This window comes from Lycium barbarum, chromosome 5 (assembly GCF_019175385.1).
Source record: "Lycium barbarum isolate Lr01 chromosome 5, ASM1917538v2, whole genome shotgun sequence".
NCBI classification, from domain to species: Eukaryota; Viridiplantae; Streptophyta; class Magnoliopsida; order Solanales; family Solanaceae; genus Lycium; species Lycium barbarum.
Window position 1 is genome coordinate 130,661,873 of NC_083341.1, and position 72,089 is coordinate 130,733,961.

Sequence of the window (72,089 nt, forward strand, 5' to 3'; positions counted from 1 at the left end):
GTATATCAGATGTATATCAAGTGTATACCCTCTTCTTATCTTCATAACCCATTCCATGTATATATATATATATATATATATATATATATATATATATATATATATATATATATATATATATATATATGAATATCAACACAGTGCCAGATTAAGGGTGACAGGCAACTTTGAAGCAGTATAGGTTAGGCCAGCATTAGGTTGTAGATTAACTCATATTTGGGATATTATGATTCCTATTTGAGGCCTATACATGCTATATCGACATTCAATACATCAAGTGTGCAGATTCTCGATTCTAAGTTAAGCAAAACATGGGACAAAATCTTTCAGCTACCACTAGGATGACTTCTTATATTAACCTCTCTAGTAGGAAAAAATAGTAAAAGCATGGATAGATGGAAGAGACCAAGAAAAGAGACTGTTAACACACTCAATGCCACATTGAGACAAATACCAAAGGAAAGGATTCATGCCAGAGCTATGAACATGTATTCCAACCCACATTTTCAGTTGTTTACCAAGAAAACACATAGGCAGTGTACTCACATAAGTGGAGAAGAGGAAGGGATTGTATGAGTCCAAAATTCCAATTTTTGTACTTAAAATCCAGAGGGGAGGATTTCTTTTAACTGAACACTATAGTTAAACAGGATGGACCAAACTAAACCCAGAAAACAAGAGTTTAAGCAACTATAGACTAAGCATGATAGAGTTGATCTTATATGAGGTAAAGAAACCAAAATTCACATTAGGCATACTGAACAGAGGCAGTAAATCAAACATTTGTTTTTCACTGAATAGGACAAAGCTAATCAAACAAGAAACATAAGATCAGATGTTATAAATACAGGATAGAATTAAATTAAACCAGGAAAGGAAAACAAAACATGATAGTAGCCAAGCTTAAACATGAAACAAGAAGTTAAATACCATAACTAACATATTGAACTAAACAAGCATCACATACTGTTGACACCCAATTTTTATCCCTCCTTTATTTAATTTACTCGGGTTTCTAAATTTATTGACAAGCTAAATACTTTATTTTCGCAATATTTTATTTGCTACTACTATTAATATCATTACTTATATTTTTGACATTATGAGTATTATTTTACTACAAATTTTAGATGATTCGTCATCATTTCATTTTTTCGGGTTTAGACTCGTTAAATTAATTACAGGACAACACTTTGCTAAATATTTATTATTTATTGTCTTTACACAATATATATTATACCAGTTATTAAATTAGAATCTCAAAAAATAATTAAATAGCAGAGGAAGGATCAACAATTTTCAGCCAAATTAATGACCCGAAATACGAACACAATATTATTTCCCTACCCAAATAAAAAACCCACATTTTTTAATATCCAACCCACATTTTTTCAGCCTAAACGGACCAGTCCACTACCATTTTAATTTCAGTCCAGCCCACTTTTTTTTTACCCTAAATCTCTTCCTCTTTCTTTTCTTTTCTCCGCCTCTTTCTCTTTCTCTTCTTTTCCTCTTTCCCTTTCCCTCTTTCCCTCATCGCCGCCGCTCCTTCTCTTTCTCCTCTCCACTCCACTCTCTTTTCTCCCTCCTCCGTGACCAAACCCTAGCCGCCTCACCCACTATTCCCTGTTCCCCGCTTGTTCCCCACACTTGTTCCCTCGTTCCCTCTCTCTCCCGCTCCTCCTTCCCCCTTTCCTCGGCACAAAAAGAAAACAAAAAAAACCTATAAGAAGAGAAAACAGAGGAAGAGAATGGGGGAGATCAAAAAAATCAGACGGGATTTTGGGGAAGAGACGAACAGATCGAAAAAAGATCTGGAACCCCAAAAAATTCCCCTATAGCTTACAAGTTTTAATCGCCTCGAGTTTCCCAGGAGAGAAGCAATTTTACTCAGCGTTCTTGAAGAAAACGATTACTGAGCATTTTTAGAGGATCCAGAAATCCATAGCATCTGTTACAATTTTCATTTTTTTTATTACCATTCTCAACCCTAAGACCGTTTAAACATTCATTTTGTCTTGGTGGACTTTAGCCACGACAGAAATCTTCGAACTCTTTTTTGGGTGAGTTTCTAATCTGTTCCTAACGAGAGTAGATTCGAGACCCCGACGCCTCGTTCACTGCTCACAAAAAAGGTAGACCCTGATACATTTATTGCTCTTAATCTTTAGTTTCTGCTTTAGTTAAAATTCTGGCTCATTTCCGTCTTCGTTGTAGTAGCTAGATAATTTCTCGGTTTTCCTGTTATTTGCTTGATGTTTGAGTGCTGTTAGGATAGGGTGTTAATCGCCAAATAGTGAATTTTGAAAGACGTCACTGTGATTTGGGTGTTTAGATTAAGTTTCCAGGATTTAGAACCCATTTAGAGTCGAATATACATAGGATATATTATCGGGTTATCAAGATAATATGAAGATATACCTTCGACATACATTTGATATACACACCATGGTGTGTATATCTTAGGTATATTACGCATATGATTAGAACAGGCCAGTACCGTCTCTCTTTTACTCTATTTATTCAAATGATATACCCTGTCGGGAATATAATCTTCTTAGATTTAAGTAGGATAAAATGATCATACAACATGTCGATATTGGTTGTTGAATTCTGTTTGGTCCTAAATCCGAATTCTGTATTGAGTTTCATTAACAAGTCATGTATTAAACCTTGTTCCATTTTCAGTTGGTCAGGTTGTAGTTTAGTGACTTAGCAGGATTGTGCATATTTTGATTAGTTTGGATTAGGCACATTCATGTTTTAATTAGTTTAACTTCGGTTTTAGTAACGTCCATACGTTCACATCTTAGTTTAGTTTTTCCAGTCTAATAGTTAACAGTCCTACATGTTTATGTCTTAATTTGGTTTGCCTTAATTTCAGTTTATAAGTGCTTACATGTTCACACATGTCTGTCAGTTCAGTCAGTTCGATTGTGTGTGTTTCGTGGTTAGTCAATCTAGTCTTAGTGAGTATCTTGATAGTATTCGTATATGTTTTATGTTTAAATAATGGCAGTTTAATGGTCGATAACACAGTTGCTGCTAATACGATTTTCAAATCTGTTTCAAAACCTTCTTAATAACATTTTCCCCTTTATTCTATGCTTGATATATTGCCCCTCGTGTTTGATCTAAAATTGCTTAAAATGGGAGCTTCAGCCTATTTATAAGCTACTGCTTCCATAGTATCTTCAATCTGTCGTTGGGATCTGAAATCTGTGAATTCTGTTTTTTTTTAAATGATTGTTTTAACATTTTATTCCATGCTTAATCTGAGCTTCACTTCATATATCCGAATCCTTGTGTGTCGGTTTGTTTTAATTAATTTAAATCATCCCCAGAATTCATATAAGTAGATCCGGCTTGATCGTATATGAGTAATAGATGTTATAGTTGAAAGATCCCGAAATCTTATATTGATCCTATTCTGTCATCTTCAGTTTTGTCCTGCTTCTGTTTGGTGTCTTAAATGATTGGCTTCATATTCTGCTTCGGTTAGATTTCAGTTCAGATCGCTTGATTGAATTTTTTGAGTATCTAGCTTTAATTGGACTGTAGAATGTTTTTGGTTTGGGTGGTGCTTCCCTTTCCCTAATTTTGAGGCCAATCTTCCCAAAGCAGGCAGTAGATATAATCAGAATTAGTAAACACCATAGCTGTAGACCTTGGATTGTAGTAATGTTCATTTTTTTTAAGCCACTCGAGACAAGGCTGAGATAACGCTTTTTAAACACATGGCTTTCGTTAAAGTCCTGATGAGTATCGGTTAAGAGATACTAGCTTTTCAGTTTTATGGGCATTATGCTTGGGTACTGGCCAACATGAGAGTAACGCATAAATGATAGATTCATCAAAGTTTAATGAATTCATAAGATTACTCATGCATTTGCAATTTCCCATAGAGCCTGTTTCTTAGTTTATTTGATGTGGAAATTCGATTAATTGTTCACGTTTTTTTAAAGTCCTCATTCGTGTATATGGATTTCCTTGAATTTATGAGTTGTAAATTGAACGATAGTGTTACTTTACTTTGTTTACTTATTTTATAAAAGAATTATATCGTTACTCTAATCTTTTATTATTTTCTTTGTTTCGCATGTACAACCGGAGCCGAAGTATGGAGTTTGCATATCTGTGCCCAATCTTGCTTGAGCTGAAAATCACGAAAAATCTCAATCTCTCGTGAAAGTCAAAAAATGGCTTTTTCACCTCTTTATACACCATCTCTGTCATCTCATTTTCATTCTTCTGACATTTTGTTTATATGTTTGGTGTGACTAACATTTTATATTATTTTATTTTTCTGACTTAGATGAACGTTAGCAACTTAGTGAAGTTTAATAATGGGTAGTTAATTCCACAAATTCATACTCATTTCTAGTTATGTTCTAAACTATTTATGGTATTTATAATATTTATTTGAGGAATTGACATTCAAAACGGCATGACTATATATTTTGAGTCAAAGGAATCATTCTTTACTTTATTATCTTAAAAATTTCAAAACGTCACTAATATGTAAATATTAATCCAAGTATACTTTATAAACATTATTTTTAAGATTTATTCAACTATGTACACTTTTAGTCGAATATAATTAAATAAAGTTAATAAAAAAGAAAATTCATGTCCTTTGTATCAAATTTATAAAGCTAGATTTTATTGGCATTGTTATATTAACACAATTTTATCTAAAGTTTTAACTTCGCTAAACTTACTGCCTATATGAAAATCATTACCTTTTCAAGTTCGCTTTCAATAATACTTAAAATATTTTCTAATACAAATCGTTATATTTTGCAGGTCTTATTTTTAATAACATTACTACATTTTCCTTTAAAATTTTAGCAATATTTATGAGCTATTTTCCAAACATTCAAAATATTATATTTACACTTAGCCTACCTAATCGTAAGTCCGGTCGGTTAACCATTGTTAATGGGTCTTAAAGGATGCCTAATACCTTCCCTTTAGACTAATTGAACCCTTACCTGGAATCTTAAGTTTCGCAGACCTTAAACAGAGTTAACTTTAAACATAACTTTAATAAACTTTAGGTGTCCTAATTCACCATAAATAATTAGGTGGCGACTCCTTAAAACAAACACAAAAAACAAGAATCACCAATACGTCATACTTCTAACTTTAACTCTCCCGGGTTAAAAAGGGGTGTGACACATACCACAACTAATAGGGTAAGACTAGCTAAACAAGGAAAGGAAATCAAACACTATGTTGATAGTATTAACTAAACAGGAAACAAGAATTTGAGTGCTATAACTAACAGTATACGACTATCTAGACAAGGAACAACACTTAAATACTATAACAAAACAATAGGAAAGCCAAACAATGCAGAAACAAAAAAAGCTACAAAAAATATACAGAAAAATAATAAAAGAGGACAGGGTATTACATACTAATATTGATACTATTTCAAAACAACTCAGAATACAACAAAGAGAGGAATCACCCTATTCCCAGATTTGAGACTAATTTTAAGCCATATTCAGTTACATTAAACAGGAAACCAAACCAGAAACAGACAATTAAACAACTAACATAAAACTCTAGGCTAACACTAACTAGCTACATTAAACATGGAACTAAATCACAAACAGGAATTGGAACACACACAAACAAAAATAAAACAAGAAAAATAAATAAAAGGGAATGAAGATTACCTTTTTTTGGAGGCAGCGAACAAAGTGCGAAGCCTCAGATCTACGCTCGGACACCGCCAAAATAGAACTCGCATGCACTCGGATCAAACAAAACCAAGAGAAGAGAACAAAAAAATATTTTTTTATTTTTTGGAGGGATTAAGAGAGATTAAACACTGCTAAATGGAACTCGTTTTTTTTTTTAGGGATTTTTCGACTGAAAAGCTTCGATTTTTTTTTTCAAGTGAAAGGGGTTTCTGAATCGACTGGAAATCAAACAAATCGATTTCGTTCTTCTTTTTTCAGAGGATTTTTGGTCCGTTTCTATTTGTTTTCTCCTCCTGTCGTCCCCCTTTTTTTCAACTCTGATTCTCCTCCTTTTATAGGTTTTTGCTTGCTTTTGTTTTTTTCATTTTGTGCTTGAAAAGGGGAAGGAGGAGCGGGAGAGAGAGAAGAGTGGGGGACAATGGTGAGTGGGGAGGCGGAGAAGAAGGAGGAAAAGGGGGAAGTGGGAGCGCGGCGGAGGAGATGAGGGGAAAAGAGAGGGAAAGGGATGGAGGCGGCGATGTGGAGTGAAAGGAATGAAGGGGAAACCCTAAAAGGGGTTCCCCTTATTTGGCTGAAAATGGATCGGACCCGGTCCATTTGTGGACCGGGTCAAATTTTAGACTGGGTATTAAAAGGATGGACTAGTGAATTAAAACATGGACTGATCTAAAAATTGAGATAAAAAATATGGGCCAGCCCAAAAAATATTTAGGAGTCAATTGGACTTTGATTTGGGGTCCGGTAAGTGGAAATACGGACTGAGTGCAAGAAATAGTTTGACTTCTAAATTTGAATAAGAGACCCATTTTGATTAACGATGCACTAAAGGTGCCAGAATATCACCTAATACGGAAATATGTAACTATAAAAGATCCGGATAATAAAATTATATGATGTTGCAATGACCGTGCAATAATATTTAATAACAAACAAACGCTATCATTTAAATGTGCGAAATAAATGCGATGTGCATGCGGAAGTTGATAGAACGTTGAGAAATGCAAATTCCGATAATACTAAATAATAGCAGCAAGTAAATAGTGGTAGTAATACTGCTAATAATAATAACAATAATGACAATGGTAATAATGATAATGCTGATGATAATGGTGATGAAAAACAATAATAGTAGATAACAAATATTGATAATTAATAACAAAAATAATAATAAGAACAATGATAATAATTGATAATAATAAAGATGATAATAATAATAATAATAATAATAATAATAATAATAATAATAATAATGATAATAATAATAGTTGTAACAGAATAATAAAACGCCGTTATTGATAAGAGACTAATAACTATAGTAAACATAATATATATTATTATTTTATTATTATTATTTTTTTTTGAAATATTAGAAGCGCAAATATGTATTTCGGAGGAGAGGCGGGACAAAATTGGGTGTCAACAATGATTTGAACAAATCTCTCAAATGGACCTGGTCATCTGAGACTATCACCTCCATGTACTTGAGCAAGGCAGGAGGAAGAGAAGGTCTAGGATTTTTAAAGGATAAATCTCCATACAATCCTCACAGCAAACATGTCACTAACTCTGAAAATTGGCTATGCACGCACTGTGGACATTCAGGTCATTACAATGATGTATGCAAAGACAAGATTCTAGCCGACCAGAAAAACTAGAAATTCATTGAAAAGGAATCTAGAGCAGAGGAACTCGGTCCCTACAAAAGGAAAAATATGTTTGCCTTAATAGACAAAAATAAGCTTGATTCATCCGTTCCTTTACTCCAAGGGACCCAAATTGACTTGGGTTCCTAAGACAAGTCAGTAACTCAGTCAAAGAGGACTGAGTGAGAGGAAGCAGTCGAAGATAAATGGGGCTGGCTGGAGCATACCACTGCTATTAATAAACTCCTTTTGCTCAGGTCTTACCAAAGAAGGAGAACAGGTGTATGCTTAAAAAGGTTATCATTTGACATCTACAGATACGTCTCCAGAGAGACCAGATCCCGTAGCCGCTGCTCAGTCAACTCTACAGCTGTAAAAGCTGCTTATGCTGCACCGACTGGACAGTGCAGCAGCACAGCTGTAGCACGCTAGGAATCAATGTTATGTCCCTTTAATCTCAAATCTTGCCTCTCACATATATACATCATCATACAAGAGAAACCCCAACACTTTGCAATCAAAAGAATTTATCTTTTAAAGTGCAACGAGCCGCCTCTCAAGGTGCTCTCAAGAACAAGACTCCAACAATCAAAGGGCACAGGTCCAACCACTGAAGATATCTTAAGTCCTTAGTTTGTTGAGTCTTATCTTGTGTTCTTAACTTGTATTCCTACACAATTTTTCAAGAAATGTAATAGTAGGATGAATTTACAACCAGTGTTGCTTCATATTCTTGGCTAGAGTTAGTCAAGTTTGGCTTGGGTTCTTGGCTAGAGTAGTCAAGGAGTGTTTGTTTGCAATAGAATTAGTGTAAACGTCCTTGCAATAGAGGTATTGTAAGGGGTGGGGATTAAGAGTTTAATTCCTAGGTTGCAATAGGTTGTAATCTAAAGTTGCTCAGTTTAGTAAAGTTGGAAATCCTACTGGGGTATGTCGTGATTTTTAATCCCTCGAGAAAGGAATTTTTCACGTAAATATCTTGTGTTATTTATCTTCCGTCGTACTCAGGGAAACAGATAGAGAACCTGATTCTCTATACTATTTGGTGGACTCATATAATATATCAATTGGCATCAGACTAGGTTCTTTCTAAAAGGCTAACACCTAGAAAAGATCCTTCTCATGGATAGTTCACCTAACCTGGAGGAAGGACGGTATATCACAAGACCACCAAGATTAAATAGAAATTGCCATGAAAGGTGGAATGCAAGATTATGAGACGTTATCATGGCTGAGGATCCGGAGTCGTGTAGTAGCAAATGTGATGGCTACAATGTTCCCATAAACCTAACTAGTAAATTAAGAAGTGTGGGGATTCGATAGAGAAAGAAATTACAACAGAAATACCTTATGAAAAAATGCAAAAAATTGTACCTTATTACCCAAGTTTCACATCTTAATAACCAAGATTTTATGTTTTAAAAGTATTTTACTACTGAGTCTTTTCTAATTCTTTTTCTTTTAATGAATAGACTAGTATTTAAAAGGCATGCGAAGTCAGTACAAGGGGGAGGGGTATTTTTCCTTGTCGTGAGGATTGAGGAGAGGGGGTAACTCTAAGGCACGAGATGTAATGCCACCAATTTTATTTTCAACAATAATTAATAAAATCATGTTAATCGATTAAGAAATATTGGCATAAAATAGACACAAGCAGAAATATATTTTAGTCCTCATATTTTATGATGTGTTTGGAAGTAAACCATTTCTTCTGCTAAAATGATTGAAATGCCCTTAAAGCTATTTCAAAATAGATTACAAACCATCTTTATAGAAAAGGACACAAGAAAGAATTGGAATGAAAGGGAAGTTAAGGATTTTATTCAAGAAGGGCATTTTAGTAATTACAAAAAATATCAAAAACTGTATAATAATAATTTTGATTAAATCGTAAGTGTTGATAAGCGAAAAAGTTATAAATCGAGATGATCAACTTATAATTTTTGGATAATTTTGAATTTTTTTTCTTTGGCACTATTTTTGACTTATAAACACTCCATTAATTGTTTACCAATCGTGAAAATAAATCAAAAAGTATTTATAATTGATCTGATCTAACTTACAAAAGCTTTCCAGAACAATCTCTAAGTGGTTAACAATAATAGAAATCTCTATATATCAATTTCATGATCAGATGGATGGATCAATCAATTAGATGGTTAATTTATTAGCATGTCAAAACTTTTAAAGCCAGGGCTGGCCATAAATAATCGAAACTCGAATTATCGAACCGAATTCGGAATTTCAATAATTCGATAGCGGTACGGTATTCGGGAGTAAAATTTCAAAATTATGAAATTCAGGTACGAGTTCAATACTAAATACTAATACCATTTGATATTCGGTATTTCTCAAATACCGAATTATTTAAAGGCTTACCCCTAAATCCTAATTATATGACACTAACAGGCCCATTAAATATCATTATCAAGAGACAATATTAGTCAGCAAAGACTAAAAAACCTTAAGTCCGTCCTTAGTCCCAATGACTCAAAGAGGCAACGACTAGCTAAATAATTTTTTCTGTCAAATGCTAGTCTTATGGACTATGCATCTGAACAAATTTTGTGTACTATCCGAGTTTTGGCTTATATGTGACACGTTCAGCGTTTGATTAATTGAAGAATTTGACTAATTTTTAAAGATTATATATTGACCGAAAGATTTGAAATTTGTGTTTACAGGTTATGCTGTGCAACTTCAATACGGTATTACCGAATATCATACCGAATCGAATTTTGATTTATCGATTACCGAATTTTTGAATCGAACTTTTTCAGTTCGGTATTTGATATCTACGTTCAATTATCGAATATCGAATTACCGAGCCCGAAATTTAAAAATACCGAATTGAATACCGAACGTCCACCCCTATTTAAAGCTTATCTACATAAATAATTAGCCTAATAAATAGTTATACTCCCTTTATAATATGTGGTTGGACAAGGGTGAACCAAACCAGCTATGTAGCAACGAGAAGCACAAATATCACTGTCATGTCTAGTTGGAATTAATTAAAGGAAGTAAATAGTCACACCACCATTAAATAGACTTTAAGAAAAATAACTTTGGAAGTATGGAATGTCTTGCAAGAAGAACACGTCCCAGTGATGCTAACTAATCACATAGCATCTAGGGTGTGCTACTGCTATCGACCTATTCATTGTAATGATATCCTATAATCTAGACTATAGTAATATACTACAATTTAAGTATATTATTAAAAGTCTTTTCGACGAGTTTTCATTTTTTATTTGTATTCACAATAATCTCGTTAAAAATGAGTTCAAAAAAGATTGTTATTTTCATTTTAAGGCATCGAAAGGAGTTTTGGGATAGTGTTTTAGTCGATTGTTAGTGTAAGAAGATTAGAGTTTGATTCTTTACGACCTCAATTTTTTTAACAGATGAGACCAAAAAATTAAGACATATACATCAAAGTTGGGGTCGAACTCCGTAATTAACCGTGGTTAAACGTATGCCACGTTTGACCTGTTGGACTAGGAATTGCAAAGCGTACATATATAGTAGTGTCAATATATATATACACGCTATTTCTTATTTTGTATAATATATATACAATGTTATTTTTCAACCCGACACAGCTTGGAGGTAGACTTTAAACATTCCAAATAAATAAAAAACTCTTAAGGTGGTCACAAGAAAAGTATAACTACACCGTTTATTACCATTTGTAGCACTTCTATTTAAATGCGTAATTACTAATTTTTCAGCTACTTTCAATTAATTAGCCCAATGTACTCTGAACATTGTTGTCACTAATAAAAATTACAAAACCTTAGGAAGATCCTAATATTCTTGGAAGATCCTAATATTCTTGGAAAATTTATAGCTAAACAATTCAAGAATAGGGTTTCATTTCGAACCGCCGTGGAAAAGGCTATTGAACTAACCTACTAACTTAAACTCTAGCTCTTCCATTTCATGATGGCACGGCAAGAATAAGATCCGTTGCTACTTGCTAGTAATGATTTTGAATTTTAATTCAAGATATAATCTCACCTTTTCATACTAATTTAGCAAGCAATGAAAATAGGAACATAGAGTTTAGACGCTAATGTTACCATCCATCTGAAGAAGTGTATATTTTCCTTCTTTTCCTGGATTTTGCAAATGGTATCTTTTCTTTCTTGCTGTTTCTTTAAAGAAAACTTTTGACATTTTTCTGGCGGTCCTTGCTGGGGTGGTAAATGGGCGTATAGTGCTGATTTTGAGCGGGTCAAAAGAGGTAAGTTAGTAAATGAGCGGTTTGTTAATGCGCTCAAAGATTACTTGGACTAAGATGAGTTAGATAACGGGTCAAAGTCCAACATGTCCAACTCATACAAAGTTTTGATTTATTTGTTTAATCACCAAACAAAACTAATAAAAAATCTTTATCATGGCTATATATAACATATAGACTGGAAAAAAAATCGATAAGGTTTCTCATGAGTCAATTTGGGCTACATACTTCACTTGGCTCAAATCAGCCCAACTTTTAGATCGACTAAATTGGACGGGTCATGAATGAGTTGAGTTAATAAATGAATGGGTCATCAACCCGCCCAAATTTGGGCGGATTGAAGAGGCTGTGTGTTCATGGGCTAATTTAATTAGCCTAGTTCTTGCTGAAGATTGGACTTTGTCGCGTACCTCCGCCAATTCTGCACTTGTCGGGCCAAATTTTTTCCAAAACGCCTCACACTACTAAGAGTAGCCATACCTCATATGTATCAATTTCTTATTCACTCCCAACTTTGTTTGCACACCCAACAAAAACATACTCATATATGATATAACTAAGAGAACTAGACTACGAAAATTCATAATTTTGGTTTTCTTCTACAAAAGAGAGACATGATTATTTAAGAGAAGATATTATAAAGGACAATGTCTTTATTCAGTTACATGAGCATTGGTAACAAGCAACAACACGAATACAAAATCAACAAGATGTATCTAACTTTAGACAGTCTAAGTCACAACAAAAACACTTAAAACTGTGAATCTCAGATTACACACTAGAAGAAAAACAAGAACTAACAAAAATACTCCTAACTAGTTTATTTATTCTTCAACTGCATTGGTAAATACTGCAAATACTAGAGTCACATAACAAAATTTTCCACTTCTAAATATACAAGAAATCTGCATGACGTCCAGTATATGTGCTAGAGAATGATCTTGTATTAAAATCATGTTTCATATTTCCTGCATCAAATCGAGTCAATTTGCTCTCAGCATGAAATCTTGTCATTGGCATAATAGGCTCATGAGTCTTGAAGTTCCTCTGAGGCATCTCAATTGATGTTTTTTCACTAACTTTATATGCATCTCCAACAACTCCTACAGCTTTATGACTGTTACATCCCAAAATAATGCCCGAACGACGTTTCGATTTGTCTCTCCCTGCTGTTTCTCTTCCATTATGGACAATTCTATTGGAATTTGCTCTAATTTTGAGCTCTTCTGAATCAGACGTTATAGAGAAATCAGCTGCACTAGCAGTGACAACACTCCAATCAATGCTAACTTCACTTGGAGCATAACATGACATTCCCTCTGAACCCTGTCTAGCAAGGCTTGGATTTGCTGTATTATTACTTGGGAAACTTTCAATCTCAAACAAGTCTGAACTTGCATCACTTTCTGCATAATCATCCTCATATGTTCCATTTGAACTTGCTCCTATGTTGATGATATCAATTTCTTCAGCTTTTGGAACAATTGCATCCCATGTTAACATGCCTATTTTTTTCTCAACGCTCTTTTTGCTTCTTTCTTTATCTGTTATTGGGAAGCCAAACACTTCTAGGGACTTTCTTGGTTCTTCTTCTTCCTTTTGCAATTGTATCTTCACCTCTGGATTTCCGAAAACCGGAACTCCAAGTCCCAATTCATCAATTTTCTTGAAGTGCAAATCTTGATGATTAGTTCTTGGTGTACTGGACTCAGAATTTTGAGCCAAGATTTTAGTCTTGATAGGGTTTTGTCTTGACTTACCATGGTATTTCCCCCTATTGAAACTCTTTTCGCTTAGTTGATCTTCAACCTCAACAGAGTTCTTGTCTTTGCAATAACAATTGCAGCCAATTCTTGCAAGGAATTTCTTGCCATAAGACTTGTTATCAGGCTTTGTTGGCGACGCCTGATGATGATTTCTTGAAATGTTTTGCAATAATGCACTTCTGCTGTTCCAACTTGATTCTGAATTAATACTTGGAGTTGGAGGCCTAGTAATATGCTTCAAAGAAACCATATTAGTAACTGGCTCAACAATCTTATGCTTGTTTTGTGGTTCACCATTTTCTTGATTTTCTTCATCAACCACTTCATTGAAGTATTTTTCTGCACTAAAGATGTCTATTTCTCCATCATCTGCTTTCTTGCTCAAATTTCTACTTGACTCAATATTAAGTACAAAGGTTTCTTCAGAACCATTTAGGTAAGAAGAAAACGAGGCATCAAGAAGATTGCTACCACTTTTGGCAGCTTCTAGTCCTGAAGTCACTTTGACCATAGCCATGGAGACTAAATTTTGTATTTGAGTGGGAACAAATCTTTTTTTTTTTTTTTTAAATTATGTAAGCAAACAAGAAAAAGGCCAAGGGGAAAAGGACTCAAACAGAAGAGAACTAAACTTTGTGAAGAAAAAGGCTTTGTGAGAAGTCAGATGGAAGCACTAAACTACAATAGGAAACTGATGAAAAATAGTTTGGATGCAGATATAAGAGAATCATAGGAGGAAAAGGGAAAAAGGAAAAAGGAAGCCAGTTCACTATGGAAGTTGATGGTGCTTAATAGAGCTATACTCTTTTTCTTCTTTCCCTTTTTAATATAAATATAAATACATCACTAGTTATTAGAGTTCTCAACATCAGATTGTGATTTTTCCTTTGACCTTTGTCCCACCTTTTCCAAAAGCTATTGTTCAATTTTCTCATATTTAGTTGGTTAAATTATTTTAGAAAATACTATCTAAATAAATAATTTTTTTAAAATAAAGAAAATAACTTTTCTAGTGAAAGCTGGAAAAACAAATTCTGTAACTTGACATTCACGCACTAAAAAATAAGTTTTAAAAAAATCACTTATTTTTTAAAAAAATACTTTTCTTCATAAACACACCCTTAGGGGTTTAGTACTTATCAAAACTTTCCCACTTTTTGAAAGTGGTAGATTCCCACTTTCTTCTATTCAACTTACTATTTTTTTTATTAATCTTAAATTGTAATTCAATTTTGAATAAAACTGAACCTGAGAGAATAACAGTTTTTACATAAAATGACTTTCATCGTACCAAACACATTTAACGTTTAATGATTTTTTAGGTGGCTAGTGACTTGCAGCTTTGCAAACTCTTAACCATAAAACTTCTATAGTAAAATTGGTTATATAAATGTACTGTTTGGATTTAATACCTAGCAGAAATGCAGAATATATGCTTGTCTTCTGTGGAATATATTTAATTTGTTTTAAATATGGTGTAGGAGTTGATGGGTTAGGGAATCAATCAAAAAATGGATTCATATCAATGCAATTGCCCCACATTAGCTTGAGCCTTAGCTATCACAAGTTATAACACAACTGAACAAGTCAATTTAATGGTGCTTTGTGAATTTGGCCCGTAAGGGCTAGAGGCCACACAATATTCACAATATCTACAGAACATTTACTATCAAATCTGATCAGTATGAACAGATAACAAATTTTAACTCATTTGGTATCAATGTGATCATTCATGCATACATGCTCCTTGTCGGCAATTTCTCTGAAAAGTCACAAATTCACATACTACTTGACACACATAGAACACGATTTTACAACTCAATTGGCAACATGTGAGGTGGGGTAGTCCCACCATCGAGGGACGTGGGACATGGTGGGATGGTTGAGATTCTTCCACATGTACCGCATGTCACGGTCCAAGTACAATGACATACATTGTTGTTTTGGTCATACAGACCTCACAGATTTGTCCCTTGGGCTAGGCAATCTTCAAGCCTAAAAACGCACGTACCATATGAACTTGTGTTATACTTTATAAAGCTCCTCACTTTCCTTGGATTCACCTAAGATGTACCATGCACCTCTTTTCGGATTTGTTAGCTTAGAAGCATTTGACCTGTGTTCATCATTTAGCTCTCCGTCATGGACATCACAGTAAGTCTAGGGTTCGAGCACTAAAAACGGTGAAGCTTTTGGTAGAAGCGGTAGGGGTGTCAAAAAAATATGAAAAGCCAACCAAACCTAACTATACCGAACCGATTTATAGTGTTTTTTCGATAAAACCGTGGATTTGTTTTTAAGCTTATAACCGTCCCTAATAATTAGGGTGGTCTTTTTAATTTATACAAAAACCCAAAAAATTCCCGAACCGAACCGAATAGCCTTATATGTATGAAATATATTTTATATATTACAAATATGTTAAATTGAATATATAAAATATATTTTTTAAGTTCTGTTTCAAATATAAAAAAGAATTTCGGCCTCTAAATTTTGGGCCTTTAGTTGATTGGATTTAGTGTGAGGACCCACAGCTGGGCGCTAACCATACTGTGAAGACTACTTGGCTATTGTATGAGCAAGAGACACAGACAATTCGAGAATACACGCTGCAGCGCCTCGAACCCGTGACCTCTCCCCTTTTGTCCCCCTGACGGGATGCCTTTTACCAGTTGAGCTGCAGCTCAATTGGTAAGAGGCGCTCCTTCGGGGGACAAAAGGCTTGAGGTCACGGGTTCGAGGCGCTGCAGCGTGCTATCTCGAATTGTCTGTGATTTCACTACCACAATTACTCAGTAGTCCTCACAGTTGCATGTATGGGTAACACCTTCTGTGGGTCATGTATGTATGCATGTCATGTATGTATGAGAGGGCAACCCGTTGCATGTATGGGTAACACCTTCGGATCCTCGACAAAAAGTCACCTTTTTTGTGAGGACCCACAGCTGGGCGCAGCTCAATTGGTGAGAGTCGTCTCCTTTGGGAGAACAAAAGGGGGGAGGTCACGGGTTCGATACCAGCCGCTGCAGCGTATATCGAATTGTCTGTTGGCACCTACCCATACAATACCTAAGTATGCATGTCATGTATGTATGTATGTACGCATGTTCATGGGATCAGTATGGTTAGCGCCCAGCTGTACCCAGAGGTTCACAGTATGGTTAGCGCCCAGCTGTGGGTCCTCACATTTAGTTTCAAAAGGATACCTCATATACATAGTCATACGGTCATAGATTTAGATGATTTAAGCAGGCATTTTTTGTTATAATTAGCACTAACAGAAGTTTACCTCCATCTTGGTCTCCTCTACTATGTTGCTTGATGCATATGTATCAAATTCAAGTTGTGGTTTCTGTGGCCTACAAGCTAATGTTTGTTTTGGCTCAATTCAACATTGTTGTCTTTGACAAGTTATTCTTATCCCTGGTCAATCAGTGAGGATTCACGTCGCGATGATGTCATCGTTTTTGTCTTGCTACTTGATATAACACATTTCAGTTTAATTACTTTGTATAATATTTTTTAATAGCTTTTACATTAAATATTTCATAAGAAACAAATAGAAGTTTTATTTGATGGCGTACTATAAATAGGTTTGTGGAGGTCTGTGTCATTACATTTGAATGATGGTGTATTCTTAGGTGACACTTTAAAACTAAAATAATCGAAAATTAACCGAACCGTATCGATACCGAAGAAAAACCGAGATGATGGAACGGTCTCGAAAAGTCTAATTTTGATTATACAAAATAAAATAACCTAAAAATTGAAATGGTATAATTTTTTTAAAATAACCAACTGAACCGCCCCATTGACACCCTGGAGCGGTTTATCCCTCAAAGTGTCTACTCGCTGAAAATATCTCAGAGTCTGACCAGTTTATTTCGGATACTAACTGGTTAAACCAAAAATATATAAAATAGGTGGGGCAGTCCCGACATGTATTTTGGCGGTCATGGCAAGGCTGAGACACATGTTCTTTCTAGGGCTGTGAATGGATGTTAGATTGATATGGCTGATAGAGATTGTGTTTCTTTTTTTTTTTTTTTTTCTTTTGGCTTAGATTTTAGATACAGATGTCTCATTGTGTGTGCTTCATCTCTTTTCTTCACTTTGAAAACAAAATTTGTCTCAAATAATTGTACCCCACTGTCAATCCCCGTAGCCTAGTGATAACTGTTGTCGCTAGTCAATAGAGGCGGATAGCTTATTGAGTTATGAATATATTATTATATATGTTATATCATTAAGTTATGAACATATTATTTATACATATAATAAAGTGAGTTTTCTTAAAATAAATATAGAATTTCGACCAAAGCTACTAAGTTCTTCTAACCCGTTACTATTACTTTAGCTCCGCCCCTGCTAGTCAAAGTGTAACTAATACAAAAGAAGCGCACAGTGATATCTTTGATTTTGATAATAAGATCAGTGTCCTGTAGTTCCTAGGACAAGATCAATGGTTATTTACCATTTATGTTGCAGATCACTGGCTCCCATGCCGTTTCATTTTGTGTAATTTTTTGCTTTTTTTCTCAAGGATATATCTTCATTTATGTAATGTTGAAGTTTCTCCAGTTCTGCAATTAAATATAATACTCCATTTCTGCAGAACATTTTTCTTATGTATTCTCTAATTAATTCCAATCAGCTAATGTAACATACCGTCACCATCTACTAAGGAGAAAGAACCTTGATAGCTACAACTATCTGTCTAGATAGAGAGAGAGAGACACACACACACACACAACTCCCCCTCATTCTATCGAAGAGATAACAATTCCCGAATCAAGATATCATTTAAGGAATAAAACAGATCCAGAGCCAAAGGTTCCACTTTAATTGAACACATTACAGAGTCAGTTTTTCGAGGAAAGAAAATGTTCCTAAAGACTTTTGAAATAATAATGCCATGTTGCTCATATTTTAGTGTCATTATCTAACGAGACATGGAAAAGAGAAGAAAATGAAGACGGTTATATAAAGGGTAAATCATCTGGTATAATTTATGGATCCATCAAGACTGACATACGCAGTGGAGCTTCCTCCCAAGGACCCAGCTCGATCAAAACTTTCTAGTGGTGAAATGTCTGTCATAACCATGGATTTGTACTCATAAGATGTTGGTTGATCCATACGAATACATGGGTCAGATAACATCTTCTGTGGCTTCTCATTGAGCGGATGTGGAGTTGTTATCACCGAGAGTCCAATATTGTTTGACAGCAACCAGTATTTTCTCAGGGACAAGGGGACCGTCCTCGTGATCCATCAATTTGAAATTCCACCTCATGCCTACTACTATCTTCTTCACCTTGATCAGCACATCTACATTGTCTCTAAGAATGACAGCTCCTTCTGGACGCAAAATACGGTCCATCTCTAAGAGAATGTCTTCAAATTCACACCTAAATAATTAGAAAACAGTCAACACAAGAATGTTAAATTGTTAATTTAGGCGAAGACATCAATTACTTTTTTATATAGCTCCATTTTTTTTTCTTTTTCTGGCTGGGGGTCAATAGGTGGGGGAGATGTGAGCAACCAGAGTGATGAGTTGGTATTACTGTTTCAATAAGAAGAACAATGCAATTACCAATAACAGCATATAAAGTCACAGCAGCAGAAGGGAGAAATTGCGGTGAATTTAGCCACAGCACATATGATTTTCTGCTGGTACTTCAAATATCAGTCGTCATATCAATACTTGATCTTGAGAAGGTTACTCCTCTAAAATTTTAAGTGGCTAACCATTTATTATCAGTCTTTATTATTTATTTAAGCTGCCTTCGCTTTTATCACATATCCCAATTAGTTAGATGCTTTTACTTAAATGGCCACGTTTCCTTAGTCCAAGTATTTGAACAGTTGGTATTACTGTTTCAATAAGAAGAACAATGCAATTACCAATAACAGCATATAAAGTCACAGCAGCAGAAGGGAGAAATTGCGGTGAATTTAGCCACAGCACATATGATTTTCTGCTGGTACTTCAAATATCAGTCGTCATATCAATACTTGATCTTGAGAAGGTTACTCCTCTAAAATTTTAAGTGGCTAACCATTTATTATCAGTCTTTATTATTTATTTAAGCTGCCTTCGCTTTTATCACATATCCCAATTAGTTAGATGCTTTTACTTAAATGGCCACGTTTCCTTAGTCCAAGTATTTGAACGTATCTGAGTTAAAATAATTTCCATTGTTCTGAAATTATTGGCGACAGATTAACCAACGTTCACAAATGCAACTTTGTCTATATACCTACCTCTAATACAATGACAAAAAAGACTCTTAAAATTTTATCTCTGTTTGGTCAGAAGGGCTCATCAAAATAGGGAGTTTGTCACAAAAGACTACAGGAACACATAATAATCACGACACAGACACAACCTGGCAATCACAGAAATGAAAATGCAGCAACTAGGTATGTGTATTCGTAATTTAGTCTGCCCAAAGGCACAATATTCTACAAGTTGTTTAACAGTTTTGCTAATCCTAGAGTGTGACAATAAATGGGACTCAAAATGTTACTTGGAAGACGCTTTGTCTAAATCACCGTATTGACGACCAGCTTGTTCCTTTATTTCAAAACATGAGACAATATTAGTTGTTTCATGCGCTTCAGGAGGAAAAAAGAATTTGTGCGTAGAAGCAATTAAGACGTGTCACTTAAGCAGCCAACTAGGCATGGCCAATAATAGGACCTTCATAAAGGAGCTGCAATAGCCACAGAGCTATTAGGCCCTTTATCTCAATGAAGAACATGCTAAGAAGTAAATTAGCAACATAAATGACAAAGATAAAAAACTTACTTGTCCTTGTATAAACTGAAAAGGCCACTAGCATGAATGAGATCATATGTTCTTGGGTATGTTGAAAATGCTTCGCACCTGAATCAGAAGATAATTATATTTTCAGAGGATAGCTTTCTCTTACATAAGGAAGAGAAATAAAATAGAAGAAAGAAAAACATAACATTGTATCTCCTTGTTAAAAAAACAAAGATAAATCTGATACAGGCTGTTCTCCAAACAGAACATTGCGTAATCTTTGACATCCCATTTTCCATTCAATAAAGCAGGAGGCTGGTAGAAACAAGTGAAGAAAATTAGTTTTTGTATATATGAACCTTAGGTGCATTTGTGAAACATTTTCATGGAATCATAAGAGGTGATTCATCAAAAATGAAATGCAGTAGTCATCTATTTAATTTTGTTTCAGCTACAGTTACTCGAGATCATGTTCAACCCCTTCTTATTACCACTAAGCCACTGAGAAGCAACAGATGAGCTGCCCCTAGACGTAGAATTTCTTTGTCATGATAAAAGCAATGACCTAACCAAACGGATTGGAAGGACAATTGAAATCCTTTTCTGCAAAATGTCATCTAAGTTTAAGGCAGTTTTTTTGTTACGTATTTAACTCTGAAGACTGATTTTATAGATCTCTCACAGTCAACACCTTAAAATTTTCTCCACCTAATCCAGAAGTAGTAATGCAAATAACTAATATCAGGCTCTATATCAAACGCTTCCTTTCATAGGATAATTCTTTTCAAAAGAAAGGAATGTTTTTCATGGAGCTTATTGGGTTACTGAAAGTTAGAGGAACCAGAATGCCTTCTCAGCCTCAAATCTAGCATATGGAATCATTCCTTAAATCACTAATAAAATTGGAATCATTACTTAGAGTTTGATTCCAGTCATTCACAATATGCCAATGGATTGCCATTGGCTACAGACAGCAAAACCCATTTAGATATTTACATGGGTGGAAGTCTTGATTCTTAGCTCAGCATGTAAACAAAACAGATTGAACCAGGGGAAAAAGAGAGTTCGTTATCAGGCTCTTTTGCCCGTTAAATCAAAAGTCTAAAAACTGCAAGATTAATGACTAGTTGGAAAAAGAGAGGGTTCCTTATCATGGTCTTTTGCCCGTTAAATCAAATGTCTAAAACTGCAAGATTAATGACTAGTTGTCTACTACCATGAAATTGAATGATGAGTAAACACAGATTGAATTCCTAAAAAGTGACCATTATCCAAGATTATGAGGGAGACAGCGAGAACTACATCATCATCTCAATACCAATACTAGTTGTACGTACCAGTCATGATAGATGCCAATGAGTCCCCGTTCATATATAACTCCCAAAGTATTCTTCTGAGCTATTGTTGGCATAACATTCATAACCCAAAACTTGGGAGAGTGAAGTGCTGCTGCAAAACCTCCTAGTCCAGCATTCATGTCCATAATGTTGCGGTACCTTCCGGTGTCCAGGAGTTTGTTGATCTTCTTGTAAGCACTTACGTGTTTCTTCCACTTCTTGTTGTCTTCCTGGTATTTCTCAACAGAAACTCCAGAAACTAATCCATTGGCAATTCTTGGGGGAACAGCGTAAAGTCTCTCAGGGAATGGCTTTAGACTCTCGTCCTCGCCGTTACCCTTGTCTGGTGTTATGCATGTATCCATTTTCTTGTACCTGAACCAAAGAGGCAAAAATAATGGATCAGCCATAAGCTTGATTTTCAATATTGTATCTATATGAACACAACCAAGTCCAATGAAATGGCTGCCTCGGACAAAACACAGTATCATGCATTTGAATATACAACCAATTTCAGAATTATTCAAGACACAATACAAATCCTACTCTTATACCACATTCAGCACAAAAAGGCATCTATAGATAAAATGTGAATTACTTTAAGTTCTCTGGAAATCCCAAAAGTAATAGCTGCAAAATTAAACCTTTATAATGCTCAATTCTAACAGAAAACCAGTTTGGACAGATGAAGCAAGGGTTATCTTGTTTATGGTCATTAGAGTAGGACACTGCTGTTCATTATGCAACTAGCTATAAATTATTGTATTCCTGTGGTCGTACATATATTGTGTTCAACAAGAACTAAGCGCCAATTGAACAATTTCAGCTGGCATAATAAGCAGAAGTGGCTATCGAATAATTAGATGGACAGAACTACTAATAAGAGAATACAAGAACAGATTAATGTTCAGAACAAGTTATTCAAATTGCTTGTAAGTACACAGAGAAAAACACCAATTATGTCAAACCAGGGTGTAACTAAACATGGAGGAAAATCTTACTTTTAACTTACTATTAAAATCATTAAAGAAAATACTGAACTGACGGTAACATGTCTAATGTGATGCAAGAGCTTTTGTCTATCCTTTTTGTTTTAGCTTTTTTAGAAAGGGACCTTGGTTAGAGAGTTGATAAAATTTGTAGCGTGCTAAGCTACTTGCATAACAGAGTTCGCTTATTAAATAAGCAATGTGATTTTTTATTTTTAGTTTTTGATGAAAATTAGCAATGTGATTTTTATGGAAAATCTGATTTTCCTGCATACTTAGTGAATTTTCTGCCACCTAAACAACTTATATCCACATACTGAACCTTCTCGACACAATGTGATTTTTACCTTATCAGATTATGGAAAATCTGATTTTCCTGCATACTTGGTGAATTTTCTGCCACCTAAACAACTTATATCCGCATACTGAACCTTCTCGACATGCTATTCATTCGTGGGAAATAAGTTTCTCAAGTTCAAGTAATTCTAACTGCTGACATGATCTAATTTCTTTCTAAAGCACCTCAAGAGGAAACGTATTTCACAGTAGAATAGAGCTGCCACTCATGGGAAGCATGAAGCACATCCACCTTGCTGCCACTCATGGGAAGCATGAAGCACATCCACCTTTTTCATTTTCCCAAGAGGATATCTGAGAACTTCCAACACATACAATTGAACTATCAAGTACGATTACATACCAGACATTATCTGGATCAGCAGCTTTACAAACTGGGGCTGCAGAATTTTCTTGTGCAGAACGGCATGAATCAGCATCCTTTCTTTTCTGCCAAATAGCAGTCTCACCCTTCTCAGATATCTTCTTCCAGCAAAGAATTTTAGCAGCCTCTTCAATCTTCCTTTGTTCTTCCTCAAGATCCTCCTTGGGGCGCTGCCAGGCCTTATAATTTGTTTTCCAATTGATAGGAGGTCCAGAAAGCACCCAGTAGCCTCCAGGTCTAAGAACTCGATCAACTTCCATCATGAGGATTCCATCTACATGACGAATGAACAATTCATGCAGTTAAAATGCCATTATCAGAAAGTAATAATTAGCTAAAAGTATGCAGACAAACAAGTAAAATGACTCCCTAATTCTAAAAGTTTAGCCATGTTTTGTGGATATTAACACGAGATGCATACCAGCAGCTCCCCATGGGATTAGACAACGAGAACAATGGGCCATATCAAAGGCCTTAGATGGATATGGCATTTTAATTGTTCCTAGTACACCAATAACAGCAGGCACACCCCTTTCAAGAGCAAACTGAACCTGAGCTTCATGTGAGTCTCTTGGGGCAAATGACATTGCTATGACATTCCTTTTCCAAAGATAAGCGCCCCAACTTGCAACCTAGCATAATTTGAGAAATTCTTAGCCCAAACAGCAACAGAATAACAAATACTTTCCATATAGGCAAAGACAAAGAGACATATAATCAGGAAACATACCCCACAACCAGTGTCCAAAGCAGTCCGAACTGTCCCATTTTCGATTGGGACTACTGAAGCAAGCTGATCGATATACTTATCTGCTCCTTGAGGAAACTGTGTCCCTCCTCCTGGGAATCTAAACACATTACCCTCATATTGAACCCAGTTCTGAATGGCCTTCTCAACTGTCAGGCTCTTATACGGAGCATTAGCATAAGGAACATAATCCCGACTTTTTGGCCATGGAAACGGGGTAACATATCCCTTAGGTGCTGGAATAAGGCAATGTAACTTCTCTTCTTGAGGTGGACAATGCCTTTCTCGGTAGTTCATATTTTCCCTTGGGAAGGTCATAGCACGCTTTTGATCTTGGCATGGTGTATAATCGGTGTACTGAGGATCACATGGCTTGAGTTCCTCGACTTCTTCCGACTCATCAGAACCACCTGCTTCGCCAGCATGACGAGTTTCAAAATTGAGATTTGGTAGTATATCGCAATTCTCACCAGCAGTCTTGGTGACTGCCAGAGCTATACTATCTCCTTTCCCAAAACCACTTCTTTGCCATGCTCCAAGTAAATAGAAGAAACAGCATAGACCAGCTATTATAAATATTGATACAGAAGTCCTAGTCCTATTATCCCCTGAGTTTTTGCCCGCCATTGCAGCCCTGAAATAATTTCGGTACCTAGTTAGGAGTGAAAATGAAATCCAATGCAGATGCACATTTTCCTTCAAGTGTATAAAAGATGCATGGAAATCAAGACATCATGAATTGCATATAACATGGCCTTTCATTATTTCGAGCAACAAAGAAAAAACTTGTAGCTAGATTAGAGTGTTATAATTAATTATTGAGGTATCAAGATCATATATTTCCTATACATACGCTTATTTCAAACAAAACCTCCAAGATTCCTCCTCACACCACTCTCAGAATGTAAGGCTCTCTCTCTCCATGCCAACCATTTCACGCCGAATTCAATATAAGTTCCTAAAGTTAGCTGAAATCAACTAAGCCAAAATGTAAAGGTGAGATCAGATGAAGCTCCCATTCACTCCCACTCCCTAACCGCCCACCCACACCCCCACCCCCAGTGAGGGATAAGATGGGAAGTCGAATAATGGCAAATCCAACATAGTGTGAAACCAGCTGAACTTTTAAACACTCAAAATACCCTTCTGGGTCCAGCAAAAATTGGATCTTTAAAGCATTCAGAACTCTACAAGGATCAAAATCAGATCTTTTACAATTTTGAGAATTCTGGTCTACATAAAACTAACAGTCAAATGATTAAACCAAACTCCGACATAAATGAAACAACAACATCAAAAAACACAAGGTATTTCCAAAGAAGAAACTTGGAGCCAAGAATTACATGCCACAATAAATGCTCAACAGCACAAGTTTCATTTTAACTCAGCTAATCTAAGCAATGATCAATGTTACCTAAAAAAGACACCAGATTTAAATCATAAATCAGCTCAAAAACGTTATTCAAACAAACCCCGCCTCTCAAATGAATCAACTAAACAAGAAAAACAAATCCAAATCACAAATTCCCAATGATATGAATAACAGGTCACATGTAATACAAGATTAAAGAGATACATACCAATGGCATGAAAAGATTCCAACAATTCCTTAATGATCTCTCAATTCTCTCCCCCTTTATTTCTTTTTCTTTTATGTGTTATGGGTCCAGTCCCATAATCAAGAATCAAATTTAGAAATAACCCCACCTTCAAAAAACACACAACTTTGATTTAAAGAAAATATTTTCTTGATAATATGTACTACCACTAAATATATCGAACACACACGTCTATTTTGCCTATCTCTTTATAGACAGACAAATATATTGTACTTGAACTTGTTTTATGTTTAGCTAAAATATAAATCATATGACGCGTTTGCTATTAGTATTAATGATCCAAAGTGCGTACCAATGAGATCCCAGATCTGCATTGGGCCCCACGTGCAAATTGATTGGGAAAAAATGGTAGCATGTGGGACCTACAGCATGTTACGATCTAGGGACGAGGAGTATGCCCGTGTCAGTTAAATATTGGAGAGAGATATGGATAAGATAGTAAGATGCATCTTTTATTTATGATTTTTTAAAGAGCGTATAAAAGAGAAAGTGACTAAAGTAATATAGGACGGAGGAAGTAGTTGTTACTCCCTCCCGATAAAAAAAGAGTTCACTTAGCCATTTGTACATCTTTTAAGAAAATATTAATTCCTAAATAAAAATAGATAATTTGAATAAACTATCCCTAATTAAATAAGTATTGAGATTTGATCATATAACACTTAATAGGGTAAATAAGAAAAAATAAGGTTAATTATTTCTTGATATGCTAAGTAAACTCTTTTTTTATCCAAAAAAAATAAAGGCTAAATAGACTTCTTCTTTTTTATCTGGAGGGAGTATTATAGTGGGGCTAATTATTTTTGGTGAATACATTTTACCATATAGTACTGTAACTTTTAGATATATGATTATCTTTAGATAATCGGATAGTCTATAAAAAAAATTACTCCCTCCGTCTCAAATTATTTGTCATAGTTACTAAAAGTAGTTGTCTCAAATTATTTATTGTTATAGATGTTCAAAGCACAGTTAATTATATTTTTCTTATTTTACCTTTAGTAGAATATTGTTATTAATGGAGATGACACATAAATAGAGTAAATATTTATTGGAGAGAGATTATAGCTTAGACATAAATAAGGGTAAAGTTAGTCAAATACTTTTACTAATAAATATTTCTTAAAGGATGTCTAAAATAAAAATAAAAATGATAAATAATTTGAGACAAGGAAAGTATACAATTAATACATTGTAGTTAAACTTATAGGGGTCTAAATTAATATTGTTATTTTATCTTATGTTTGGTTGAACTGTGATTTTGACAAGCAATTCCATAATTGTTAATAGCTTATACTATAAATAATTGTGATATCATTTTATATCACATCTTATATGGATAACTTGTGGGATCACTAATTATAAACTAACAAAACGATATATTTTCCCTTCACCAACTCATTTTCCAGGGTTTTTCTAGAAATCCAACTTTAAAATTAGAAAATATAAATTTATCCGTGATTATCATTATAAAATAAAATAAAACAAAACATTTTATATTATATCTGTATATATCATTTTTAATCTAATAAATCAAACACCTACTAATAAAAATATATTTACCAAATAATTTTATCATTATTTAATTTTCATATTATAGCTCGTTTAACATAACTAGTACTACTTCACAACCAGTATATATACTACTGTCGGTAATTTTATACACAGGTGCAATAAATGTAGCGACGGTAGGAATGGACGGCTGGAGATCGTGTAGTCACTGAGATATTGACGATTCTGGTGCGTAGGATGGTAATAGGGTGTGGGGTCCACATGATGTTTGTTTCTTTTTTTGTAAGAAGATGGTCCAGGGGATATGTTGTGGACCACAAGGTAGACTAACTGTCCCTCTTGTGAGGGAAACTAATGCGAGTTTTGATGCTGATTTTACAAAAAAAAAATCAAAAAAAAAAAAAAAAAAACAACAATTTATAGCGGGGTACACTCTGTTCATTTTTTTTTATGACATGGGAACCTACAACCACTATCATTTGGATGCGCACAGGATAAACTCAGCTACTATGCAATAGCTCACAAATCACACAGAGGAGGTAACTCGCACTAGGCAAGCCCCAAGCGACGAGTTCTGTCCATTTTTACTTGTTCATACTTGATTCAACACACTTCTTAAGAAATAGTTAATAAAATAATAAGTTTACTATATCGCCCTTAAATATAATAAATTCAATATTTTGAGAAATGCATTGAAAAATAATTATAGTTAATAGTACTCTCTCTGTCTCGAATTATTTCTAGTTTTTTATTTATTTTATACGTCCCTTAATAAATATTAATTAGGAGGAGCATTTCACTAGCTTTACCGTTATTTATGTCTAAGTTATAATCAATCTTCATTAAATGTTTAATCTATTTATGTGTCATCTCCATTAATGACTATACCAAGGGTAAAATGGGAAATAATAATTAATTGTACCTTTAACTTCTAAAACGGCAAATAATTGAGACAACTATTTTTAGTAATCATGACAAATAATTTGAGATGAGGGAGTAATAAGAATAGATTGGGAACTACTCCCTCCATTCATTTTTACTTAGACATGTTTGACTTTGTCACATCTCTTAAAGAGCAATAATTAAAATGATAATTTTATTGTATCACCTCTAATTATATAAATCAATAAATAATTTAAATCAATCAAAAAAATTTAAAAGTTATGCAACGACTAGCAATTTCTTTAAGTTTCTAATCCAATAATTAATAGGAGTAATAAGTATAAAATAGACATGAGGTGGTAAATTATCTCTTAATTTTGTAAACAGGATAAATCAAAGTGGACATCTATTTTTTGATATATTGAAAAAGTTAAAATGGACGGAAAAAGTAAGTGCTAAATTCGGTCTTGATTTTTTAAATTGAACACGTAAAAGTAAAAGTGGACGAAGAAAGTAATTAGTAGCTCAATTATTACATAAAACAGTAAAAATGCTGGATCTTTAAGAGATCCCAAATTTGCGTACTATTTCAGGAAGACATGGAAATTGGGAATTATTAATGATTCATAATACTGTCACTTTATGTAAACGCAATCATTATTGAAGAAATGATTTAAGTTTCATAAATACTGTCATTTTATGTAAACACAGTAATTATTGAAGAAAGGGTTTAAGGCCTCATTCGTTTGCACTTAATGGAGGTCTAAATCTGATTCAGACCTCATCCCATTAAGCGCATTTGTTTACATTAAGATCTAAACACTTATTTGGTTTGAATATGTCTTAATCAGTAAGATCTTGAACAAAGTCTTAATATCATTAAAAGGTATTTTGTATGGATAATTTTTACCACCAGCTCCAGCCCTCCCCCCCCCATCGTCCCACCACCTACCCCAAACCCCCCAACCCCACCTACCCTAACCACTACCCACCCCACCCTATAAACACACCCTACCCTACCCACCCCACTACCACCCACCCAAAACATTCACTACCCACCCTCAACCCTACCCTCCACTTACCACCACCACTAACACCACCCCAACCTCACCTACCCACCACCCCACCTACCTTACCCCCAACCACTACTATCCAACCAGCAGCACCACCCCTACCCCCAGACCCACCGCACTACCACCACCTACCCCACCACCACCCCCACTAGGGCTGTTCACGGTTTTGGTTAAAACCAAAATTAAACCGAATAAAAAAACCAACATTTGGTTTAGTTTGGTTTGATTTGGTTTTAAATTTTAAAAACCGATAATATTTGGTTTGGTTATGGTTCTATTAAAAAATAACCGAATAAATAACCGAACCAAACCGATAAATTATATACATAAATTTTATAATTATTTATATGTATAATATTAGTTTTTCATAAATAATTATAAATATTTTATACCTTTTAATCATTAATTTGATTTTTTATTTACTTACTTCACATGATTGTTTAAGGCCCATGTTTTTTTAAGAATATGTCCAAGCCCATGTCTTTAAATCTTTTAACTCTTTAAGTATTAAAGTGTAAACCTACTAACAGAACCTCACATTAGAGTCTAATGTCTTTAACATAAATTTTTAGTCTTTCTTTATCAGCCATTTGATGTTAGGTTGTTTCATTTATTTATTTTTTGAATTTATACCTTTCTTTTTTCTTGTCTGATGGGTCCTAAACTTCTAATATTTTTCATATGAAAAGGACAGAGGTTGTAGATTTGGAGGTTCCTATAGAAGATACTTCATTCTCTTAACCTTATCTGACTTCTTTTTATGCTTTTATTGAGCCGAGGGTCTTTCGGAAACAGTCGTCCTACCTTGGTAGGAGTAAGGTCTGCGTACACTCTACCCTCCCCAGACCCCACGATGTGGGATTTCACTGGGTTGCTGTTGTTGTTGTTGTATAGAAGATACTTCAGTAACATCGGTATTTGCTGCAACTCAAGCACATGGTAATGCCCTAATACTTCTTCCTTGGGTAATCCTCCTAAAAAGCACAAAAGAATAACTCCTTGTAGTCGAGACCATAGCCTTCGGGATAATAATAGAAAAACATCTGAAGTTTGGGATCATTACACAAAGTTTTTTTTTTAATAAAATAGGAGAATTGAGGGCAAAATGCAAGTACTTCCCCAAAGTTTAGGATCATTACACAAAGTTTTTTTATTTCAAAGATTTTCATTTTAATTTTAGGTAGTCTTTATGTTTAATTAATATGTATATTTGTAATAACAACTAAAAGCTCCTATGCTCTAATTTATTTCTAAGTATGTGTATTAAGATGACAAAAATAGTGCAGCCACCACCGATGTTATACCCCGTATTTTTGTACATTGGATTATTCGTAAGCTAATCGACATAAGTTTAAGGACAAGGTTATTTTTGAGATATGAGACAAGGACTTTTAAACCCCGATTTTAATTAGTGCACGAATTGCTCATAAATTTTTATTAGTGTAGAAATATTAGTGGAGATTTGGGGATTAATTAACCATGATTAGATTATTAAGTGCGGGTTAGTGATTCATTATGATTAATTAGCCTAATTAGACCACTAAGTGGGCCCCACTAAGACATGGCTGAATATGATTGGCTCATGGAACACATGTCATGTGGCTGGACACTTGTCAACTTAGAGGGCAGCATATAAGTAGCTAATGGGTGACTCATTATTCATTTTTCAGCCACAAAGTTGAATAATAGAGAGAGAAGCTCTCCATCTTCACAAATTGAGTTATAGAGAGAGAGAGGAGCTCAGCCATGGCAGCTCACGGCCATGGCTGCCCTTGAGAAACTTCATGATTTTAATAGCAAATCAAATCCCTAAAGTGTTCTACTTATTCATCATCATATTCCAATTGGGAGAGAAACCACAAACAGCCATGGCTTCTGTTTTAAGCTCACGGCCAATTCAAGTTTTGGTGAAGGAAAGGTGTAACTTGTTTTCTAAAGTATTCTACACGTTCAAGGAGGCAGCAAGGTTAGAATATGAGTAGAAGAAGCAGCGGTGCAATTGGTGCAAGTGATGGTAGAATCTGTCCAAATTAAAATTGAGGTAAGACTTCTTCCTTTGTTATGAAATTGAAGTTAATGACGTTGTAATGAAGAGATTAAGTTGTATTAACTGAAATTGGAAGTAAGAAAATTGCATGATTAGTGTTGGTATTGAAATGGACAGAATTGGAGTTGTTTAAATTAGTTTGGGTTGATTGTTGTTATTGTTATTATTGTTATGGATTATGTGTTAAAAGTGAAGGAATTGTGTATGTTAATGTTAAGATTCCGTTGGGCCATGTTGGGGCTGTTCTAAGATAAAAATGGTGGATTAATTTCGATTAATTTTGTCGTTATTGTGGTCGTTGACTATATGATGAAAGTAAAGGAATTTGATGGTTAAAGATGGAGTTACATTTATTTAGTGGGCTGCCTTAATCCAGAAATGATGGGATTAATTATAATTAGTGTTGTTGTTATTGGTGTCATTGATTATATAATAAAAATGGAAGAATTTGATATTTCAAGTTGAAGTTGTATTTGTTTTAAGGGCTGTTATAAGATCGTTTCGATGAAGTATGGTGGCTGTAGGCTACTAGAAGTAATTTGATAGTATCGTAGTCGTTATATTGATGATGAACGAATGTTAAAATATGTGGCTGTTTTGGGGATGTTTGTTGTAATTTTCGTGGCTGCTCTTGTTGAGTCGAAATGCAGGGATTATAGTTATGATGATGTACTATAAATGTAGTTATAGTTGCTGGAGTATGGGCTGTTCATGATGGCTGGTCTAACATTAAAAAAGGGACTGAATTAACATAAGGAATTAGAGTATTAATCACTTTTGTTGTTGTGGTTGTTGTACTCCATGGATGTAAAGAGAAAGAATGATAGCAATAGTGTATATAGTGCATATGGGACTGATTTTGTTATGTCCTTGAGTTGTGTCTTGTTATTGATGTTATTGACCTTGTGTGTGAGTTGTGGATGTGTCCAAGTAGTGGAAGTGTTGCCCACTTGTTTTATATAAAAACGAGTTATCGTTTGAGATAGAACGTATACTAGTAACTGTTATATCCCGTATTTTTGAACCTCGGAGTATCTGCTGGGGTGGGGCCCACACACCGAGATTTTTTTTGGAACATCTGAAAAGTCATATGAATCACATATGTAAAGTTAAACACAACTCATGAAGTACCCTTGGACCAAATCAAAGTGGAAACCCTCCAAACGAATATTTTTAAGAAAACGTTTTCGGGTGACCTGACTTTGGGGGGCAAGAACTGTATTATAAGTTTGGAATTTCGGAAATACCTTGAAATAGAAGTTGTAGATAATTGAATTAGCTTTCCATCCATAGGTCGTGGGTTCCCAGGTGACGTCGGTACAAGGAGTTATGAACGTTTTAAGGTCGAAAGGTCAGTGGGCTAGGCCCAACTCGGGACCAACCGAGTTGGCCCAAAAAAAAAAAAATTTAGGCCCAATGTTTAAGGGGTGGCCGGCCAAGTGAGGCCCAACCCATGGCTTTAATGAGTATTTCCATGTGCTAATTAATTATAAAGGGATCAATATCCCTTAGAAGGTTCAAGAGACTTAGAAGAGAAAGAAGAGCAAAACAAGAGCAAAAAAAAGAAGACCATTTCGGGTTTGAGGTGCAAAAATTCACCACAAAAAATCTTGCTCCTAAAATTTTTCTTTTGTGGTTTTCCTACTAAGTTAAGGTTCCTTTGTAACTTGGTATAGTTGGATTGGAGTGGGGAGCATTAGAATCACCAAAGTGATCACATCTCCAAGTGAAGAAGACTTGAAGAAAAGGTAAGAATTTCTACCTTTTTATTGTGTTATGAAGTTTTGATTGTGTTGTAGTATATAGAAATGTGTTGATTGTATGGAAAAATGGAAGTTTGCAAAGTGGGTGTGTGTTGTAGGTGTGTAGCCGTGGGTATGCACAATTGAATAGCCACAATGTGTTGAATTTATGTTATATTCTAGTTGTGATTGTGATGAAATGCATATGGGAATTGAAAGTTGGATGAATTTAGTTGATATTGGAAAACATAGGCATATGGCCGTAGGGTGTATATGGTTTGGGATAGAAAGGAATTGAGTTGTTTAGTGTGTTAAAGTGTTGTTGTGATGTTTGTAATGTAAATGAAGTTAGAATGATATAAGTTTGTATTGAATTGGAATGTAGAAACTTATGTCGTTTTAGTATGATTTTCCGACATTAAGGAAATGAAGTTGTTTGGTTGCTAATAGTGATGATCATTGATGAATTTGGAAGTTGGAAACTTGTTATGAAGTTGTATGCCAAAGATTTGATGTTTTGCATAAGTTATGACTTTGGCGGAAAGTTGTATATTATGTATATCGAGTGTATATCTTGAGGAAAACGATATGAAATGTTTCTAGAACTATATGGTGATGATCATGATTGTTGTTGAATGTGAAATTGTTGATCTTAGTTGAAAGTTGGGTTGAATTGAAGATTATGTCAACTTGTGAGAAAAAAGACTAGTTGAAGGATATTTATGTTTTTAATGTCCATTGTTGATATTGATGTTGTCGTTTGGGTTGTTGTTGATGATTTCTAGCCGAGTTGAATTCTCGGGGTGCTATATGTATAGGGGAAGTGCTGCCGAAATTTCGGTAGCCAAATATGCATTAAGTTGAAACTTTGGTATTCATAGCTTACAATTGGTAAACTTGACCAATTGCAGTTTTTCGACGAAACGGGAAGTGAGTTTGGAAAGGCTTAAGGAGCGTGAAAGGTATGTAAAGCAAACCCAATTCTTCCCTTGGCATGCCCTTAGTGTATTAGGGTCGGATCCGGGCCTCGAAGGACCTCTTGGCCCTCGGAATCCGCAAGACAAAATTTCAGTTTTTCCTTCAGTAGAATTGAACCATTTTTATACGTTTTTTTTTTTTTTCTGAAATTATGCAATTGTGCTCTAAGTTACTCAGAAAGTCATAGAATGTCTGTATAACCTTCGTAGATGATATTATATGTTTAGAGGGCACAATTTGAGCCCGCCGCCTTATTTGTTCTGAGGCGGGCCCACTATTTACGGTTTTGCCCCTAATGTGTTAAAGCTTCCTTTTTAAGCGATTTTTGAAAGAAATGTTTTAATTACCCTACTAATCGCTTAACGAATATTATTTTAAATATTCTGTTAAATATTATAAATTATTTTGACACTCGGAATGACTTCGGTAAAGTTATACTTCTGTAATTTATTATGATATCCGAAATACATTTATTATGATTCCGTCCGACTCCATTGGATTGGTTTGTCTTTGATACGCTTCATCGAGTCTTTGAAAACATTTATGATATTTTTAAATTGCATTAGTCTCTCACTACTCCATTCGTGGATGTCCCAATGTTTCCCACACTGAGCCCGGGCCAGGATATGTTGTCAAGCGTAATTCTCTGCATTGTTCGCCGCGCCCCGATGTGAGGGGGCAGGTATACGCGTACATGGGTCTGTGGAGTATGATGTGCCATGTATGCCTATTCTGATCTGATCTGTAATGGCCATTCTGATATGACATTTTATGATACGGGGCCACGCCCCCTTTTCTGATTCCTCTGTATTGTGGCACCAGTGTCGGGAGGGTGACCACGTTCTGTCTGCCGAGTCCCGTGGCAGGGATCAGATATGATATGACATATGTTTCTGTACACATTCTGTCTGATTTGGAAATATGCATTTGACACTCTGGATTTTGTACCCATTTTCTGTAATCATTATGATTTGACTTCTGTGATTCCGCTTTACATATTCAGTACATATTTCGTACTGACCCCCTTTCTTCGGGGGCTGCGTTTTCATGCCGCGCAGGTACAGACGACAGGTTTGCTGATCCGCACGTTTAGGATCCCATTTCTGCTATTTTGGGGCGCTCTCTTCTACAGAGCCCATCTTTTGGTACAGTCTGTCACTGCTATCTGGATATGTACTTTGTTCAGGGTATGACGGGGCCCTGTCCCGTCTTATGATTATGATATGTTCTGTAGAGGTCTGTGGATACATCTGTGTGGGTTCTGTACACATGTTTGGGATACTTTGTTCTATGATGGCCTTATCGGCCTATGTGTGCCAAGTCTGCTTTTTCTGATAAATTCTGTAGCATCCATTAATACTATTATATTATTATTCTGATAATATGCTAATTTGGGTATCGGGTACGTATAGGTGCCCAGCTAGGGCACTGGTCGCGGCCCACGGGGTTGGGTCGTGACAGTAACCACCAATTTGACGGACATGCTACCATTGTTATAAGTTGAAGTGCTAACCGAGACGAGTTTAAATTATTGAGTTGGTACAGACGACAAGCGGTATGTAAAGCTGTCTCTTCTTTCTTTTGGCATGTCTTAGATTTAAGTGATGAATGATATGAACTTTGGGGTAATTCTATTCATAAGTCCTGATTGTGATTCATGATTCTTATTCACTTCTTGATGCTAAAACTCTTAAGTGATTGAGTTTCCCCTCAAGTTCTCTATACGTTGGATAGTAGTTGGTATGTAAAAGTTCTTATTCTTAAAGACTCTATAATGATTAATGTCCTTGACTTCCAATAGCTGTGTCGCATTATCTTGATACATGACATATGATTCCTGAGACTCTATTTGATATAGTTCATATTGACATTCAAAGAGTACTTAACATGACAATTGCCTTAATATCGAGTGTTAGTTAGTATACTTATCTATTGAGTCTCAGATGGTGATTTAGTTGCATATGGTTACTCCTGATATTCTATTCGTGCATACTGTTATTGTATCATTCACCGAGTCCCGGGCTGAGTATGTTATCATGCACAGTTTCACTACATTATTCACCGAGTCCCTCACTAAAGGGCCGGGTACGTTATATGATGATATGATGATGTGATGATACGATAATATGATTATGGCACTGAGTCCCATGATGGGCCGGGTACGATATACGTGTACACGACTTTATTCACCGAGTCCCATAATGGGCCGGGTACGGTATGTGTATATGATGATATGACAATATGATTTTATTCACCGAGTCCCATAATGGGCCGGGTATGGTATATGATAATGATATGCATGATTTTGTTTCGTAAGACACAGGTACAGTGAGTTCTTGATTATCATACTTGTCTCCTGGAATCTCTACTTTGGTTATGATCTTCCTTAATGTATGTCATGCTTTATATACTCAGTACATATCTCGTACTGACCCCCTTTCTTCGGAGGGCTGCGTTTCATGCCCGCAGGTGCAGATACTCGATTTGGTGATCCTTCAGCTTAGGACTTCTACTCAGCAGTCTTGGAGTGCTCCATTGTCCCAGAGCCTAATCTTATGATGTATATTTATGTTATCCAGGGGTACGGCGGGGCCCTGTCCCGTCATATGTCACTGTTGATTCTTTTAGAGGTCTGTAGACATATGTGTGGGTTGTGTATAAGTTTTGTTCAGCCGTGTCTATACGATGTGCTATGGATATGTTCGTCTGTAGTGGCAGCCTTGTCGGCTTACGTATCACGTTGATGTATTATGGCAGCCTTGTCGGCGTGCGTATCATATTATGTTTTGATCAGTTGATGACGTTATGAACCTTTGAAGTTCTTTGCAAGTTTCCATATTGATTTTAGCTTCAGTTTGACTATATCTAACAAGTACGTATACGAGTGTCCAGGTCGGGCACTAGTCATGGCCCACGGGGTTGGGTCGTGACAATCAAGTTAGTTTTTAGCTCTATATGTAATAGTTTAGCAACTTTGGGTAACTTGAGTACTACACTATCACTAATAGTGAAAATGTTTCTATGATGTATGTTCCACCTTAAACTATAAATAAAAGTTATTGTTTTAACAAAAAAACAGACATGTATTTTTCAAATTTTTAATGTTTTACTGATAAGTCTCATGGCCGCTAGTCATAAACCGAAAAATCCAACCAAACCGACAATAACCGAACTGGTGGTTATTATTTTATTTGGTTTGGTTATGGTTTTAGATATTTAAAAACCGACTAAATTGGTTTCGTTATGGTTTCAATAATAACCGACCCAAACCGAACCATGAACACCTCTAACCCCCACAACCCTCCCACCACCATCCACCCCACCCCCAAAACCTAACCTACCACCCTCCACCACTATAAACATCTCCATCATTACTAGCAAACATAAATGTTTCATTTTCTAATATTTAGTTGCTTTTTTATTTGAATTGTATATCTATTATGTTTAAATAAATACATTATGCATATTCAGATGTTGAAAAACAAACAGTCTTAACCATTCAGTGTTCAGATCTAGAGCCAACATCTTAATCATTCAGATGTGCATTCAAGACGTTTTAATCTTAATGAAAACAAATGAAGCCTAAGTTGTATACTCTCACATAGTCACATGTTTAGTTTTTTTTAACTAATTTTTATCATGTATTAACTGGTTGTTTATCATAGTGAAATATTATCAATTTCGATCCCCCAGTTACTGATAAAACTAGTGAATAGGTTCGCGCGGTAAGAAAAGACTATTGAATTTATAAAATAAATTCTTATAAATATGGAATATTAAAATTAATTTATATTTTAGATATTTAAAACAACTTATTCTTTATGGAATATTTTAGAATTAAGAAGAAGAAATATAGTAATAAAGAAAAGCATTTAATACGAAATAAAATAAAAAAGATAAGAAAAAAAGTAGCTAGGCGAGAAAGAAGAGGCATGGAGTGAGGGCAATCGAAAGTGCAATAGAATAACTGCAGAAATGATACAAATGCCGAGGAAATGAGGGTATAACCAAAGGTGACTGAAGAATTGGAAAAATTATACAAATGGTTTATATATACAAGGATTAAAGAATACACTTCATATTCCAAATGAATCAACAATAACAAGCCCAGTATAATCCCACCATGTGAGGTTTGGGGAGGGTAGAGTGTACGCAGACCTAACCTCACCTTAAAAGGTAGGGCGGCTGTTTCCAAATGAATACAAAATCCAATATGTATTAAATTTATAAGATACGGTGTGGCGGACCCAGCATGATAGGTGGGGGTTCCATTGAACCCCCAACTTTAGATGCAAAGCTGTAACACCTCGTCACTTTGTCTGTTCATGCACAGTGAATTGACTGACGAAGGGCATGATGCATATGATGTTTCGATAAGTAAGGAATAATATTTAATGATTCTAAATGAGGTTTCAAAGATATTGGAGGTAGGAGACAAAAGTTGTTAAGGAAAGCAAGGTATATGTTGTGTATCGGGAAAGGATTTCGAGTATCGAATTAATGATGGCTTAATGAAATTTTGGAGAAGAGTTATAATGTCCCTTATATTGGTAATGAAGTGTTAAGTAAGTTTCAAGAAAGACCCATAAGCCAAATATGGGCATAAGCCATCCAAAAGGGCGAGTTAAGGAAAACGTTTTCGGATGTTCTGATTTGAAGGGGCCAAAACGCTATTATAAAGTTGGAATGTGGGAAAAACACCACAGGATGAAAGTTGTAGATAATTGAAAGAGCTTTCCAACCATAGGTCGTGGGGCCTCACAGCATATCGGGATCAAAAGTTATGGCCATTTTACCGCAGATAGTTCATCACGTTCTGGCGCAACATGCGACTCGCATGTTCAACATGCGACTCGCATTTGGTGTCGCATGTTCAACATGCGACTCGCATTTGGTGTCGCATGTTGTGCCAGTGAGAGTTAGGCTGCTGGCATGATTTGCGACACAACATGCGACTCGCATGTTCGACATGCGACTCGCATATGGTGTCGCATGTTGTGCCAGTTCCGAACCTTCTGGACAATTATATATAGACCCAACTTCGTTTTTAACCCATTTTCTCACCATTTTTGGTCCGAAAACCCTCTAGAACCCTCTCAACATTTCATCCACAAGAAAATTCAAGGGAAATCCATGATCAATAACACCAAATCCATGAACCCAAATGTATGAAACCTAGCCAAAGTTCATCTAATTCAAGAAAACCCAAGGGAAGTGAAGTAGGGTTTTGGTGCTAAAGGAGTAACTCCACTCAAGACTTGTTCAACCACTATCTAAGGTAAGTTTCATGACTTTCTCATGATGATTAAAGTGTTGATGTATTCTTGGGAGAATAATAATTGGGTTTGATGAAGGGAATTATATGAACTATGCTAGGGTTGTTGGATTGTTGACTTGGGATTTGTTGTATTCATATGAGTGATGAAGAATGATGTTAATTACATCTAATTGAGATTGTAGAATCATCTAGAAGTAATAGAATGGGATTGGGTGAAGAAAACACCATTAATGAAGGTTGTGGAGCTTCATGCCCACCAAGTGTTTGATAAAATGCTTAGATGATCAAAGCATGAATATTATTGCTAATATAGAATCCCTTTGACTTGTATTGATATAGATCAAAGTTGAGAGGGTTGACGAACATTGTATTACGCTCAAAGGCTGGAATTGAGGTATGTGAGGCTAACTATCTACGTTAGGGAATGTTCATAATTCTCCCTACGCCTCATTCTTCATACTTGTTAGCAATTTGACTCAGAATATAGTTTAGCCCTAGTTTCATGATATGATATAGAACTGTTATCTTCTAAGGTTGCAGTTACAGAATTCGTTCATGGTTGTCACTTTGAACATCATGAACTCAACACGTAATCTTTATAGACTTATGCATTATTATCACATGAGTCTCAGTCAGTGTATAACCAGTTATTTGCAAGAGTCCCATAATCAGAAACAGTTATCATGCTATCAGATATAGCCAGTCTCAGTTTTGTAAATTGTTAATGTTGAACACCTGTATCTGTACTTTTGGGCCCTAGGCCACAGTTTATGCATACGTATTGCTTGGGCCAGAGGCCACAGTTTTTGTGCACATTATTTGGGCCCCAGGCCACAGTTATATTTACAGTTTTACAGGTGATTCTTCATTCAGAACAGGGAGTACTTCAGCTTCTTGCTTTCCTGTTTAGTACAGTTACAGTTATCAGTTTCAGTTCCAGTATTTTATTGCTTCAGTTGCTTTACATACCAGTACAATTCAAATGTACTGATGTCCCTTTTTATTTGCTTGGGGGCCTGCATCTCGCGATGCAGGCAACGATATACAGGTTGACGACTCAGCTATTTAGGAGTGTACGTATCAGCTACTGGTGAGCCCCAAATTCCTTCGGGGCGTTGTCATCTATCTAGTTAATTCAGTTTATAGGCAGTTTTATTATTCAGTACTCTTAGAGGCTTCATAGACACAGTTCAGATAGTCAGATATTTGTTATGTTAGCCTTGTAGACAGTTATACTTAGTCATTCAGTTGTTTTGGTTTAGCCATGTTAGCTACTTTCAGATATATTTCAGATTGTCTAAGTATTTCCGCATTATGATTTCAGTCAGACCTTTAGTATATCAGCATGTGTTTAATTGTTTCCATATTCAGTTATGTTCTGATATCACATGTTGATTCAGTCAGCCAGTTGGTTCGCTCGGTCACATGCAGTCAGGCACCGGGTGCCGTGTTACGTCCAGGCCCAGGTTCGGGGCGTGACAAAGCTTGGTATCAGAGCCCTAGGTTCAAGTGTCTTAGGGAGTCTATGAAGCCGTGTCCAGCGGGGTCTCTTTTATATGTGTGAGGGCCCCACACATATAAATAGTTGACCACCAAGACATTCAGGATTTGTCTCATTTCTTTCTACTCTAGATTGTGCCATAAAGCTTAGAGCGATAAGTAACTTCTCTTCCTATCGAATTACGTACGTTTCGAATGCGCAGGAGACGAACAGGTAATTCAAGGTCCAAGTAAGGATGTTTACCCATAGGGGGTACAATTGAGCAGTACTTACTGGTAACGAATGAGACTTCAAGTGCTATTAAAAGTGGAATACAATGTAAGATGCCCGAGAAGGGGTGTAGTAGAAAGAATAGTCAGTTGAATGATAATGATGTTCTTGAGAAAGGAGAATGGGATACCACAGGGAGAGGATATTAGAGAAATTAGAAAAGGAGCTAAGTCTGCAGAAAACATAAATCATGAAGGATCTCAAGAAAGTGGTGGCAGACAGTTTTCTACCGAAGGTCATCAGGACCCACTCCATCTGCAGTTAAAGATTGAAAGGGAAAATAAACAGGAAAGAGTGACAGGTACAGTTTGAGTTGGACATATGAGGTAAGTTCATCATTTTTATACTGTTGTTGAAATTGGAAGCCCTGTATGGCTATGATATGATATGACATATATATATATATGTTGGCCTTGTAAGGCATTGTTGGTATTTCCTGCGTGCAGGTTTTGGGATAGTAAGAAATACAGAGGAAACTCTGCCAAAATTTTCCTAGAAATAGAAGGAGAATGAGATATAAGTTCGTAGTATGTCTTGAAAGGTCGTGTCAACAGTAATGATAGGATTTGACCAAGTTGCAAGTCTGACTTCGAGAAATAAAGTTAACTGTAAAATTGATAGTAATAGTAATTATGAGGTCAATATCGATATGGTAAAAGGTAATGCTAGGATAATTTGGAAGGACTTGTGATACTAAGAGATGATATGGAAAAGGCTGGCCAATCTTAATGGAGTATTATATTGAGGTATCGACTGAATTGATAAGCAGGGATAAATTACGACGAGTTTATATTTAAAATAAGTAATAGTATGATTGAGACAAGAATACCAAGGAGGAAGAGTTGTGACGAATATGAATGATTTTAGTTTGTTTAAGTTTTAGTCAGATCAGAGTTAGAGAGTACGACAGCTGTAAGTTAATTCAGAAGTAATTATTATTATGAGATAAGGAGATGTGACAGTCCTCTCTTAAGCTATGTGAGTAAGTGTTTATTCCAGATGGGTATAGTCTGATATGACTTTGAAATGTATAGAAAGTTTGGGTATCTTTCATATAAGATAGATAAAGGTTTCTTAAGTGTGATCCATAGTTCAGAAAAGATAGTATACAACCATAGAATAGAGTCAGATGATGAGGGAGAGTTAGAAATGACTTAGGTTATTCAGAGCAGAATAAGAAAATATGAAGCTAGCAGGTGATTAACAGAAAAATAGTAAGTAAGTTTTGAGTAGATACAATGCATTAGCAATTTTAGCAGAACTATTAGAAATATGATTTGATTTCCTATTCAAATGAACACCTTGAGTGGGTGACAGTTCAGATACATCCGAATATGTGTGTTAGAAACCAAGGGCTTAAGTTAAGTTTAGAGTAGAGTGATTAGTGGAAGAAGAAATCAACTAAGTCGTAAGACAGCAAACTACAAAAGAATAACCTTTAAGAGTTGTAAAAAAAAAAAAAAAGGGGGGTTGTCCTAAGATTTACAGTGTGAGCAGAGTTAAGTCGTTAAGATGGAGTATGCCAGTTATGAATACAAGAGCAACCCGTTCATGTAAGTAAATTTAGTTTTTCCCCATGAGAAATTGCTCAGATGTGAGTCAAAAAAAAAATCGTCAGTGTTGTAGAGTACAAAGGAATTACAGAAGATAAGGAAGGTTAATTGGATCTCATCAAAAGAGAAGAATTTGTAAGTATAAGACGTTAGCCTTGGTCTAAGGGGGAGATGCATAAATCGCTAGTAAGTCCAGTGAGATAATTGAAGACCCGAAGGGTTAGTATGAGATATGAAGAACCTTAATTCAGTTAGGTTGGCATAATGAGATAGTCTTCATAGGGAATATGCCTAACCCGAAATGAGTAGAATGATTGTCGGACGAATCGTGTCAAGTTCAATTACTATCGATTAGGCGATCCCAGAAAAGTTATAAGATCATGCCTAGTTATGTGTCAAAAGGGTAGTGCCATTGCACACGACTCTAATATTTAAGGGGCTAGTGAAAGACTTAGCACACAACAGTACTATGAGTATTTTACAGTACTATGAGTATTTTAGGAAGTATCTCAGAAAAAAAAAATCAAGTATAGGAAGTACAGCTCATGATTTAGGCAGACAAGAGAACTAAGGTGAAAGAAGTTCACCGCTTATCCAAGCTAGGGAATTCGACTTCCAGACTCTGAAGCGGGTGGAGTTATTGCCCGGAACATGGCATTCCTTCTTAGTCATTAAAGTTAGAGAGAAGCAGTTTGGTGATTCCTACTTGTTAAAGATGAAAGAGGGGATTCACGAATATAAAGCCTTAACTTTTGCACAAAGGGGAGATAACGGTACCTTGAGATACCAAGTCAGATTATGCGTTCCAGATGTAGATGGGCTCAGAGAGCTAATTATGTCAGAAGCTCACCATTCTAGGTCTACCTCGTTCAGATAGGAGGAATGATTTAATTTGAGTGATTATGGACAGACTTACGAAGTCAGCGCACTTCTTGCCAGTTAAGACCACAGATTGAACAGAAGATTATGCGAAGTCATATGTTAATGAAATTGTCGGATTGTATGGGACCCTAGTGTCCATTATTTCAGACTATAGTGCTCAGTTCACAGCGAACATCTGAAAATCCTTTCAGAAAGGATTGGGTACGAAGGTGAACCTTAGTACAGCTTTTCATCCTCAAACAAATGGTCAGACAGATACGCTATTCAGATCTCATGTTATAATGTTCATGTTAGTTCAATACTCCGATATTTATGTCAGTTTAGTACTCAGATATCAGTCCAGTACTCACGTATTATTGGCAGTCCCGTAGTCAGTTAATCCAGTATTCAGTCAGCTCAGTATTCAGTTAATGTTACTCAGTTAATCCAGTATCCAGTCAGCTCAGTATTCAGTTAATGTTACTCAATTAATCCAGTATCCAGAATTCAGTTAGTTCAGTAGACATTCAGTTCAATGTCTCAGCAATTCAGTAATCATGTATTCATTCGGTTCAGTAACCATGTGTCCTTGATTTCAATGGTAATTGAGATGACCGCTTGCCTCTTATTGAGTTTACTTACAAAAATAATTACCATGCTAGTATTGGGATGGCACCGTTTGAAACCTTTTTGAACGAAGGTGCAGATCACCGATTGGTTAGTCTAAAGTTGGGAAAACAGAGTTGTTAGGACCAAAATTGGTCTATGAGGCTATAAAGAAGGCCAAGTTGATTTAGAAGCATTTGAAGACGGCTCAGAGTCGCCAAAAGTCCTATTCGGACATGCAGCGTAGAGACGTAGAGTTCCAAGTTGATGATTAAATGTCTCTGAAAGTTTCGCCTACGAAATGTGTTACGAGATTTGGTAAGAAGGAGAAAGCATAGTCCCGCCATATGGACCATACAGAATCCAACGAAAGGTTGGTCAATTGGCTTATAAGCTTGAGTTGCCACAAGACTTGAATTGGTGCATCTAGTGTTTCATGTGTCAATGTTGAAAAAGTGTGTGGGAGACCCGTCATTGATCGTCCTGACTGATAGCATAACAGTTAATGATGATTTGACTTATGAAGGAGTCCCAGTGAAAGCCCTTAATCTCCATGTTTGCAAGTTGAGGATTGAGGAAGTAGTCTCAGTGAAAGTCCTGTGCAGAAGTCAGAAAGTTGAGGAAGCTACATGGGAAGCCGGGGAGGATATGAAATCCATGTACCCGCACTTGTTTCAGCCCGCAGAAGAGATTTATGATGAAGCGCCAAGATTTTGAGGTATGTAAGCTTTCTTTTCATGTTTTGGTCGTGTGTGGCCAATTTATAATGCTATTGTGATGTAGCCTTGTGAGGCAATGATATTATGGGTTGTTGTGACAGGTGGGTAGTGCCTTATTACAGGGGAAACTCTGGCGAAATTTTTGTAGAATCCCGAATGGTTATCATTCGAGGACGAATGATCCCAAGGGGGAGATATTGTAACACCTCGTCACTTTGTCTGTTCATGCACAGTGAATTGACTGACGAAGGGCATGATGCATATGATGTTTCGATAAGTAAGGAATAATATTTAATGATTCTAAATGAGGTTTCAAAGATATTGGAGGTAGGAGACAAAAGTTGTTAAGGAAAGCAAGGTATATGTTGTGTATCGGGAAAGGATTTCGAGTATCGAATTAATGATGGCTTAATGAAATTTTGGAGAAGAGTTATAATGTCCCTTATATTGGTAATGAAGTGTTAAGTAAGTTTCAAGAAAGACCCATAAGCCAAATATGGGCATAAGCCATCCAAAAGGGCGAGTTAAGGAAAACGTTTTCGGATGTTCTGATTTGAAGGGGCCAAAACGCTATTATAAAGTTGGAATGTGGGAAAAACACCACAGGATGAAAGTTGTAGATAATTGAAAGAGCTTTCCAACCATAGGTCGTGGGGCCTCACAGCATATCGGGATCAAAAGTTATGGCCATTTTACCGCAGATAGTTCATCACGTTCTGGCGCAACATGCGACTCGCATGTTCAACATGCGACTCGCATTTGGTGTCGCATGTTCAACATGCGACTCGCATTTGGTGTCGCATGTTGTGCCAGTGAGAGTTAGGCTGCTGGCATGATTTGCGACACAACATGCGACTCGCATGTTCGACATGCGACTCGCATATGGTGTCGCATGTTGTGCCAGTTCCGAACCTTCTGGACAATTATATATAGACCCAACTTCGTTTTTAACCCATTTTCTCACCATTTTTGGTCCGAAAACCCTCTAGAACCCTCTCAACATTTCATCCACAAGAAAATTCAAGGGAAATCCATGATCAATAACACCAAATCCATGAACCCAAATGTATGAAACCTAGCCAAAGTTCATCTAATTCAAGAAAACCCAAGGGAAGTGAAGTAGGGTTTTGGTGCTAAAGGAGTAACTCCACTCAAGACTTGTTCAACCACTATCTAAGGTAAGTTTCATGACTTTCTCATGATGATTAAAGTGTTGATGTATTCTTGGGAGAATAATAATTGGGTTTGATGAAGGGAATTATATGAACTATGCTAGGGTTGTTGGATTGTTGACTTGGGATTTGTTGTATTCATATGAGTGATGAAGAATGATGTTAATTACATCTAATTGAGATTGTAGAATCATCTAGAAGTAATAGAATGGGATTGGGTGAAGAAAACACCATTAATGAAGGTTGTGGAGCTTCATGCCCACCAAGTGTTTGATAAAATGCTTAGATGATCAAAGCATGAATATTATTGCTAATATAGAATCCCTTTGACTTGTATTGATATAGATCAAAGTTGAGAGGGTTGACGAACATTGTATTACGCTCAAAGGCTGGAATTGAGGTATGTGAGGCTAACTATCTACGTTAGGGAATGTTCATAATTCTCCCTACGCCTCATTCTTCATACTTGTTAGCAATTTGACTCAGAATATAGTTTAGCCCTAGTTTCATGATATGATATAGAACTGTTATCTTCTAAGGTTGCAGTTACAGAATTCGTTCATGGTTGTCACTTTGAACATCATGAACTCAACACGTAATCTTTATAGACTTATGCATTATTATCACATGAGTCTCAGTCAGTGTATAACCAGTTATTTGCAAGAGTCCCATAATCAGAAACAGTTATCATGCTATCAGATATAGCCAGTCTCAGTTTTGTAAATTGTTAATGTTGAACACCTGTATCTGTACTTTTGGGCCCTAGGCCACAGTTTATGCATACGTATTGCTTGGGCCAGAGGCCACAGTTTTTGTGCACATTATTTGGGCCCCAGGCCACAGTTATATTTACAGTTTTACAGGTGATTCTTCATTCAGAACAGGGAGTACTTCAGCTTCTTGCTTTCCTGTTTAGTACAGTTACAGTTATCAGTTTCAGTTCCAGTATTTTATTGCTTCAGTTGCTTTACATACCAGTACAATTCAAATGTACTGATGTCCCTTTTTATTTGCTTGGGGGCCTGCATCTCGCGATGCAGGCAACGATATACAGGTTGACGACTCAGCTATTTAGGAGTGTACGTATCAGCTACTGGTGAGCCCCAAATTCCTTCGGGGCGTTGTCATCTATCTAGTTAATTCAGTTTATAGGCAGTTTTATTATTCAGTACTCTTAGAGGCTTCATAGACACAGTTCAGATAGTCAGATATTTGTTATGTTAGCCTTGTAGACAGTTATACTTAGTCATTCAGTTGTTTTGGTTTAGCCATGTTAGCTACTTTCAGATATATTTCAGATTGTCTAAGTATTTCCGCATTATGATTTCAGTCAGACCTTTAGTATATCAGCATGTGTTTAATTGTTTCCATATTCAGTTATGTTCTGATATCACATGTTGATTCAGTCAGCCAGTTGGTTCGCTCGGTCACATGCAGTCAGGCACCGGGTGCCGTGTTACGTCCAGGCCCAGGTTCGGGGCGTGACAAAAGCATAAATTTATGTATAAAAATTTATTAAAAATGCAATAAATAGTAAACGTGAACCTATAACTTTTAAAATACAACGGGTTTACACTAAGAATTTTAAGTTTGAACCCATAGAGTTTAAATCCTGGATTCGCCTCTGGACTCATACGGAGCGAGAAATGCGAGGAAGAGTTTTAAGTAATTAAGAAAATAACTTTTAGAATTGTTTTGTTGCATCTTTATCTCTTTCATGAACACCTAAACTCCTCACCGATGTCATGTTCTGGTTGTGCAGTAGCAATGGATATATATTGTACAGAAAGGAGAGCGTGTGTATAATTTTTTATCTTTTTTTTTGGAATTCTGCTTATTTATTTTGAATGACAATCATCTCTAAAACTCTTAATGTGAATAGATTGTTACCCTTGACCATTGGAAAATCGGTAGCTGCTAGCTAGCTCAATTGCTACCATGAAAATATTGCAATGGTGTAATTTCTACGATAAAGACATTATAATCATGAGGAATAAAAGATAAAACTATTTTTCTGTAAATCTATTACGTAGAAAAATAAGAGAAAAAAGCAACCAAAAAACAAAAAGTGAGAGATAAGATAAATACATTTTATGCCCAAAGAGAGGTGCCCCCAACTTTATATATAAATATAGATTGCAAATGTCCATAAGATATCATTTTGTGAAATGTGCACACACTCCGTAGTTAATTGATTGGAGCAGCAAAATTGTAAAAGCTAATAGAAAGTCGATGCCCATACAATTTTACGTCTTCCATCAGGTTCATTCCCATCCATGAAAAACAAAGTTTGAAAAGAAACCAGAGTAAATACATATTGTACACAATGAACCTAGCAAATCACCACAAGGAGAAACTGCACCAAGCAGTATATACTTACCTACATTACATGACCAGAATTCATTACAGTATTTCTTTTGAAAGGAAGAAAAATTAATAGTAGACTAATGGATTTATATCCAAGATCTTGTTAATGTGACAAAAAAAAAAATCATACCTCACAGAGGGTGTAGGCAAAATAAACCCATTATTGACGAAAGAAATATTCAATGACGTAGAGATATTAAGAAAATTACTTCAAGTTGGGTATCCAAAATCTGAACTTACACATTTTGAATATTATCTCAGAATATTCGAAGAGAAAAGTACTTGACTTTGTAAACGAAAGAAGTTCAGTATTTCATGAATAATTGCAGAATCAAATGTCAAATAATATACAAAAAAAGAAAAAGAAAAAAAGTGCACAATAAAAACTGTAAATCTGAAGAAAATGATGCCTCATGCATCATGCAAGGGTACCCCGAATTTTAACGTTTGGTTCAAGTGGCATCTTTCGTGCAAGTTCAAGCTTCTCTGATATAGCCACCATGACCTAAAAAATCTAGTTCTATTACAGGTATTACCGCATAATCTTTCTCCATAGAATAGAAATAAATTATTCCCACACTGACCCAACCGGCATGACTGTAGGCACACAAAATAGCAATTAATGTCACTTCCTGAACAACCCGTTAGAAGAAACAAAAAGGTAAAATTATCATCAGGAAAAATACCAGAACATATCAAAGAAAGTGGCAAAGGCATGAGATGGTTGAAAGTTGTAACTCTCAGCTCTTTTCAGAACATTGCACAAATATTGATTCTGTAAAGAAACTCCTAATTAAGAGGAGTAAACAAATGTGACCTTTGGGGAAAAAACGGAAAGTGATGGTTGATATTTAAAAAAAAATGAAACAACCTTTTCCAAAGTACTGCACCTTCAGGGGTCGTTTGGTAGATAGTCGAAATTATTCCGGGATTATAATTCCGGGACTAATTTATCCATCTATTGAGATTATTTTATACCATTAAAATAATCTCAGTATAAGTGGGATAAGAAGGTATAAGCTGGGATATCCCAGCACTAATTTTTGTACCATGTTTGGTACAAGGTATAAATTTAAAAATTAGTGCTGAGATATCCCAGTTATACCTTCTACCAAACGACCCCTTAGAGCTCTAATTAGCTCAATTATGTAAAAAGGCTGTAACTGTTTCATCATGTTATTGTTCATTATGGCAGCGTTTCATTTTTAACACAGTACATGATACACAGTAGTTAATATTGAGTAATTTATTTAAGAAGTGACTTTTGAATTTCTTTAATAGTACATGAGTGAAGAAAAATAGGAAAAAGGCTAAAAATTTGAGAAAAAAGATAAATATGATTCTAGGCCATAGAGAGGTGTCACATCATCTTGTTTATGCCTAACTTTATATTATATATAGATTTAATGTTAGTACTTGGGATAATTCAGGGGCTGTCTTATTTCATATTATTTTTGGAAATAATATTCTCAAAATTTGAAGTATCAATCCTAGTTAACATAAGCTTGAATAATTTAATAGTTTAACAGTTAATATGTTATTAAATTTTTGAAAATTTACAAGCCTAGGGATCAAAATGTTACAATTAATGGAAGGTTATATACGTTTAACCATGTATCACAAGGACTAAATAAGAATTTAAAAATAACTAAATGATCAAAAGTTTATATAGTCCTTCTCATAGTCATCACATATCATTATATTATTATTATAATTACTATTCATAAGAGACTTACATATAATTATCTAACAGCGACTTGAATGTGTAAATATTGTTTACATTTTAATGCTTAATAATGTGTTTTTTTAACTAATCTTGAATTATTATTATTTTTAAAAGAAATCAGAACTAGCTTTTTGAACTTGAAAATTCTTACAAATTGAGATTCAAAATCTTCACAAAAAGTAAATTGTTTTTAAAGATTCAGCTCACACAGAACCTTTTGCAAAAAATATAATGTAAAAATGTGTTTGTAAACTCAAAAAATTCCAATACTTCAAACAAAAGGTAAGGATCCTCCGAATAACTCCAATTGCTTCTCTTTTTTTTTTTTTTTCCCCCTCTTTTCGTCTTGCTACGTCGAAAAGGTAAAAGAAAATACTGAGAATGAAAATGGTAGGGTATAAAATTGACAAGTCATCAACAAAATGGCATAATTGAAGAAGCAAAGAACAAATCTCGTTTTATTTGGAACAATCATGGAACATTGGAACGTACCCTTAATTATGGCACTTCTTACTATAAAAATCATTAAATTCACATCTTAGGAAAATTCTATGGTCTTACCATTACCGACAAGACAACTAAGTTTATGCCTCAGTTATTAATTTTTTTGGTAAATTAAAACAAACTAAAATAAAGGTTTTAGAATCGAGATCCAACTAAAGATGCATAAATAAAGTAATCCTATACTCATTAGTTTTTTCTACCTTTTGCTTTTTTAATCTCATTATTATTATTCAATAGGAAAAAGGGATAAGATGTCGAGATATTTTGACCTTTTCTCCATCATGCATTGTTATGGTCAGCACGTTCATATTCTGTAACATATCAGAGATCTAAGGTTATATGATTTCTTCCATATTTTCATTTTTTTTTTCTTATCTTCAAGACTTCAACTATCATGATATCATCTATTCATGAATGAATGAAATATTATATTAGCACAAGAAAAAAGAAAAGAAGAAAAAGAGAGGTGATTATTGACTGATGAGGTCTCTTCCCAAGTAGATCCACTTATTTAAGATTTTTAAGCTTTATCCACAAATTGTGTATTTCTCCTTTTATCGCTAGATTAAGTCGATTTACAATAATAGGTAAGTCTTCATACTTTATAGTAAGGATATTACAATAACTTCAAGAAATAGAGTAATAACTTGCTATATTCAATTAAATTAATTAATGGTATAATTTTTTATATTATTAGTGGATAATATTTAATGAGTTTGACACATAAAAGAAAATTTTACATTATCAAGTCACGCAAAAAAATATTTACAAGTAATCTCCATAAAAGGTGAAATTTAAACTCTTGAAAATAAAGCATGCACTTTAACTATTACAATAGCTAACAATGATTTGATTAATCCTTAAAGATTTTTCACTCTATATAGATATTAGTTAAACTCTTTTAAATAACAAAAACACTTGGCTTGTTCAAGTAAAGTCTAGAAATGGACCCGTTCTCTTATTGTGAAGGGACAGTACGCATGATGGTGTTTTTAAGACTAATAATTCCAACAAGAATAACAAAATTCCATATCGTTATCAATTCTATAATTAAATAAGAATCTTGATGACAAGGAAATCCATATTCGTTGTACGTCTTTCATCATGAAATGATTGGACTTTTCTTTCGTAAAATTGAAGGTTTTGTGTGGTATCATGCTAGGATTGGTTGTTAGATCAAGGGCAATTGGCGCGAATGCCCTTCAAATGCGCTGGTCTATAATTTTTGCCCCTCTAATGCGTGGTCTTTAATATTTGTCCTTCTGAGCTAAAAGATAATAAGAAAAGGACGTTATTACCCCTACCCATAACATATAAAAACCTGAAAATCTGTAACGAACCCCAAACATCCAATTAAACCTATCTATCATTTCAACAACAAACCTTTCAATCGTTCCAACATTTCACTGGAGAAATCTCCATTGATTTTGCTGCTACAACGTCGGAAAAGGTAAATACATAATATATAGCGTTTCAATTGAACGTAATTCAACTCAATTTGATGCTTTATTAAGTTTAGATTTGTTAATATTTGAAAATAACAACAAATCATCTTCTATGAACTAAACAACTAATATTCAGTTGAGATTCAACATTGCGAATCATAATTTTACTCAACAACATAGAATTGGTCAAATTTATTGCTTTGTTCTGATTTTGATTAGTTTATACGTTCCATTTGATTAGTATACAATGCTCAATGACTTAGACTTGAAATTACAGTAACTTCAGTTGACAAAAAATAATCAGGCAAAGTTCTGAACAAGTATGCCGGAGGAGACAGAAGTTCGCCTTGCAAAAGAACAAAGTATGCCGTTAGAGTCAAACTTTCATTTTCATAAGCAAAACATCAAGTATACAAGTGTTAAGAACTAGAAAAGTATGCCGGAGGAGGCAGAAGTTTACTTTACAAAAGAATAAAGTATGTTGTTAGAGGCAACTTTCATTTTCATAAGCAAAATAAAAAAGTACACAAGTGTTAAGAATTAGACAAGTCTGCCGGAGGAGGCAGAAGTTCACTTTACAAAAGAACAAAGTATGCTGTTAGAGGCAAACTTTCATTTTCATAAGCAAAACATCAAGTATACAAGTGTTAAGAACTAGAAAAGTATGCCAGAGGAGGCAGAAGTTCACTTTACAAAAGAACAAAGTATGCTGTTAGAGGCAACTTTCATTTTCATAAGCAAAATAAAAAAGTACACAAGTATTAAGAATTAGACAAGTCTGCCGGAGGAGGCAGAAGTTCACTTTACAAAAGAACAAAGTATGCTGTTAGAGTCAAACTTTCATTTTCATAAGCAAAACATCAAGTATACAAGTGTTAAGAACTAGAAAAGTATGCTGGAGGAGGCAGAAGTTTACTTTACAAAAGAACAAAGTATGCTGTTAGAGGCAACTTTCATTTTCATAAGCAAAATAAAAAAGTACACAAGTGTTAAGAATTAGACAAGTCTGCCGGAGGAGACAGAAGTTCACTTTACAAAAGAACAAAGTATGCTGTTAGAGGCAAACTTTCATTTTCATAAGCAAAACATCAAGTATACAAGTGTTAAGAACTAGAAAAGTATGCCGGAGGAGGCAGAAGTTCACTTTACAAAAGAACAAAGTATGTTGTTAGAGGCAACTTTCATTTTCATAAGCAAAATAAAAAAGTACACAAGTGTTAAGAATTAGACAAGTCTGCCGGAGGAGGTAGAAGTTCACTTTACAAAAGAACAAAGTATGCTGTTAGAGGCAAACTTTCATTTTCATGAGCAAAACATCAAGTATACAAGTGTTAAGAACTAGAAAAGTATGCCGGAGGAGGCAGAAGTTCACTTTACAAAAGAACAAAGTATGCTGTTAGAGTCAACTTTCATTTTCATAAGCAAAATAAAAAAGTACACAAGTGTTAAGAATTAGACAAGTCTGCCAGAGGAGACAGAAGTTCACTTTACAAAAGAACAAAGTATGCTGTTAGAGGAAAACTTTCATTTTCATGAGCAAAACAAAAATTTACGCAAGTGTTAAGAACTAAAAAAGTCTGTCGGAAGGGGAAAAACTTCAGTTTACAAAATTACAAAGTATGCCGTGAGAGGCAAACTTTCATTTATCATAACCAAAACAAAACATTATTAACAAAACAACACCAAAAACATATAAGATTGCATAAAACCAAAATTATTAACAAAACAACACCAAAAAACCAAGACACACATAAATTAACTTAATTCATGAAGTTATGCCGAAACAGGCATAACTTTATGCCGGAACCGGCATAACTTCAGTTTCAAAAACCAAGAACTCTGCCGGACCCGGCATATGTTGCCTCAGACAAACACAGTCATCATGAAAACCAGATTATTAAACAAAAACAACAGCAACAACATAAAACAGTTGTTCACAGGCAAAACTTCAAAGATTCAATAAAGAGAAAACCAAAACGCATATCAAAATCAACTAAAACATATTACGACATTCATAATACGACATTCAAAAAACCAAAATATATACATGGGGAACGAAACTAAAGTTCAAAAAATCATACAGACACTGTAGCAAAACACTATAATTTTAAATAAAAAAGGATCAATTAAATATAAAAAACGACGAAGACAAAGATATCAATTCAACAAACAACAATTTAACATAAAAAAAATATTGAAACGAGCTAAAGATTCAAATTCGTACCTAAATTTTAGAACAGATAAGACAGACACAAAACAGAGGAGGAACGAAGAAGCAAAAAAAGAAAAGAAAAGGGCAAATGACGAAATAGAAAGAGTTTTAATGGGGTACGGGTAATTTCGTCAAAAAACTTTCATTAGACAGGAGGCAAGGGAAAACATTAAAGAAGGCATAAATGAGGGGCAAAATATAAAGACCAGCCCAAAAGAAGGGCGCTCCGCGCAAAAAAATGTTAGATCAATAGAGTTTTAATGGATCAAACAAGCATTTTTTTTTGCGCGGAGTGCCCTTCTTTTGGGGTGGTCTTTAGATTTTAGCCTCATATTTGTGATCTTTAAGTTTTATCCTTTGCGTAGAAATTCTGGGATTTTGGGTTCAAATCTCCACGCAGACATAAAAATAAAAAATAATTTCACAAGGTCAGACTTGGGAAAGTTATGCCGGAGCCGACATACGTGCGCTTAAGGCATGACTAAGGTTATGCCGGATCCGGCAGAACTTTTTGCATAGTTTAGTTGTGCCTTATGGGGTAGAATTTTAGTTAAGCCATAACTAAAAGTATTCCCCATAAGACGGAATCTTTCTTTTAAGGCATAGTCTTTGCCTTAGGGAAAAATTCCGCCTTATGACTTTTCTTTAAGGCATAGTTTAGTTATGCCTTATGGAGCAAACTTTTAGTTAAGGCATAACTAAAAATATGCCCCATAAGGTGGAACTTTTTTTTAAGACATAACTAAACGTTTGCCTTGCAAAGTAAAAAAAATAAAATATATGCCTTAAGGCAAAGTGTGCCCCTTCCGGCATAATTTTTCCCAAGCCTTATCTTACGAAATTATTTTTTATTTTTATGTCAAAGCAAAAATTTGAACCCAAAACTTCAAGATTTCTACGTGAAGGGTAAAAATTAAGACCAACAATTTGAGGGGTAACAATTAAAGACCACCCAAAACGAAGGGCAATCTTGCGAATTGCAGTGCAATCCTTTGATTAATACCCCTTTTGCTGTCTTCCATTATTCAATAGGAGCAAGTAACAGTAAGATATCAAGATATTTTGCCCTTATCTACATTATTGTAAGGAAAATAGTCAGCTTATTCATATTATGCACCGACACATAGGGCTCTATGAATTCTTCCACTTACAATTTTTTTCCTCTCTTTTTCGCTTCTACAAGATCTAGAATGTATAATCCTTCTGTTCCAAAGCCCAATATTAATGTATGTAGCATTATTCGTATTTTCAAGGGTCAAATTTTAATTTTTTCCTACGAGTTCAGGTATGAAATCTTTCAGTTTTTTATATATATTTACATATTTAAAAACTGCATAAAAAGAACTATAACTAATAATAATAATTGACAATTTAAAATATTTAAAATTTATATGAAAAAATGTGATCGAAAAAACTCGTTTAAATCTCGAAATTCAAGCACAACCACATAAATTGGGATGAAGGGAGTGCCATATTCTACCAGAAATGGTGATGGTTTATTGATGAGTTCCTTTGGCAGATTTATCAAAGGACTATACACTTATGTTAAAAGTCTACATCATAATTTGTGGCAGCTGGGGCCTGTGTTCGCGCGGCCATCTTTTTAAAAAATAAAAAATAAAATAACATTTTAAAAAGTATTCCAAAAATGGAGCCCAAATCGTGCAAGAAGTCTTAGCGGCTTATTTATTAGTCTAAGGTGAGGAACTAAATCACATGATTTTGGACCTTCAAATACTTTTAAAAGTTAATTTGTGCTACTTTTTAAAGATATGATATATCATAGGAAGTACATTAATATGTACAATAATAAAAAAACAACTGGTACGAGAATTACTTCAACAATTCCGAACTACATCAATTATAACTCAATCTCAAATTAGTTAGAGTTAGTTATATAAACTTTTTCACCGTGTATACGGTAAAAATCGGATATATTTTAGACCGGTGAGATCGGTGAAGGAAGAGTTCAACACGGGTATGGAGATTTATTTTCTGAATCGGAGGAGTGCTTGGACCGAGGAAAGGGAAGGACATTGTTTGGTCCGACTTTCCGTAGCCGAGTTGGTCATGACCGTTAGTCCGTTTGGTCATGGCTGTTAGTCCGTTTGATCGTGGCCGTTAGTCCGGGGAGGTCCGTTACGCGATTGCCACGCGTCGATAACGTCCTGCCATGTTCAACTGCCAGCCGTACGGGTGTCAGACCGTACGGCCAACCTAACCCAACCTAATCTGTTTTAGAGTTTTTTTCTTTATTTATTAGTTTCTCATGTTGTGTGAAGCCCATGGGGCACCACTATAAATAGGGCTCATTGCTCTACTTTTGAGGGGTTGGCTTCCTCATATCAAGAACTCTTGTAATAGCAAAAATATATAAACTCTCTCCCAAATATCTGATTTCGGTCCAAATTTATTGTGTTCATCTCTTAAATTTGTCCAATCAAATAATATTCATATATTAGCGTATATATAAATCCATAGTGAACCTCTAGTCGTTATTTGCTCTTTTCATATCGCATTATATACGCCTTTTTTCCGCCATAAAGATTGAGGCTTAACCACATATCCTATACCTACTCACAAATTTAATTGATTATCCAAATTTGGGGTAAACAGTTTGGCGCCCACCGTGGGCTAGGATAATAGTGGTCTTTGATCTTGATCCCTATCTTACCCATAAAATCAAAAATATCTTCTGTTCGTCTCTGAAAAAAACGGACCAAATGGCTGACAGTGGACAATCTGGTCACGTCAACAACAACGAGATTGTGGCTTAAAATGAAGGCAGCGGGTCACGAGGATTGCCAAACCCCGTTAATACGAGGGAGGGCCTCAACCGGCAAAACACCGTGGACTAGGAGAATGCCGCCCAACCGGCCACTGATCCTCTAAATACTCATAATTCTATTACTTTGTTCCGGACACAGGGCCGGAAAGAACCGGATACGCCGAATGACAATATTGACTTACGCCTTATTTTTGAAATGTTGCAGGAACAGAGAGCAGCGATTGCCGAACAAGGAATCGCAATTGCCCAGTTGCAAACCAGAAGGGACACAACGACCCCGGAGAAAACGAGCGGTCTTGCTGAACCCAAAAGGAATGAGGCACGGGTTGTTGAGAGCAACGGATCCGGAGCTGGTTCCTCCACTGAGGTTCTAAAAATGCTCGAAACTTTGACAAAGCGGGTAGACTCGACCGAAAAGAGGGTCGAAACGTACAACTATCGGGTGGATCAAATCCCGGGGGCCCCGCCTTTCCTGAAAGGGCCGGACTCGAAAAGGTACATCCAAAGGCCTTTTCCTCCGAGTGCGGCTCCGAAATTGATCCCGAAGAGGTTCAAAATGCCGGATATCCATAAATATGACGGCACAACGGATCCACACGAAGACGTGACCTCGTACACCTGCGCTATAAAAGGCAACGATATGGAGGAAGATGAAATTGAATCAGTGTTGCTGAAAAAATTCGGGGAAACCCTGTCAAAAGGAGCGTCAACGTGGTACGACCATCTGCCTGAGCATTCGATCACTTCTTTCGAAATGCTTGCCGATGCCTTCATAAAAGCTCACGCCGGTGCCAAAAAGGTGCAGGCCCGCAAGGCAGATATCTTCCGTATAGCTCAAAGAGACGATGAGTTGCTGCGTGAATTCGTCAACCGGTTCCAAAGGGAACGAATGGAGCTCCCTCCGGTTCCCGAGGAATGGGCCGCACAAGCTTTCACAAAGGGGCTCAATCCTCGATGCTCGACGGCTTCGTTCAAATTAAAAGAGAACTTGCTAGAATACGAGGCTGTGACATGGGCAGATGTCCATAACTGATACGACTTGAAGATTCGGGTAGAGGATGACAACTCGAGCTTCCCCCGAGGCCAATAAACTTGAACAAAAGTTTTGAGAGACCAAAGAAAAATTACGAACCGGGGCTGTTGAAAGAAAGGTATCGACCATATTCTCATTCGGAAAGACCAAGTGTCACACCCCATTTTAACCCGGAGTCAAAATTAGGAAGTATGACGTATTGGTGATTCCTATTTTTTGTTTTTAAAGGAGTCGCCACCTAATTAATTTGACGGTGAATTAGGACACCTAGATGTTAACTAAGGCAAAGTTAAAACTAAACCTCCGTTAATAGTCTGCTTAACCAGGATGATTCTAGGTAAGGGCTCTATATTATCCTAAAGGGAAGGGGTTAGGCATCCTTTAGAATCCGTTAACTTACGGTTATCCGACCAAACTTAGGTTAATTAATTAGGGCTAAAGATGCAAATATAATATTTAAAATTAAAGAAAATAGCTTATAATACTGCTAAAGTTTTAAAGAAAAATATAAATTGTTGCTTAAGATAAGATTTAGAGAAAAATATGATAATTTACATAAAAGAAGATTTTAAATGTCATTTCGAATAAAACTTATAAAATTGCTAAAAAGACTTTAAATAATAATGCTTGTTAAAATAATATTTGTATAGAATATATAAATAGAAAAAGACGAGGATTTGTGCAGTATTTTAATAGACATTTGAAACAAACCAAATAGTGAGATATTTAATGATTCTTTTCTGCGATTTTAAAAGCAATATCAATGTGGTAATGTAGAGATGCTTAGACTCGTTCTTTTGCTTAGAAGGCGATTATGACGAAAAAGGACATAAGTTTTCCTCCTTTCCTTAATTTTATTAATTACCTTTAGCTAAAATGATATATGATTGATTTCAAATTTGAAGGGTTATTTGCGAGAATATGCTTGAGTTTACACTTATGTAATAGTGGTATTTTGGAAATCAAAATATTAATTTATGCCATCAATTATTCTAGAAGCAAATATTATAGATTCTATAGATAATTTAATGTGGAGAGAAGAAAATGAAACTTAGGGGATTGATTATTGGTTTTGTTTAAACTAACTACCCATTACTAAAACTAAGCCTACTAATTATTTAAGATTTATCTAAACTAGGAAAAAACAAAACAAACAAAGAGTTAGTTTGCATAATACAAATTTATATGCACAAAAATAAAATAAAAGAGTAATAAGTATCAAATGGGCCAGCCCGTTTGGGACTGCTGGACCCATTTTTCTGTTGGGCTTCGGCCCAGCAGTTTTCATATTATTGGGCTGCTGCTGATGTTCCTGTGTATTGGGCTTTAGCCCAGAAACTTCATTTTTATTCTCTTGGCTGCGGACAGGGACTAAAGAAGATCTCGTTGGGCTTTTAGCCCAACATCAAACACGGAAGAAGGATGAGTCCTTCGGACTCGTATGCGGTGTTCATGCATAAGATAAAAAAAAAGAAAGGAAAAGGATTAGTATCTAATCGATGAATAAGGTTAAACATGTAGAATGTAATTCAAAACGAATCAATAGATTATGTATATACTGTGTATATTTTGTATATCTTATGTATATACATTCATAACGATGCATAGAAGGTCAATACCGGAATCCCGGGCATGGCTAACAATTAGGCCTGCTGCTACGAAAACAGTAAAAAAAACAAGTTTCCACTGAAATAGGATAAACCAATCAAGCAAAGGAACATAAAATCCAATATCATAAATTATAGGACAAACTAAGTTAATAACAGGAGAATAAGAATGACATGATATGGCTAGACTAAACAAAGATAGGGGCATTATGATTGTAATCGAGAGATATACCATATATACACTGGATATACCATTCGTATATACCATGGGTATACAGAGCTCTGTACGCACCTGATATATTCGGTATACCTTTAGTATGCATGGTTTGCATCTCAGCAGAACAGGCATGTAAACTTAAGAAGCATCTAAATCTATCATTTAACCCATCATATATCATTATTAATTACCTATTCGTCATTGTATAAGCTTCACATGAACACATAAATCCTAGTAAAGACTAAAAATAACTGAACGGAATCAGGACATAAACAGAAAGATTCTGTTAGCTGGAAACCAGAACCATAAAACATGAACATCTAGACCTCTTAACCACTAAAATGAGACAAATCAGAAAGCAATACATAGGCAGAATACAAACGGGCAGATTAGCAGGCCTTGAAATCCCCTTTTGAACAAATGATACAGACATGCATTACACACAATTGGTTTAAGGTACATTCCCATAAGAGAACAAACAGATTTACATAAGTGTTGCATGGTATATTTCGATCGTATTTCAACCAAACTAAGACCCACAACATGTGCAAATTCCTCAGATTATCCACTGAAGTCCATAGCTATCATGTTTTGCAATAGGAAGAAAATAAACTCTAAAAAAAACACTCTATCCTCATTCTAAGACCCAGAATTCTGGACCAATTAGCAAGATTTATAGCTCATACTGCACAGCCCAAAACAGAGTCGCACAGGGGTCTTTGTAAAATATTATGTAATGATTGAATGCATGTGAAGAATTATTTCAGATGAAGTATTGTATAAATAGGCAAATAAGCATGAACAGGCAAGCTAAAATGCGAGGAAACCAGATCATATATAGAAAGATACAACTATATGCGCATTCAGGATCAGACCATTGTCAACAAGGAGTAGAAATCAAGCGAGATTCAGAGAGTGTTTAGAGATGTTTCCAGCCATAAGAGTAACTGAGCAGCAGCCCATAACAATTGAGCAACAACCAACAATAGTCAAACAATGTCTAGCCAAAGACATGGCCCCAGATATAGGTTTGGTTTCAAACAATAAGTTTCTTTTGCCTTCAAAGCGATATATAGCAGTAGTAATTCAACCAGTGGGTGGTATGTTGTAGTAAACAATAGTAACAGGCAGCCACATATAGGAACAGCCACATTAAGACAAATTCAGCATACTTAGATCCCACTTTAAACTAACTCTTAAGCATACGTAATGACACTATATATCGTTATCACGGATGGCATTTTAAGCTTACTCCAAATTAGACTAGGATTTCTCTTAATCATATCACACTCTATCAGTCTAAGTCAACAAATGATCAAATAGGCTTTATACCAATCTCAGATAACTCATCACTCATTTAACTTAACATTTTATTCAACTAATCATGTTTTGGTAAAAACACCAGCAGACAGGTTCAATTATTCAGGCATGCTATAAGAACAACATCAAGTTTTAGCTAGGTTCAAAATGATACCAAGAAATGTATAAGTAACTTCAAGACTTGCACATGCTATAAACCAAAAGATATGGCAAAGGACAGGAAATCAGTCTTGCTTTTGAAGGGTAGAGACTTTAAGCGATCAGTGATCAGATGATTCATTTTTAGTGATTTTAAGATTCAAGATCCCATCTCTGGTTAAACTTTGCTCTCCCTTTTAAGACTCAGCAACCAAAACAATAAGCCATAACAATGAATTTATCAAGCAGCAACAGATCAGTCCGAAATTTAAAGACTTAGAATTTAGAGTCATTTTTACTACTGTTTTAAAGCCTACCAGCAGCAATTGATTGGAAAAGAGAGAATCTTGACATGTCATTTCTAGCTTATACAACATGATGTGGGAAATACAAACAGGGCTAACCATAATCCATAGATGAAATGATTCCTAGAAGTTCTACTTGGTTCAAAATGAATTTTCTGATGTCAAAAAAAAGTACTGGAACTACTGGTTCTGTTGAAATCTGTTGAACAAGATATTTACACTTAAGAGATGTATACATTTATTTATCCACCATAATTTCCATTCTGTTTCAATGCTCAAGGCAAATAAATGGCTTAAAAGAAGAGTCTATCATTTATACGCAAATCACATTTTAGACCATTACGATCATAGTTCGACTCTGCCGGACCTTCTACAAACAAATTTGGACTTTCCAAATAAGAAATCATGATTTAGACAGGACTTCATTCGACATATGCATACTTGATTGGAATAACAGCATCCTTAACATACAAAACAGCTCATTTAGTCATATCCGAAATTTGTGAAAGCATTGTTAACTGAATACGAGCTTACCGTGTTCTTCAAAATAGGACATATGTTAATCATATGTAAGTTAGTAACATGGTTTCAAAATTGTCATTATCAGTTAATGCGTGGTGCACATAAAAACACATCAAACCTATTTGACTCAGAATTTTAAACAGTAAGTATGCTAATCGCCGAACTAAGCATATGGATATAGATTGACATTAAACATGGGTATCTAATTAAACATATAAACAGGTTTGATGCCTAATCTAAATCAGCTACCAATTGAACAACATGATGAACACACTAAACGAACATGAAGTTACACTGAGTAGGATTAAGCCGAGATTAACCAATTTTGCAGAAAATAGTTCAAGTAAACACCAAACAGATAAAAAAATGAATTTCAAGGAAGAGGGGAAATTACCTTCTTCGGGTGCAGCGAAGTGGGAGCGGGGTTTCGATATCTACTTGAACACTCGTTAAATTTGAGTTTGCGATGCTCGGTTTCACAGCAACAACAAAACAAAACGAATACGAACTGAACTAGTATTCTTGACCCAATATTGAAACAAGATTACGATTGCTGAAGAAAACTGATTTTTTTTAAGGAATTCTACGCGGTTAAAGGCTTGTATTTTAGAGATTTTTTTCGGGATTTCAAAGAAAACAAAAGAAAACTTATTTCAGAACTTAATTTTTCCCAGGGGTTTTTCTGTGATTAAAAAAAAACCTACAAAATAGGGGGGGGTTTTTTTTTGGGGTTTTTCGTGACCAGAAAGAAAAAATGAAATTTCAGATTCTTTGGGGTTTTCGATTTTTCTCTTCCAAAGCCTCTCCAAACAACAACAAAAAAAAACTACAAAATAGGGGGGTTTTGGGGTTCAGGAACTGTGATTCTCCGGGTTTCTACGATTCCAAGCCCTATATAGAGTAAGGAAAAAGAGGAGCGGAGGGAGCGTAGGTGATGATGAAAGAGGGAAGCAGGGGCGGCGGTGAGTGGAGAACAGAGGAAAATGGGAGTGGGGTAGGCGGCGGTGGTGGGGGATGAAGATGATGAAGGAAACGGCGGTGGTGGGGGACAAGGGTGAGTGGGGAGCGGAGAAGAAGGAAGGAAAGGGGGAAGTGGGAGCGGCGGCGAGAGGCGGGAAAGGAAGATGAGAGGGAGCGGCGGTGGAGTATAAGTGAAGATGAGGGAAAAATGAGAAGGGGAAACCTAAAGGGTTTCCCTTAAGCAAGATTGGGCCGGACCCGGTTCTTTTTGGACTGGGTCCATTTTTGGACTGAGTATTGAAAGAATGGGCTAGAATTAAAAACATAGACTGGTTTTAAAAAATTGAGATAAAAGATATGGGCTAGTCCAAAAGGTATTAGGGATTAATCGGACTTTAATTTTGGGTCCGGTAAGTCAAAATACGGACCGAGTGCAAGAAATAGTTTGGCTTCTAAATTTGAATAAGAGACCTATTTAAATAACTTGTGTTAAAATATTGCTCAACATGAAATATGCAAACATTAATGCTCAGATAAAAAATGGCGTTGTAATAGTCGTGCAATAATATTTCGAAAATCCACAGTAAGATAAATACTATTATTTAATTATGCAAAGATAAATGCGATGCGTGTGCGTAAGCTGGTAAAATACTGAAATGATAAAAATTGTGAACTGTAATAATAATAATAATAATAATAATAATAATAATAATAATAATAATAATAATAATAATAATAATAATAAGTAACTGTAATATAATAATGAAACGCCGATATTGATAAGAGACTAATAATTATAGTAAAAAATAAATATATATATTTTAATTTTTCTAAAAATATTAAAAGCGTAAATAGGTATTTCGGAGGAGAGGCGGGACAAAATTGGGTGTCAACAACTTGTCCCTCTTTGCCCGGTAATGATGAAAAGAGTTGTCGGGCAAAGACGTTGACTCAATAGCCTATTTTGTCCCGGCTAAAGGAAACTTGAGAAGTATATGACCGAACTCCGGTCTCTGAGTTGCCTACATATCTCGGGCTGCACGAGAATCAGGTCGAGTGTAGTTCTGGAACAATTACGACACCTGAACCCGATTAGCGCGAATCTTGCAAAATATTGTCCCAGTGTTGAATTATGATAACACTGGGTATTATGATAGAGACTTGAGAATTCAATTGCTGGAATGCAAAAGAATACTTGTGATTAGAGACGAGTGTTCGAGGTAGATCCTTGACCCGTGTCGGAAAGTCTTATTATCCTTCCCGACAAATTGCCCCAGTTCGCTGCCGAAGAAATAGTTCCACGAGTTGATGTGTGATGCCAACTTCGATATTGTCAAAAAGCCAACAGCTAAAAACAATTGTTAGCAATAAAGAAATATATGTGTAAATAAGACGAGGTTGGAGAAGTTACACTTGCAACCCCTGTTTTGAAAGTTGAATCCACATTCGGAGGTGGGTGCCTGAACTGAAATATAAAATACCCGCATTCGGAGGTGGGTGCCTGCATTCGGAGGTGGGTGCCTGAACTGAAATATAAAATACCCGCATTCGGAGGTGGGCGCCTGAACTGAAATATAGAATACCCGCATTCGGAGGTGGGCGCCTGAACTGAAATATAAAATACCCGCATTCGGAGGTGGGCGCCTGAACTGAAATATAAAATACCCGCATTCGGAGGTGGGCGCCTGAACTGAAATATAAAATACCCGCATTCGGAGGTGAGCGCCTGAACTGAAATATAAGATACCCGTATTCGGAGGTGGGCGCCTGAACTGAAATATAAGATACCCGCATTCGGAGGTGGGCGCCTGAACTGAAATATAAAATACCCGCATTCGGAGGTGGGCGCCTGAACTGAAATATAAAATACCCGCATTCGGAGGTGGGCGCCTGAACTGAAATATAAAATACCCGCATTCGGAGGTGGGCGCCTGAACTGAAATATAAAATACCCGCATTCGGAGGTGGGCGCCTGAACTGAAATATAAGATACCCGCATTCGGAGGTGGGCGCCTGAACTGAAATATAAATCCACGTCCACTTCCACAGTTCAAAAATATAAATCCACGTCCGCATTTCACGGTACAAAAAATGTAAATCCACATCCACTTCCACAGTGCAGAAAAATAAATCCACGTCCACTTCCACAGTGCAAAAAATATAAATCCACGTCCGCATTTCACGGTACAAAAAAAAATGTAAATCCACATCCACTTCCACGTGCAGAAAAATAAATCCACCTCCACTTTCACAAACTTTAAAAATAAATCCACTTGCACGTCCACAATGTTCATATGAATCCACATTCTTTCCCACGATATAAATCTACTTCTACTTCCACGTCCACATCCACAATGTAAATCCACGTCCACTAAAAAAAAAATAGTATTGTAGAAAGGTATCCACATTTATATCCACATCTTAATTCGTGTTCCGTTTGTGAGGGAAGTGAAATCCATAATTATCCCCACAATTTAATATACGACGCAAGATTTCAATCTTGTTATCTTATTAAAATACCACATTCTAAAAGAACTTGTTAGCGACTTGAAATAAATAAAAATGTACAAAGTGATGACAAAGTTGAGGAATTCAAACCAATAACAGGTGTCCAATGTCAGTATCCACTTTGAAGAAGGTTAAATCCACGATTATGTGCACTTGATCCATCGAGAAATGCCACGAGCTAAAACAACTGTTAGTGGTGAGAATATGTAAATAGCTGGGTTTCAAAGAATTACGCTCGCAGTCCCTGGTTGAGAAGATAAATTCATGTCCACTGTTGCGATCAAAATTTCATGAAGAGTGGAACAACGTCCATCGTTTAGCGCAGGCTGACTTTACATCCACATTGAAGAATATTTGCCTTTTGAAGAAAGCTAACTCTTTGATCACGTGCATAATTAAAATTTTAAGAAGAGTCAAATATGCACCACATTCATATTAATGAACCTGTCTCATCAAAGAAAAATTGTGAGTTTAAAAGAAAATTGGTTGGCTTGTGCAGGTCGGGGAACTTGGCCTTTGAATTGATCCTTGTTTCGGTCGCGTTCACGTTCTTTGATGCCTCATTCCATATTTTGCCTTGCCGGGGAGTTTCAGTTATAAAAAGTGTGTTTTGAAAAAATAAAAGTAATGAGTTTTGGGTGACTTCGAAAGGAAATACTTAGTGATTCTAATAGATAAAATGATTGTGGAGACTCGATTTTGACTTTATCCACATTTCCAGAAATATATTGGTGGACTTTTTATTTAACATCGTTAAACGTTTAAGACCACTTTTATGCTACTTCTAAAAATTTGTCCCAGTTTCAATCCTGGAGATGCTTGATTCTGGACAATCGAAAAGTAAGAACTTATAATGAAAGTTTTTGAAAGTGATTTGACCGACTTCAAAATTTTGTCACAGTTTCAAGATACTAAGACACATGAATTTAAACGGTGCGAAGACTAAAATCTTGTATAAAAATCCTTATGTATTTTATAGGAACCAAAATGTTTGGAAAAAAAACGAAGATATCAAAAAAATTTAAAATAGAAGGGCCGAACCCGCCTCGGGTTGCCTACGTATCCCAAAGGAATCAGGCCAGACGTAGTTCGTGATAAAAATAAAGACTTTTGAGTTTGTGTTTTTTTTGATAAAAAGGGGGGCCGAGCCCTATGTGGGTTGCCTACGTATCCAAAAGGAAATCAGGCCACACGTAGTTCCACCCATACAACAAAAACACTGAAATATTTTGAAAAAGTGGCCGAACCCGATGTGGGCTGCCTACGTATCCAACAGGAAGTCAGGCCAAACGTAGTTCCAACCATAAACAAAGATACTGAGATGATTTTAAAAGAGTGGCCGAACCCGATGTGGGCTGCCTACGTATCCAACAGGAAGTCAGGCCAAACGTAGTTCGTTACAAAACAAAAATGACAAACTCTGAATTCAAAAAGGCCGTAACAAAACATAGAGGCAGCATGACAAAAGGAACTAAATGTTCTAGTTGATGCCTCCGGCCTATTACAAAGGAAATTTAAACTTAAATTACTGAAACTCCCGGCGGGCTGGGGCTAAGATAGAAGTTCAATTCTGCAACTCAGGTCCTGGCTCAACAGCCTATAAAGTCAATATTTCAGCAAAGTCTTTGATTATCACAGCATGATCATCTTCATCTTCCACGAACAGGTTCTTGATTCCCTCCACGATATCATCATAGGCAACCTCAATAATTAGATCTGAAGGTTTTGAGAAAGTTTGATCAATGGTAGGAATAGGTTTTGGCAATGGAACCTCTTTCTTTTTATTCTTTCGTGCTTTCTTCACTTCTTCCTCAGTTGGCTCATATCCCAAACCGAATGTAAACTGTTGCGTAGGGAGAACGACTGGCTCAACCCGCCCATTTAATGTCTTCCCTAGCCCAAATCCAGGTTGGTACCCATTTCTCAGCATTTCTTTTGCAACCATAATCGCGGCGCATGACCTTTTAAACTCTTGAGTTTGACAGACTTCACCCACTTTAGTGACATTCACAACCTCCCAAGCGTGGTAAGCTGCTCCGTCGAACCCTCCTTCTGCCTCAATGAATGGGATGGATTGCTCTCGATAGAAAGACGTATCCCCTTCTCCATGTATACATATTTGTTGCTGATCCCACTCGAATTTGACAGTTTGGTGCAAAGTAGATGGTACAGCCCCAGCCAGATGTATCCACGGTCTTCCTAACAGCATGTTGTATGTCGTGGAAATATCCAGTACTTGAAAATCCATAATGAATTCAACAGGACCAATCAACACTTTCAACTCTATTTCTCCAATAGGGCGCCTTTGAGCCCCATCAAATGCTCGAATATTCACATCACTTGTCATGAGCTCACTAACATTATATCCGATCTTCTTCAGACTTGTTAATGGACAAATGTTAAGTCCAGAACCCCCATCAATCAACACTTTAGCCACAAACATGTTACGACACTTGACAGTTATATAGAGCGCTTTGTTATGCATGCATCCTTCTGGCGGCAGTTCCTCATTATCGAAACTGATTCGATGACTGTCAAGCACGCGCTCGATCATCCCAGCTAACGCCTCACTAGTTGTTTCACTTGGAACATATGCTTCATTCAAAATCTTCAAGAGTGCATTTCTGTGCACATCCGAACTCAAAAGCAAAGAGAGAATAGGAATTTGGGCATTGGTCTTTTTCAACTGATCCACAACTGAGTACTCACTAGCTTTAATTTTCCTCAGAAATTCTTCTGCTTCGAATTCAGTCACGACCCTTTTGGGAGGTACGTTGGTTTCCTTAAGTTGCCCCAATCTAACTAGTTCTTCTGGAGAATAGCACCTCCCAGACCTTGTCATTCCTGATGTCTTAACCTTGTCAGTGATCGTGTCCTTTCCTCGACATTCCATCACAGTTTGTTGATAATTCCATGGTACGACTTTTGTATCGAGCACTGGTAACTGATTTGGTGCTTGAACTACTTCCACAGGAGTTGATGAAGCTCCTAATATCTCGACAGGCACACAACCCCTTATCACTACAGCCGGAGAAGCAACGGCTACAAGATCATGATCCTCCACACGATCCACAGGCACTATAAATTCGGCTGGGTCATCAACATTTTCATCTATTCCAATCATATTTATCGTGGCCCCATCATGGGTCGGGAGTGGATTGTTAACCACATTTGGTGTTGGTGGTTTGACCATGATCTGTTTTGCTTCAATAAGATCCTCAACCTTATGCTTCAATGCGTAACAACGATCAGTGGAATGGCCTTTTACCCCCGAATGATATGCACATGTTTTTGTGGGATCAAAGCTTCTGGGTAATGGATCTGGAATTCTACCTTCCACAGGATATACTAAGCCTGAGGCTTGCAGCCTTTCAAAAACAACGCTCAGTGGCTCTCCCAATGGTGTGAAATTGCGAAACGGTTTATTTGGGCGAGGTGCGGGTGCAATGTTTGGTTGCTGAGGTTGTGATGGTGGAGCTGGATATGTTGGTGGTCGTGGAGCTCGATGTGCTGGTTGTGTGTGGTAAACAGGGTAGGATATTTGTGGTGATTGAGGTTGGTAAGATGACAAAGCTTGGTCGTAGGGATGTGGAGAATATTGGAAATATTGTGAGTGGTGAGCGTTAGGCTGGTATCGCGGGGGTCGTTGATGGTGGTATGATGTGTTTCCCAAAGCCATTACCGATGCTGCTTCTTTTTCTTTTTTCTTTCCGTTTCCGAGAGTACCAGTTTGTATGGCCCTACTAGTAGACTGTAAAGCCGCAAGACTTGTTATTCTCCCTGTCTTAATGCCATCTTCGATCATGTCCCCGGCTTTGATCACCTCTGCAAAAGTTTTTCCGCCCATTGTCACCAAACGTTCATAGTATTCCGATTCTAGTGCTTGAATGAAGAAAGTAACCATTTCTGTCTCCTCCATGGGTGGGTGTACTCTAGATGCTTCTTCCCTCCACCGTATAGCATATTCTCGAAATGATTCAGTTAACTTCTTCTTCAACTTTGTAATCGAAATTCTGTCAGGAGCAATCTCAACATGAAACTTGTAGTGATCCACAAAAGCATTTGCCAAATCATCCCAAGTACGCCATTTGGTTGTATCTTGCTTGGAATACCACTCCAAGGCTTTCCCACTCAAACTCTGATTGAATAGTTTGACTCTTATCCCTTCATTCTTTCCTACGCCAATCAACTTTTCACAATAGACTTTCAAATGAAAGAAAGGGTTTCCCGACCCATCAAACTTCTCAAATTTTGGAATCTTGTAACCTGGTGGCAATTCTACCTCAGGAAATGCACATAATTCTTCATATCTCACGCTTTGGTTACTACCAAGTCCACGCAAACTTCTCATGGCATCCTCCAAACTTTTGAGCTTTCTATTTATCATTTCATCATTAATTGACCGTGCCTCATTTTCAACTTCGACATAATGATCAACATCTGTGCGACATTGTCCCTGGATTTGTGTCATGGGTGGAGCTGTGGTATAAGTATATACTGGCGGAACTTGATGTGTATTGGTAACATCATGTGCCGGCGGTATGAACTGAGTTTTTGAAGAGGTGGTTGTAAATAAAAAGGGAGCATTTTGAGCGAGGGGTTCGGAACGAACCGACTGAGAGGTGGTAAAATAATTTGCTTGGTTAAATTCGTCCAAATTTGGGAATGGAGGTGGCATAGGCAAAGTCTGACGAACCCCATGAGATGGAGTCATATGTGGTGGCGTTTGAGAAAATGACCGGTTGTGAAGTACCATGTGACTTAATTCAGCAACTCGTCGCTCCAAACGAGCAATGATCTCCAAATGTGTTTCTGGTTGATTAGAAGATGTGGGATCACTCGTGATCGGTAAACTAAGAGATGGCTCAGATGAAGTGGTTGCATTGATCAAACTTTGCTCCATTTTAGAACGAGTCTTTTTAGTTAACCAGATGATTAGTGATGAGTCAGAGTCTGATTTCTTGGCTCTAGACCGTGTGAAATATGGATGCTCCGCCAGTTCCCCTTTAGCACAAGTCAACCTTTTATTTTGAAAATAAATTTTAAAAAGAAAAAAAAGATAAAACAAGAAAAAGAAAAAGGAAAATGAGTCAGTATACGGTAAGGACATATTATTGCATATAAACACATTATTGCACATAATACATCACGTTCTATAATGCAAGGGACCTCTTTATGCCAGAGGTAGGCCTAACGAACATTTGAAGGACAAACATGTTTTTTGATGTGTCATTCCATAACTCTTTCTAAAACTAGTTTACAAAAGTAATAAAAATTTATTACATGCCAGTCAATAATACAATTCAAAGTTAATCTAAGATATCTAATACTTCAACTCCACTAATTTCCTTTGGCTGTCTTCAAACCTCCGGCATTAATTTTGGATGCTCCACAACAACCTGCAACAAAAGGTTAGTTTCCTTGAAATATTTATCTATAGAGTATTAGGTCCACATAATCCACATATTTGTCCTCCAAATAATGCGCATAGATAGTGAGTAGTGTCACTTAGAGTCATAGACTCATTTGGACATTTGGTAAGATTGACTAATGGACTTAATACACCAAGGGTATTAAGCCTCCTAGGTTTAAAATGATGCATGTCCTTACAAGGTTTTGGTTTTCGCTCTACCTAGGTAGACTAAGAATGGTTTTCCTATGACACAAGGCTCCCCCAAGCGGACAACTTGGAAGTGGAAAGTCCGTGGCCGTCGACTGCACCGCCGATCGACTAAATCCACAAGACCAATCCAACTAAAAGGGGTAATTTAGTAGTGCACGGGCGCAAACTGCGAAGCCGCTTTAAGTGTGTGAATATGTGTGAGTTTTCCAGGAGTGGAAGAAATATGAGCGGAATGCCAATTTAAGGAAAGCAATAACATACATATTACATAGAAATGCATATAAAGAATAAAACAATAATAAACATTTAAAAGCATAAAAGCAGAAATACAGGAAAAATAAAGCAAAACAAACAAAACATCCAACAAATTATTTATTAACCTAAGTTGTTATGGTTAAGAACCTAAGGTCCCCAGCAGAGTCGCCAAGCTGTCGCACCCCATTTTAACCCGGAGTCAAAATTAGGAGTGCAACATATTGGTGATTCCTATTTTTTGTTTTTAAAGGAGTCGCCACCTAATTAATTTGACGGTGAATTAGGACACCTAGATGTTAACTAAGGCAAAGTTAAAACTAAACCTCCGTTAATAGTCTGCTTAACCAGGATGATTCTAGGTAAGGGCTCTATATTATCCTAAAGGGAAGGGGTTAGGCATCCTTTAGAATCCGTTAACTTACGGTTATCCGACCAAACTTAGGTTAATTAATTAGGGCTAAAGATGCAAATATAATATTTAAAATTAAAGAAAATAGCTTATAATACTGCTAAAGTTTTAAAGAAAAATATAAATTGTTGCTTAAGATAAGATTTAGAGAAAAATATGATAATTTACATAAAAGAAGATTTTAAATGTCATTTCGAATAAAACTTATAAAATTGCTAAAAAGACTTTAAATAATAATGCTTGTTAAAATAATATTTGTATAGAATATATAAATAGAAAAAGACGAGGATTTGTGCAGTATTTTAATAGACATTTGAAACAAACCAAATAGTGAGATATTTAATGATTCTTTTCTGCGATTTTAAAAGCAATATCAATGTGGTAATGTAGAGATGCTT

General features: G+C 35.9%; 2 protein-coding genes across 4 annotated transcripts; both read right to left on the reverse strand.

The window, feature by feature from the left end:
* Positions 1 to 12,238: 12,238 nt before the first annotated feature.
* LOC132641577 (protein PHYTOCHROME KINASE SUBSTRATE 1-like) lies at positions 12,239 to 14,177 on the reverse strand. Its single transcript, XM_060358616.1, has one exon. It carries the CDS (start codon positions 13,884 to 13,886, stop codon positions 12,492 to 12,494), a length of 1,395 nt encoding a protein of 464 aa, XP_060214599.1. The 5' UTR covers positions 13,887 to 14,177; the 3' UTR covers positions 12,239 to 12,491.
* Positions 14,178 to 18,152: 3,975 nt separating this feature from the next.
* On the reverse strand, positions 18,153 to 25,781 carry LOC132641578 (probable methyltransferase PMT2). 3 transcript variants are annotated; one of them, XM_060358619.1, is made up of 7 exons: positions 25,520 to 25,781; positions 23,922 to 24,591; positions 23,613 to 23,823; positions 23,171 to 23,465; positions 21,482 to 21,856; positions 20,187 to 20,264; positions 18,153 to 18,780 (listed from the first exon to the last, which is right to left on the reverse strand). In XM_060358619.1, exons 2-7 carry the CDS (start codon positions 24,564 to 24,566, stop codon positions 18,546 to 18,548), a joined length of 1,839 nt encoding a protein of 612 aa, XP_060214602.1. In that variant the 5' UTR covers positions 24,567 to 24,591; positions 25,520 to 25,781; the 3' UTR covers positions 18,153 to 18,545. The 3 variants fall into 3 exon arrangements, with proteins under 3 accessions (XP_060214602.1, XP_060214600.1, XP_060214601.1); XM_060358617.1 differs by having other exon boundaries at positions 23,922 to 24,635; XM_060358618.1 differs by having other exon boundaries at positions 23,922 to 24,573; positions 25,520 to 25,780.
* Positions 25,782 to 72,089: the final 46,308 nt, after the last annotated feature.

Bases quoted from the DNA above. Each gene is read 5' to 3' on its own strand.
- LOC132641577 (XM_060358616.1), bottom strand. From the start codon at position 13,886: ATGGCTATGGTCAAAGTGACTTCAGGACTAGAAGCTGCCAAAAGTGGT.
- LOC132641578 (XM_060358617.1), bottom strand. The intron at 21,857-23,170 runs GTATGTAATCGT...TCTTTGGTTCAG, and splicing joins GCTGATCCAGATAATGTCTG to GTACAAGAAAATGGATACAT. The intron at 20,265-21,481 runs GTACGTACAACT...CTTCTGATTCAG, and splicing joins ATTGGCATCTATCATGACTG to GTGCGAAGCATTTTCAACAT.